This window comes from Drosophila grimshawi, unplaced genomic scaffold (assembly GCF_018153295.1).
Source record: "Drosophila grimshawi isolate 15287-2541.00 unplaced genomic scaffold, ASM1815329v1 contig_184, whole genome shotgun sequence".
In the NCBI taxonomy this organism is placed as follows: Eukaryota; Metazoa; Arthropoda; class Insecta; order Diptera; family Drosophilidae; genus Drosophila; species Drosophila grimshawi.
In genome coordinates, this window is record NW_025062956.1 from 456,128 (window position 1) to 527,486 (window position 71,359).

At 41.6% G+C, this 71,359-nt stretch overlaps 6 protein-coding genes across 14 annotated transcripts in view; 5 read left to right on the forward strand and 1 right to left on the reverse strand.

Annotated features, from left to right (window-relative positions):
- The first annotated feature begins 11,044 nt into the window (after window positions 1–11,044).
- On the forward strand, window positions 11,045–21,267 carry LOC6559980. The gene is made up of 4 exons (XM_001987810.3): window positions 11,045–11,203; window positions 17,943–19,110; window positions 19,242–20,558; window positions 20,817–21,267. The coding sequence occupies exons 2-4, from the start codon at window positions 18,494–18,496 to the stop codon at window positions 21,265–21,267; spliced, it is 2,385 nt and encodes a 794-aa protein (XP_001987846.1). The 5' UTR covers window positions 11,045–11,203; window positions 17,943–18,493.
- Window position 21,268: 1 nt separating this feature from the next.
- Window positions 21,269–21,889, forward strand: LOC116805021 (jmjC domain-containing protein C-like). The gene is made up of 2 exons (XM_032734679.2): window positions 21,269–21,451; window positions 21,635–21,889. The coding sequence occupies exons 1-2, from the start codon at window positions 21,269–21,271 to the stop codon at window positions 21,761–21,763; spliced, it is 312 nt and encodes a 103-aa protein (XP_032590570.1). The 3' UTR covers window positions 21,764–21,889.
- An 11,576-nt stretch (window positions 21,890–33,465) lies between these two features.
- Window positions 33,466–35,466, reverse strand: LOC6559981. Its single transcript, XM_001987811.2, has 3 exons — window positions 35,147–35,466; window positions 34,455–35,025; window positions 33,466–34,389 (listed from the first exon to the last, which is right to left on the reverse strand). Exons 1-3 carry the CDS (start codon window positions 35,345–35,347, stop codon window positions 34,142–34,144), a joined length of 1,020 nt encoding a protein of 339 aa, XP_001987847.1. The 5' UTR covers window positions 35,348–35,466; the 3' UTR covers window positions 33,466–34,141.
- A 380-nt stretch (window positions 35,467–35,846) lies between these two features.
- LOC6559982 (E3 ubiquitin-protein ligase Topors) lies at window positions 35,847–42,161 on the forward strand. The gene is made up of 4 exons (XM_032734635.2): window positions 35,847–36,662; window positions 36,733–37,193; window positions 39,276–40,765; window positions 40,822–42,161. The coding sequence occupies exons 1-4, from the start codon at window positions 36,240–36,242 to the stop codon at window positions 41,721–41,723; spliced, it is 3,276 nt and encodes a 1,091-aa protein (XP_032590526.1). The 5' UTR covers window positions 35,847–36,239; the 3' UTR covers window positions 41,724–42,161.
- Window positions 42,162–42,798: 637 nt separating this feature from the next.
- Window positions 42,799–43,976, forward strand: LOC6559389 (E3 ubiquitin-protein ligase Topors). Its single transcript, XM_001987813.2, has 2 exons — window positions 42,799–43,100; window positions 43,161–43,976. Exons 1-2 carry the CDS (start codon window positions 42,967–42,969, stop codon window positions 43,816–43,818), a joined length of 792 nt encoding a protein of 263 aa, XP_001987849.1. The 5' UTR covers window positions 42,799–42,966; the 3' UTR covers window positions 43,819–43,976.
- Window positions 43,977–53,224: 9,248 nt separating this feature from the next.
- The window catches only part of LOC6559390 (RING finger protein nhl-1), a 23,207-nt gene continuing 5,072 nt past the window's right edge, over window positions 53,225–71,359 (forward strand). The window contains exons 1-8 of one of the 9 annotated variants that reach the window (XM_032735214.2): window positions 53,225–53,393; window positions 55,165–55,272; window positions 59,979–60,119; window positions 61,086–61,221; window positions 63,594–63,736; window positions 63,804–65,123; window positions 67,707–68,377; window positions 69,646–69,844. In XM_032735214.2, the coding sequence (XP_032591105.1) occupies window positions 59,985–60,119; window positions 61,086–61,221; window positions 63,594–63,736; window positions 63,804–65,123; window positions 67,707–68,377; window positions 69,646–69,736 (2,496 nt within the window). In that variant the 5' untranslated portion in view covers window positions 53,225–53,393; window positions 55,165–55,272; window positions 59,979–59,984 and the 3' untranslated portion in view covers window positions 69,737–69,844. Of the gene's footprint in view, window positions 53,394–55,164; window positions 55,273–56,708; window positions 57,113–59,978; window positions 60,120–61,085; window positions 61,222–63,593; window positions 63,737–63,803; window positions 65,124–67,706; window positions 68,378–69,645; window positions 69,845–71,359 lie in introns of those variants that run through there. The other 8 variants (XM_032735215.1, XM_032735208.2, XM_032735210.2 and 5 more) reach the window with 8 other exon arrangements.

A 71,359-nucleotide genomic window follows, 5' to 3' on the forward strand; every position in this document is an offset into this window, starting at 1 on the left:
GAGAAATTATTAATTGTGTCGCTGCAATTTGCTTAAGCAATTGTTTTGAATGAATTGTTAGGGTTGAATAGTGTGTGTGAAATCCAAATTGCTATTTTTCTATGGGTGCTGGCAAGGTCGTTGCCGTTGCCGTTGCCGTTCCTTTGTTGTGTTGTATCTTTAATAAGAGACTTAAAAGAGTTTACAATAATAATACACGAGTCGCAAGCAGAACTCAAGGTTGCCACCATCTGGGTTCCGTTCAGCACTCGGTCTATGTAAATTGCCATAGCTAAGCAATAAATGCGATCGAGATGTAGCTGAGTTTAATAATACTGAAAAAAGAGAAACAAAAAACGGAGGGGCGCCCACGCACAATTATCAAGCGGCTTTTATTGTCGGGTGACAACTTCTTTAATCAAAAGCGATTTCAGCAATCGGGGCGTGGCAGCATCATTCGAGTTCTCTGTTTCATGTGCCACGTTTTGTGTTGTGTGTTGCCTCATTACAAATTTGATACTTTGGCTGACAGGCGTTTGATTTCTGGCCGTTTTCGGCGGCGTAAATCTTTATGCTTATGTCATTTAACTTAATGGCAACAAGTCAACAAACAAACGGTTCGCCCGCTCCAAAGCCAAGCTCCAAACACTTGAGGCCAACCAGCAAGTAAGCCAAAGCCTAAAAAGCAACAGCAACTGACAACTGTTGATAGTTTATTGGGCATTTTCGTAATGGGTTGAAAAAAAGCCAACTTTGTTTTAGCCTTAACTATGTTTTTAATTATGCCTTAGAACATGCGCTCAGTCAGTCCTTGATAGACTTGCCACACCCAAAGGGACCACGCTGACTTTAAGCCATGCCAAACTTTATTACAAACTAATCTCATTATTAGCCGCTGCAGCACACTATCAGCCTTGTGTGTGTGAGTGTTGTTTTCTTGCCCGCTTTGGCATTTTTGACAAACTGCCATTTAGGGGCTGTCCATAAGCGTGACTTGGCTAACACCAGCAAACGTGTTGACGTAGGGCAATTGTTTGGAATTGGTATCAAAAATAGCGTGTGAATATAAACTAAACTTGCAAACAAATTAAGCCTTTTGCCTTTGCTTGGGCTTTGACTTTTTTATTTTTACTTTTGGCTATTATTGACAGCGATTTGCGGTGTTTTTGACCATGAAGCGGGGCCCAAATGTTGATCTGCGGTGCCTTGAGTTCAATAAGCTTTTGTTTGGCTAATTTATGCCAGCGGACAGCTGAGCCGTACAACGACCAAGTTCTTTAATTAAATTTTCAATTTAAAACACTTGACGCAAGCTTGCCTCGCAGATGATGACAACATTGTGAGGGGTGAGGAAGATGGGTGTTGCTGTAGCAGGCGCCACATTTTCATTAAGCCGCAGACAACATGGTCAATGTCTAGGCTTGAAAGATGCCGAGACAGCAGGCCAAGTTTTCATACAAATTAAATAGCCCTGAAACTTGCTTCACTCACTTTATTTTTATTTTGTGTTGTTTGTCGACTGCGGCTGAATGGAAATTGTAAATTGATCATTGGTATGCAGCACCTGATGGCTGCTGTTGACATTAGCTAAGGAAGACACTGTTTTGATTTATTCGTGAACAATTTAATTAGGTTTTTAGTTCTTATATTGGCTATTTATATCAATTTTAATTAATTCATATATATTAAAGGTGGCAAACCTTCAAGCATCTTCGAATAGCAAATGTCCTGTTGAATACGTTTAAATATATTTTGAATCTAAAAACTAAACTAGAGATGTTCAGCTACTTTTGAGAAAATAAAAAGGAGAGAAAAAAGATTTTTGTGTTATCTTTGAGCTCACTCTGTTTTAATTTAGTTCTATGTTAATCTAGAAACCTGCTTTGTAAGACGCCAGCCTCGCACACGCAATGGCCCAGTTAGCATGGTTAGCCGAAACAAATCATGGCTAAACCAGTTGTCGAATTGTCACTTAATAAATATATAAAACTTAAGCAAATTATGATTATTATTAATTTAATTGTTATGTTTTTTAACTGCGTAAGCAAATTGCACGTAAATGTGGCCGAAGCTTATCTAAAATTTTCTATTTTTTTATCTGTTTGCAGGTAAGAGCGACCCCATAAACCTCAAAAATAGTATTGTGGCACGTGAGTAAAAGCTTCAAATAGCTGTCACTTACAAGCCACTCACTGTGGCACTTAATGTAGCTGAAGCTTTATGTACGTATATGTATCTGTGTAAGTGTCGTGTATGCTAAGATGTATCTTTGAAGCCAAAGAATTCACTTTCTCCCGTTATTTAATTGCGGCAGCTTGATTTTAATGCCTGCGCATTTAAATGCACTTAAAGAGCAGCAGTAACAGCAGCAGTAACAACAACAATAACATCAGCAATAACAACGACAATTCCGGTACGGCTTGGCAAAAACTATAGGCCAACTCACGTACAGAAATAATTTTGTGTAGTGCCGACTGGAGCTGAAGATGGGAGAGGGGAAGGTAGGGAGAGAAGGAGCGGAGCAGAACATTTAAGCAGCTTAACCCATTTCCGTGGCACATAATCATCATAATTTTATATGTCTGTAGCTGTTGCTGTTGCTGTTGCTGTCTTCCAACTATTTCAGCTTTGTGTTCTTCCTTTTTAATTTCTTTCAATTACGCCGCAATTGTCACAGAACTCTATAACATAAAACGACAATGGTCGGAAGTGGAGTGTAGTGGGTAGGGTCTGGGTGTTTCACTATGGGGCACCCTGTGAAATTCCCTCATTAATATTGCATACATAAATACCCAGAAGGTCGCTCAACTATAACTAGCATTATGACTTATTTATTATATGGGAAGCTTATCTAAGCGACTTATTAAACAATTTTTGATAGCAGTAACAGAATCAAGTAATTAAAAGTTAAGTGAAACAGAGCGAGTGTGATGCTCCCTTAATTAGAAAAATATTGGCAAGCTGTTCTCTAATTGCATAACAAACAATGTAACAGCAGCAATTGACTGCAGCAGCTACAGCCAACATCTATATTATCGACTTTGGCTGGGCGAAAGTTTGCCAAGTTGGCAAGTCGGTCTATGACCGCATCATGGAACCAAGGAAAGTTGTTGTGCCTTTCTAAAAGTTAGTTATGTAGAATAGGCTCCATGCGCGCCGACAACGTACAAGTTACAGCATGCCAAGTTGCAGGTTACAGGTTGCAGGTTGCAGGTCTTCACTGCCGTTGTCCATTGCAGTTTTGTGGTTGCTGTTCAATTGATGCGCCAGTAACATGGCAGGCAACACAAAACCAATTTAGCAACCCCAAAAATAGGCAAAAGTCAGCGCGCACTCAGTCGGCAGTTGTATGGCCAGATAAAACAGCCACAGTCAGATGCAGCAGATGCAGCAAACGCCGTCTACAAAATGCAGGCCGTAAAAACAAATGAAGCCAAAACTGAATGCCAGGCGAGCATAGCTAATGCAACATTGCCTAATGCCATTGACTAAGCCCGAGCTGACCAGGCGCACTTTCAGTTTTCAAATGGGCAAGAGTCAGCAACAACAACAACTGTAACAGCAGAAGCGGCTGCAACAGATAACAAGTAAATTGGCATAAATTAGGCATGCCGAAATCTGAATGCCCTTGTGTAAGCAACAAATGCGAATCTTACTTGTGTCGCTTCTTAACAAATACAATTAATATTTTCTCTTGAAACCTGAGTGAAATCTGAAGATATTTATCAAACATGAATAAATGTTCAAATGTGCTTATTGTTGTAAGACATCTAAAATTGTTCAATTTTAAAGAGCATACAGCAATCGAGCTGCCCTGTTCGACAAGTGTATTAAATGCTCAGCGCGATTCGTTTTTATGGCAAAGTCAAATAGGAAAACAAAATAGAAGTTAATCTAATAACAAAGATTGAGCGCAATAATTTCAGCGATTGGCAGCGCAGATTTACCATGCTGAAGGAGAACCCAATGGACCTGGACCATGGACCAGCATTCAGCCAGCAAAAGTAAAACCAGCATCAAGTAAAAGGGAGCGTCGTTATAGACGTCGTCGTCGTCGTCTCGCCGCGATCCAAACTCCATGACTGCATTGCATGGCTAGAAAGCAGCGTGGTGATGGCAGTGGCCGGGAACGGTGAGGAGGGGGAGCAGAGAGCGTGGCCAAAGGCTCGTTAGCGTTTTGGCCCAGCAAGTGCAGCAGCTGCTGCCAAATGGGAGCTGTAGTCGCTATGGCTGCACTTGTTTTCTTGTGTTGTGTGTATGTGTGTTATTTGTGTGTTTGTGTGTAGATAGCGTATCTAATAGTTACATTTTAGTGCATACAAACGTATCTAATCGCTTAAACGTTTTATTAAATTACGTTAGTGCGGCGCTCAGACAAGCCAATCGAATCTCTTGCATCATTGTTGGCCCAAATGGCCGTTGCTTTATTTGTTTGTTAGCTTTGGCTATAAGCCATGACCTTGTCCACATGCCGAAGGAGATTCAAGGTGAAATTTATGAGTTCGAAATTTGTTGTTGTAGTTTTTGCTATTAGCATCCATTTAAGTTTCTTTTTAGTTTAAATGGGTGGCAGCAACAGCTGTAAGGAAAAATAACAACCACAAACATTTTATGACAAGTTAAACAAGTTGACAGCCAGATGAACAAACCATATAGAAACAATGGTGTAAAGGGCTGACAAACTTATGCGAAGAACAAAAGTTTTCCAAGATAAACAAAGCAGGTAAAGTACAGATGAAATGTGGGCATGGCTCAAAACATAGAACTACACTAAATGCGAAAATGTTGACAATGCCGCTGCGAGAGCAAAAGACACTCAACAGCAACTACGACAGCAACAACAGGAACAAAAAAAAAAAAATGCAGTAGCTTGGGGGCAACATGCAAAAGAAGCTCTTAACTTTCATGGAAGCAGCAACAGCAGCAACATCAGCAGCAGCACTAGCAAGAGCAACAATGAATAGTCCTAGAAATGAAATTGAAATCGAAATCAAAATCACAGCACATGCATATGGATATGCTTTCGTACGTCGAACACAACTGAAAACAAGAGCTGAGTGCTCCGTGCGGCAGCTGCTGCTGCAATAGCAAATGAAGCCGCACTTTGGACACGACATTGCCACGGCCATGGCTGCATGCAAATGAGGGCCAGCCCCCTTATTGCTGGGACACAGAAAAACGGTGGGCGTTGTGAGGATTATTATTGTATCCGCCGTTTTCTGAAATGAGCACAAAAAACTAGCACCGCCGGCACTCTCGAGTGTGTGTGTGTATCTAGCAATAATTGCTGCAGTTTTTTTTTTTTAGTTTTTTTTTGTTGTTTGTTAAATGGCAACAGGAGCAGCAGCAGCAATGGGAATACGCGGAACAATTGAAGTCAAGCCTCAATGCATTTTTTTTGCTCCATGTTTCCTCATCGCGTTGTTTTGGCTGCTCCTTGATTTGTTTGCTTTGGGCTCAGCTTTGCTGTGCTCAGTCTCAGTTTCAGTTTGCAGTTCTTAGACCATTGGGCTGCCCTTTTTAGCCTGGAGCATGAATTTATTTGTTTTGAAATTGTAACTCTGCAGTCATCCGCATCCGCAACAGCATCGGCAACCTGAGAATCATCATTGCTTTCAGTCGCTTTCAGTGATTGTGCTTTTTATGCCTCTTTGCTGATTGTGCGGTTTCGATAAATTCAATGCAACTGCAACAGCAGCCAAACCAACAACAGCAACAGTAGCAATGAGCCCAAATGAATCTCGCAACCCACATGTATCACGTGGCCAAAATGGCAGGGCAAGTGAAATATTAGCGCAGGGCCAAAAGGAAGTGAATGACGGCGAGAATGGCAAAATGTCAGCAAAATAATAAAAAAAAGAAAGATCCCAACACAATAATAAAAAAAGGCAACGAAACCACAAAAGTATATTGCGGAATAAGGAAAGCAGCTCACAACTTCACTTTATGTGGCAGTCAACACAAGGAACAAAATTAAAAACGCTAAACTAAGGATATATCTAGCCTTTGGCATACCCTATTAATATTAATATTAATCGAGGACTTTATAAAAGTGGAAGCGAAAGCTAACGGTTGCATTTGAATATTGTTAAGTCAATGACTTTAGACCATTTTAATACAGTTGTGGAGCTTTTAGCTAAATATAAAATGGACTTAGACCATGATCCATTACTCATCGAAAAAGATGAATAGTATTTAAAATCTGACAATATTGAGTACCATACATTATGTAACATTAACTTATTACAAATACGAAAAATATTTTAAGGTCAAACCATCGAACTCATCGAAATTAATTGGAAAAAGGAAAAATGTAGCGAATGTAGCTTTTAGTGTTGTGGATCACACTACTTTAAGCTTTGCATTGGCTAGACTGAAGATACCCTTCATTTAGTGCTACGGCAAATAGCACTTGAAATCGATGAACAATGTGCAAGGAGAGACCATTTTAATTTTCTCTCCATATTTCTAGCTGCTGCGAACGTGCGCAACAAAACATTGCAACAGCAGCGTGCCGTGGATGGCGCAGCAATGCCGAAGTATATTGCTTGTGTTGGTGTTGGTGTTGTTACAGGAGCAGTGACACAGGGAGGGGTACCTATGCGGGTAGGGGTAGTGGCAGTTGTAGTGGTTTTGGGCAGAAGGCAAACACAATGAAAATGATGCCGCATCTCTGCGCACACGCTGCTAAGATTAGTGAGGAGTTGCCGAGCTCCAACTGGAGTCGTTGCAACTGTAGCAAACTTTTACTTATTGTCCGCAACGTTGTTTATTTCAATTTCGGTTTGCATTGCTTTTGCTTTTGGCTTGGGTTGTGGGTTAGGGTCTGGCTGTTGTTGTTGTTGTCGCCATCGGTTTGGCTGTTTGCATTTAATGCGACCAGGAACAGGGACGTGTTCTGCCGCGAATTCGTGAAACGTGATGCTGCAAGTCGTTCGCTTTTTGTGTGTTTTTCCTATGTTTATTTATTTGCTTGGATTCTCTCAATTTTGCCTGCCCTTGCTTATTGTTTTTAGTATGCGGATGCTGGCAGTGCCATTGCCATTGCCATTGCCAATGACAGTGGCAGTGACTTTGCTCGCATTTGAATGTTTTTGCAGTTGCATGGAGCTGTCCTTGTTAAGGTGCCTGGCATTGTTAGCCATAGCTGCCTAGACGACCACGACGACAGTCAGTGCTCTGGCATGGGTACCCATTAGGGGTATTTCTAACATGAGAACTTTCCAACCAAAGGGCCGCAAACTATGAAAATGAAAGCCAAATTGGCAACTTTCCGTGATTTTTTTTTAAACATGTTTTTGAATGAAAAATGATTGCGTATTGTGTCCTAATTGGTGGGCCGACGTTTGTCGCGCCAAAAAAATAATAAATATTTGCACTTGGACCGGCAAACATGATAGTTAGAAATCGACTGAGAATTAAGAACTTTCAATGCTTTTGAGAACTGGGAACTGGGAACTACCCAGCGCCTGAAAGGCCATTGACTGTTTGAATTGACTGAGTGAGTGAGTGACTGATTGATTGACGCGCTCTTTGAGCTGTTAACAATCTTTTTGTGACCACCACGTACAGGTTGGCAATGTAATTAATTGCTTTGGCAGGCAAACTGTGTGTGTAAGTGCTGCTGGAAAGTGTCGAAATCACAATGTGGCAACAGCTCCCAAAGAACCCGCACTGCAAAGTGGGTCAAAGCTCTTGAGTGAAAATACGAGGTTGCAACAAAAGTTGTCAGGCTCAAAAATGTGTATGTGTATGATATGAAAATTATTAGTTAAGTGAGGGCTGACAAAAACAATTTCCATTTATTAACCTTGTTGTGACTGCAACTTGCAGCTGCTTCACTCAAAGTTCAGTGAACTCCAGCAGGCTTTAAAATAAACTAATTTTCGTAAGAGTATGAGTCAAGACAGCGCAAGCCCCGCCGAACCAGACAGAAACATCAATCAAATCCAAATTAAGCGTAAAATGCTGTGCAGGAAACGAAGCGTCAAACTCAAGACACAACAGCACAACAAAAAGCAACACAATACGACACACACACATACACATAGGCAAGATGCAGTGCAAAAGGTTAGGCCCGCACCAGGGAAGCAGAGCCCGTATATATATTGTACACAACATATGTATACCCAACCAGTACTTCTTGTCCACGGCAATCAATCAACGGAGCAGCGCGCGCTTTCCAAAGAAAGGCAACAAAAAACCAAAAAAAAAAAAAAACGAAACAAAAAAGTGCAAACCTAACAAAAGTTGCAGCTAATTTTGGACCGTCAGCTTCAGCTCCAATTGCAGCTCATTTGCATACAACGTTGAGTTATGAATGAGCTAAGCAGGCGTGGGCTGCAGGCCAAGAATTGGCACACGCACAAAAGACTGCGATTTATTTTGATACTTATTTTTCGTTTCTGTATGTCTTATGCAAATCTTTAAGCCGCCAACAATTTCCTGATAAATGCACATTCACACAGACAGTTGACACACCGTTATAAGAGCGATTTCCACAAAATTGATAAAAGAACTGCGGCGAAACAAAAGACTTAGGCAACAAACTTACGTATGATAAGGCGAGAGTGGAACGAACCAAAAATGCAGCGCTAGTAGAATACCCTCTGAAGAAATATAAAAGAGGAAAATTACAAAGCAGTTAGCAGTTTTCATAAGCAATATACCGCATTCGGAGTTCTTCAGTAAAATTGTTGAGTATATGACGCTTGCTTGATGTGCTCTTGTCTTGTATCTTGCTGCCGGTCAAAGCTAAAGTCAAAAGCCGAACGTCGCCGTCATAAACCTTTCGATAGGCGGCGCTGCTTTGGCTACGCCTTGACCGATCCGACATCAACAACCACCGACCCAAGCTCAAGCCGCGTAGTTCTTTTTCAATTTTGTATATGTTGTTGTTTTCCTTTTTTATTATTGAGCACGACGTGCGTGGCATGCACAAAAAAAAGAATGAGAAAAATACGAGCAGAGCTACAGGCTCAAGTGGTGGCAATTCCTTTGGCTGCATTTGGTTGTGCATTTTTAATTTCCAACTGCGACGCTGATAGAAATTAAAAAACAATATTTAATCAACGCACATAATCTGCATTCTAAAATTGAGTTGAAGCCGCAGGCGCGTTGGGTGTTGACCATTTAACGCGCCGATTCGTTTACGCGAGAAAAATTTGTTAGATTTTAATCGCTTTTGCTGCGTTTCGCTCAAAAAAAAAAAAAACAAAAAGAAGAAATACAAAAAAGGTTCAAGTTAGTTGGTTGTAGCAAAGCCATAAAAATGAAATCAGCGGATCGGACGATGACGACGTTGACGACGACGACGATGACTTCCTTGAAATCAAAGTCGACGCGACTCGACGTTTGATTCATTTTGTTTTTTCTTTTTTTTTCGGACTGAGCTTGCGGCTGGGATTGGGATTGGATTGGGGCTGTGACTTGGGCTGGGTGGAGAGAAGTGCTTGTTAATCCTTTGACGTGACGTCTGCTCATAATTTGCGCTCATATTTCATATGCTATGCATGATGCTATTTTTTTGTTTGCCTTTTTTGTGGTCCAGCTTTTACGAGTAGAACTTTGGCCTTGCGGCAATTTTGAAAGGTTTTCTGATTGAATATTCTAAAGTAACTTGTCGTAAATCATCGGCCAAGACAGCTAGCCAGTTCTTGGTTCCACTGAGTTCTTGAACCCTTTTTTTCGTATTTTGGCCAGCCGCCACACTGCATGATGATATGCATATGTTGTCGGTCTGTGAAGACTAGTATTATTACATCAGTTTGACATTGTTTAGTCTTCTTTGTCATCCGAATGGCACAGAAAGCTATTTAATCCCAAAAGAGTCCCACAGTTTGATGCCGTTTGGTTCAGTCAACCCAACAAACGAACTCACATTCTAAATGCCAATCGTTCGCTATAAATAAAAAGCCAAAAGCAGCGCTTGCTTTTAATTTTAATGAACCATAAAAATTCACACGCACAATGATGATGATGGCCAGAAACATACATATTACGATTCCAGAAGGTTGACACACAGTGGGAGAGGCAGAGGGACTTGTTGGTTCAGCCAAATGGAAATGTTAATGAAATTTAAAGAGACGCTAACAAAACAAATCAACAGTTGGATAGCTAGGTAACTGGGATCTGGGAGCTGGGAGTCGCGTTTTTCTCAGCAAACAAATCAGACAAGAAAACATAAAAAGACAAAAACAACAGAAAGAAGTCTCGAATTCGAAAGAAAACTATTAAACAACTGTCCGACGCTTATCTCAGAGAATCTCTTGCACAGCGTTTGCTTAGAAATTAGAGCCCAAAACAAATGCCCCAAAAGTTTTTTTTTTTTGAGCAGAAGAAAGGCTGAACTACTGCAGATCTATAGACCGGTTTAACAGTGCACTGTTGAGCCCGCTGTTAAGCTATATAACAGAGAGCCGACGCTCAATGCGACTGCAGCAGCGAGAGCGACAGCGACGCCAACTGCGTTGTTCTGGGCACTCAACTCGACAGCTCTCAGAACCGTAGCTCGCATTTCATTAGCTCGGCATCCAGCGACCGGTTCATTCCACTATCGTCGTCGCTCCCAGCGAGATCTGTGCGCGTGCGCGGCTCCAACCCACGCGAGACACTCGAGAGTCGAGATACGAGATACTCGTAAGCGAACTTCAGGCAGCGAATACGAATATACATAATAAGTATTCATAGAGATTGAGATTTCGCATACTCCGGCAGTTCGTTTCGTTTTTTATGCAAATCTGATCGCGCGACTTAACTCACTTTGGAAAGAAAGAAGCAACAGAAACAGAACGATCTTAAGTCACATTTCGTCGTCACTTTGGCGTGAAAGTAAAAATTCTTTGTGCCTCATTTGGTATTGTGAAATTCACAGTTAGTTGCGCGTTGAACAAAAGAGATTTCGCTGTGAATGCGAGCATTACGTGTATTACGAAATGATCATAAAACTCGCGTAACCAACAATCAACAAGTTAAACAAATAACCAAACAACAATAACAACATAGAGAAAAATAAAAACAAGGCAAATAGAAAACAAAACTTAAGCCAAGAAATTACCGCCAATGAGTAATGAGAGTTTATGCTCTTTCTCAACAAATACAAGTCTATCCATGTGTATGTGTGATTTTTGTGACTGTGTTGTTAATTGATTGCCAAAAGGTGTAAATCTTTATTGTACATATTTAATGGTATTTTTTGGAACAGCCACCACAGTGGTTGTATTAGGTGAGCAATTCATAAATAAATATGTAAATATTTAAAATACAAAATGGATATATATATTTATATATATACATATATATATCATTTAAAAGTAATTAGCGTCATGCTCTAGAAATTGGGTTAAATGTGAAAATTATTATTGTGTCTGGATAGTGTGAAATTTTGAATAGCTAATAACTAGTGATTTGGCGTGTCAAGAATGTGCTACACACACTGCGGAAAAATATGGAAATAAAATCAAATTATTTTAAATTAATAATTAGTAAAATATATAAAAACATAATTAAAACAAACAAAATTAACACATTAGATAAAAATAAATCAAAAACTATGGGATTTAACTAATGAAGAATAATTTAAATATAAATGTTTATATTAAAAAAATATCTACAATTAAACATAGTCATCAAACAAATTATGGAACAAAAAAGATTGAGCAGCTAGTTTCATTTAATCGTTTAAAAACTACTCAAAATAAACTACTTGAAATATTGAAACGAGAAAACGAATAAACGTTTAAAATATTAACATACTGAACGAGAAAAGATTGGATTACACGACAAACAGTCAGATTTGAATAATATGTAATTAAAGTGATTTACTCCAATTCGTGATTTGTTCAGATTATTTTGTATTAAATATTCAAGAAATTTGTAGTTACAATTGAAGATTCAAATTTGACAACAAAGTAATTTAAATTTGAGCTAATTTCTCACCTCTCTAAATGCTTTAAAATATGATTTAACCACTTTTCTTAACTCCAAATGGAACATCTTATTTTGAAAGGTGTTTTTTCCATAATAGTTCTAACATTTTCTAAAAGCCTTTCACTGCTTACCATCAATGAAAAATTAACAACAAACATTTTATCAGCTCGATTATATGCCTATTGCTACCCACTATCCTCTGCGCTGTTGGCTGACAAGTTAATGGTCTGTCGCAGAGTTGACACCAACGCACATTTCAGCAGTGCTAACAAAGCATCTTCGATTCTTGGCAACACTCTCCATTCGAACTCGAATTGTATTGGATTTTTTTTTGTTATTTTCATTTTTGACAACAAAGACATGGAGTAGATAGCTGAAAATTTCACTTACAAAAGGCGGGCGCAACATTTTCTTATTGTATTCCTCATTTTCTGGGTCAAAAGCAAAGCAACAATGCCCATCCTCGGCATTGCCAAGCCCTGAGCCAGAAGACCCAGCCCCAGACCCAGCTGCAGTTCCACTGCCAGTGCCAGGCCCAGCCCCTTGTCTATTTGTCTCTAAGTTGCTGCATTTGATTGTAAATGGCAACGTAGTTGCCCAAAAAGGGATTTCCCTTTTAAACTCAACACACACTCACACTCAGCTCAATCAAAGTGAAAAAAAAACTTTCGTTTCGTCTGGTAAGGTAAACAGAACTTGTGGTTACAAAGTGTCAGTCAGCTCCAGCTCCAGCTCTAGAACTCAACAACAATAAGCACTCGCAACGCATACATAAATTAAAGTTGGGCCGGGTCTGCTCAATGAACTACAGCCACAGACATTAACGCTTTGCTGTCTCACTTCAAAAGGCAACCAACAACGGTTCTTTCCGTTTCTTTCATTTTATGTGCTACCGACGAAGAAGCCTCCTCACTGCAGACCATCAAACGATGAAGCATATGTCACTGGCTGCATTTCGATTTCGATTTCCTGTCACTTTGCCAGAACTTTACACATTCTCACCCCTACCAGTACACCTACCAAACCTTTTGTGTTACTACATGCAGCGCATGATTAATAAAGAGCCAGAAATCTGTGTTTCCCACTCTGGCCGCTTCGTTGATTAGTAATCACGTCAATATTTCAATAAACAAATAAAAATAATAATAATACAAAAAAAAAAAAACAAATCATTGGCGCAGACAACCTCATCAACGTCACAACAACAACAATAACATTTTTCCCCTCAGTGTCATTCTATGGTTTTGCATTTTAATTGCTTTTGATTTGCTGCCCCCGCCATTTATGCATTGGAATGGGAATTGGGTGCGTTCCGACTGCTAAATTTAACTTTTGAACACAACAGAAAAATACTACGTTACATTCTGTACTACTATGCATATAGATCAAAGATAGACATATATGGCTCATCGCCATATCTATTTACATACCAGATGGATGGGTAAACACACACACAAACACGATTCTCGGATTTAAATTTATGACACGGCCCGAGCAAAGGCCCAAAGTGATTTTATGTCACCATGAAAAGCTTTTGACAGCTGGATTATTTTTAAGTTACCGTATTGATGTGACTTGTTGATATATATTTCTGGGTTCAGCTGGGCTTATAATACGGAAACAGTTTAATTATTATGAACAGAAATATCTTGAGTATTATTTAATCTTATCATAAACTTATATTGCGGTATTTTTAAGAAAAAGTGAATATCGGACTCTATAAAAGTTCAAAATAGGTACAAACTGTTTTCGGAATGATGATCACAAACCCAATAGAATATATTTCCCAAATTCATAATAAATACTGATATTATAGTGTTCCCTTAAAGACAAACGTTCTATGTTTAACAAAAGCTGAAAACAAAATTTAATCCAAATAAATTCATCATCTACTATTTATTGTAACTGACAGTAAGTTTGGATTTTAGTGCAATAACCTTCTTTATACACAATGCCCATAGACAAACTTGTGGTTGCACCCCAAAGCCCAAAACGGAACCCAAACAATATCAACGCCTTTCTCACACCAAAAGTCAACTTGACAAATGAAAGCAAAAACCAACTGTCCACTGATATAAAAACCAAAAGCGTGCAAAAAAATAGGCGAGAAAAACATGCTAGCATGGGCAGCGCGTTAATTTTTCATGGTGGACAAGAGAAAAACCATATTATTTCATTATTTACATCATGGAGACTAAACAAACGAGCGGCGAGCAGCGAGCAGCGTGAGACAAGTGGCAAGTGGCAAGTGGCGAGCTGCGTTGTCCGTTTGGCCGGCACGTCATTAGTCACACCAAGGGGTAGATATGAAAGACCAGAGCAAGAACCACAACATCAGCAGATCTGCGTGCAAAAGCGGATAAAAAGTAATCAAACGCTCTAAGAACGACATAATAAGGCAACTGAGCGCAGGACTATCTGAAGCTACAAAAGATGAAGCTGATGCTGAGGCTGCTGCTGCTACTAAGGCTGAAGGCACAGCCAAAGCCAAAAACGAAGACGAAGTTGAAGGTGTTCGCAGCTGCTTGACAAAACGGAAATGAAATTAAATAAAAGGAGAAAAAGCGTAAAGGAGTTTCAGTTCCAAGAGTATGGCATACTACTCGTATTATATTGCATTATATAAATGCCCTAGCCGTCAAGTGCTGCGTTGGCGTTGAGGCGGCAACAGCGAGAATTCTTAGTATACTCATAAGCAGCTTGCCGTTAAGACGGGGCCCACAATTTTTAAGCCGCAGCTTAAAGTGGTGACAACAACAAGAACTACCATGGCTCTAGCTGCGAGTTGAGTTGCATTTTGTAAAACTCTTTAGTGTGATTAATGTGCTCAGACACAAACACACACACACACACATACCCGCACACACTCGCACACACACACACACACACACACACACACACATACTGCACACACAAACGTCAAAAACAAACTATGCAAACACATGTGTGTTTGCTTCCTTTTATGAGCTGCGGCTGCCTCTGACCTGCGACCGGGACGTGCTCCTTACACTTTTCCTTTTCTTTTTCTCTTTTTTTGGGTTTGCTTTGCGCGTCGGTGTGTTGCTTTTGTTAGCAAAACAAAAGCCACCCACATACAATATCCACACCCTTGTACACCTATGCACAGTTCTGTTTGCTTGCACACACTCACACACAAACACACACACACATATATATTCTGCGACGTAATCCTTTTGAATGCTGCTTTTATCGCGCTCACTTCTAGTTATACACTTTCCGAGGTTGTAATACTTGTTCATTAAGAACAAAATTCACATGCTGGAACTGAGTTAATATTGTCTATTATGCAATTTGAAATAAGGGTCTTATCTGACATAAACACTGTTGTACTAAAACATACTGATAGTTAAGATAGGAGAATTGACGATCATCCTGTTGCTTTAGTTTTGTTTTCATAAAACACTAGTTTAGATATAGGTATCCATTGTTTGTTTGTTTGTTTTCACAATATTTTTTATTCTATCTTATGTTTATTTTTAAAGCTATCGATGATATTTCTGTCATATGTACAGAAAGGTATACATACGCTTAACAATTTTAGGAACTCATATTATATATGGTTTTAGAGGAAAAATGCATTTGCCAATTAAAATATACAGACTCCGTTCTATTTTATTTTCAATTTTAAATTAACTTCTACAGTATTTTCCAGCATCTAGTAATATATAAATATATGATATCATCAGCAAGTGTATTTAAACGGCGATGCATCATATCACACTTTTCCTTCTTCGGCTTGTTGTTGCTCTCCGCTTCGTTTCTTGTTGCTGCGTTCTTGTACATGTTGTTGTTGTTGCTGTGTATCTCATTATGCGTCAGGCTTCTTCTGGCAGTCGGTTGTTACTGCTGGTGTTGCTGTCTGCGTCTTGGATTACATATTTCATATTTCAGAGTCACAACCGCACTCAGGAAGGGCGACGTTGTCACTTTTCCTGTGGTGCAGTACCACACTTATTGGAACTTGGCTGCTTCGTTTGCTCGAGTGTTTTGCCTGGGGCTTTTGTTTTGCCCCTAGGGCAGGAAACAGATACAGCAATAGCAGCAGGCTCAAGTGGTAGGATTCATCATTGGCCAACGTCATCGTCATGGGCAACAAACCTTGTGGCAGTTGCCTGCGAAGGATTTCGTGATTATCGCAAGTTGGGTATTCTGTTTTTTTCTTCTGCATGCTTGCTTATTAAAAACAACAACAAATAAGTTTAAAAAAAATATGAAAAAAAAACTTTTTATGTGGGGCTTCTTTGAGACTGCAACGTGTCAGCCACAAGTTAAATGAGTTTCTCCTTTTTTGTTTATGCTGCTTCACAGGAAGTTGTTAAGTGTTGCCCTGGTTGCAGTAGCAGCAGCAACATCAGCTGTCTGAGCGCCTTTGCCTATGCCTGTGCCACTTATTTACTTGCCACAGCCCGTTCGGCTTATGGGCGCCACTAAATTAATTAAGCCATTCTCAATGAAATCAAGTAAGATGCGAGGCGCAACCGAAACTGTGTCATGCCATGCTTTATAAAAAAAAGAGGAGAAGAAATTAAAAGGCTAACAAAGAAAACAGGCGACTTTAACTCGAGACACGTACGCGCCAGGAAGCCGCATCCCAATGCCGGTTAGTCAGTTGGACAATCCTCCAGACTGTGGCATCAATTTTTGTCCAGTAGCCGAGAAAATGTCACGTTTCGCCACATAAGTTACAAACCGTGAGAATTGCTGCTAGTTTTCCTCGCCGAATAGGAGGAAAAGGTACTTTCCATGGTGAAAATTAATTGCTGGCCGTGTTATCGTCGTCTAAGACACAGTCTGGCAAATTAATTGGAAAGCACTACAAAATACAACAAAAAGTGACAAACAAAAACAATAGCTGTAGAAATTGAGCTGTGTTTTTATTAGAAACTAATTACAATGGCTTTTTCAAAACTGCCAACACATTAAGACTTCAAATAATTCTTAGTTAATGTACAGCACGAAATGTTTTATAACTTATCTGACTGCACTTGTTTTCGCCATGACATTTGTTTTTCTTGTTTGTTTGGCCGCCAATGAAATAATTTTGTTGAACGCATTTTATGTCAGTCTCATAAACTGTTTATGAGCAGCTTTTGCAGTTCCACTTTACAAATGTATCGCTTGCAAAGTGGTGCTGACATAACATGTACCTTTTAATTACAAACTAATTGAGTAAGTCGGTTCCATCCACAGAAATACTGGCTCGACTGAGGTACACTCTCACACACACAAGTGGACGCGCACAGCTGTTGGTCAGATCAATGCAAGGTTTCAGCCTCTGCATCTCCTCTTGTCTTCTCTTGTAATCAGCCACATTTATGTGGGCCCATAAATATGCAAATATCCTTTAAGTACTTTTAATGTCTGGCCATTTGTTGGGGTCTGGCTTACAGCCAATGACTAGGTCCACTACTCCTACTCCTGCTGTTGCATCTGCTGTTGCTGCTGCAGTTGCTCCTCCAGCATATTTTACTTCTTCGTTTTATGCCTAATGGTCTTAATGGCATGTTTGGCATTGTCGCCATCATCTTGGCTATTTACATGCATCTTGTTGCTGCCTTTTTCGTTTTGTGCACTTTGCCATTTCTTTTCAACTTTATGCAGCTCATAAATAACACCCATAGACATATAGCTGTATGCGAGTATGCGTCTTGGGTTGTGAGAGAAGTTGTGCCTTGCATACAAATACAAATGAATTTTATTACCAGGCGAGAGCTGCTCTTGGCCTAGGCCTATTCCCAAGGAAATTTCTTGAGAAAAATATAAATATTATTCAATAGAACTTTAGTCAAATTATAAAATTAAAGCTACATATTGAAAGAATTAAAAACAAAAATTATAATTTATGTATATTTATTTATTTTTTAAGTATAAAATAGTAGTGTTAAGTAGCCCTCGCATAGTGAAGTGCTATCCGCAAGAATGAAGGCTTCGCTTGATTGGGGCTATGAATAACTCGGTATTCGTAAGAGTCGTAAAAAATACCCTTTGACTAATTTTGCGCTACATTCTTGCAGGACACAGGACGAACTGAGCTGAACTGAGCTGCACACAAGAGGCACAACAACAATAAGAACAAAAACAAAAACAATTCGCACACTGTGGCCAGCGGGAGACGAGCAGCAGTATCCGAATGCAGTATCTCAACTACGCACTGCAGACATCCACGCGACTGCTGACCAGCCAGAGCCACAGTCAGAGTCAGAATCAGAGCCAGAGCCAGAGTAGCCAGCACCAAGCAGCAGCTACATTGGCAGCCACGCCCTTTGAGGAGCAAATTGCGCACGCCTGCTGCAGTCGAGGTGCCCAATTGCTGCGACTGCGCCAACAGGAGCTGGCCAAGCGACGTGCTCTCGAGCTTGAGGATCAGCTGAACGCCAACGTTGGCAGCGCTGATAGCGACGCGTGCAGCGAGGAGCTTGCGGAAGGCGCTGTGGGTGGGCAGCAGGAGCAGCGGGAGCAGGAAGAGTACTCCAGCCAGTCGGCGCCGCATCCAGTCCAATGAAATTTACTCTCATTTAATGTGCAACTGGCGCGCAGCAAGCTGCTATCGTTTTTCAATCGCGACATGGCCGCCACCGATGGCCAAATCATATTGGCCGCCTCCCGTTTTGGGGATGCGACGCCCGTTTATTTGCGCGACTTCTCCAAGCAGCCGCTGCCGGCGGTGGCCAAAATCCTTAAAGGACAACATCAGGCACTGGGCGTGCCCACACTCTCAGCACCCTCGTTGCAGAGCACGGCGCTATTTCTGAGCGCTGGCAAAAAGTATCAGATACTGGCTCAGCCCATCAAGATCAAAGAGGGACGCAAGCCCACAAATGTGGGCGCCAAGGTGCTCATACCGGAGACCTACGGCGGCTACTTTGAGCTGCTCAGCGAAGATGGACGCTCCACGCGCTGCATTGACTCTGTCTTGGAATTGTCGAGACGACGCAATTGTCGCGTCCTTGTGCGCGAAACGTTTCGCTGCCAGCAGCTTAATCGCACCATTCATGCCGGCGAACTGTTGACTACGATGAACGATAATGGCAAGTACCTACAGTGCCGCAACATCAAGGACGAGATCATCAATCTGCCACTCGATACCAAAGCCAAATTCTCTCCGATTGCGCGAGAGGACAGCATCAGCGGAGTGCACACCGTCAAGAATCTGCTGCTGAAGCGAATGCCCGTCATTGTGAGGTGAGTTCCAGTAAATACTATTTTATTTATTTAATCGACTTCAGGTGCACAAACTTATAGAGTGCAGTTAAGAGTAAGAAGTAGTAATAAGTAGAAACATCAATGAAACGCTTTCGTATATTTTTTCTCAGACTCGTCCATGGCAGCGCGCCAAAGGGTTTGAAGCAACCATTTGTGCCGGAGTTGCGTCTGTTGGGCTGCGTGGAGATCGATCGGATGTTTGCGCTGCCGCTGCAGAAGGACACGGATCTTGTGCCTGTGCCGTTGAATGCGAAGATCAAGCTGCAGCGTGCCAAGAATATGGAGCAGCTTGAGCATTTCATTGAGTACACACGCTTCCTGGACAAGGCGCAGCGATTGCTGGCGGATGCACGCGATCGCCTGCAGATCGTTGATCTCAAGCTAAGCGAGAAGGAGAAGAAGGACTCGAAGTTCAGCAGTCGCAATAAGCTACCCGTTGTCATGCTACCCTCCGCCGCTGGCGTTGCGAGCGGACTAGCCGAGAGCGGTTATGTGCTGCGCAAGAGCGCCAGCTGCGATTCTTGGTCCAAGCAGCAGCAGCAGGCGCTCAATAGCACCGAAATCGCAGAGGAATATAACGAGATCGATCACATCTACGATTATGTGCGCGGATTGACGCCGCTCTCCAAGGGATTGGCCCGGTTCGAGCCCATCTGTGAGTCACCCACGCTCAAATCGCATCACACGGACAGCAGTGGCAATGGCAACTATTGCAGCCTCATACGCGCACCTGCAGCAGCAGCGCCACAACAGCAACAACATCAGCCCAGCAGCACCAACAACAACAACAACAATAACTATAGCAGCCTGGAGTCGAATAAGCACAGCAGCAGCAATGGTGGCCATCATCATCTATATCAGCAGCAGCAACCGCAGCAGCAGCAGTCGCATCATCATCACAATCACCCTTCGGCGCTGCTGGTAAACCACTATCATCACAGCCATATACAGGAAGACATTAAGCCGGTGCCACCTCCCATTGAGACAATACCGGGCAAGAAGCCGGCTGAGAAGCGACAGCGGCCCACATTACCAAAGCTTTACATCAAGAATGCGAATGCACATAGCGCCGGCAGCAGCAGCAATGGCAACTCCACTGGCGGCACCAGTCACAGTCACAGCCATAGTCACAGTCACAGTCACAGCCATTCACAGCAGCAACAGCAGCAGCAACAGTTGCCGCTAACTCCCGGTAGCAGCAATAACAATAACAACAACATAAGCAGCAATACGGCAGCAATTGTCGCCAGCGCCGCTACAGCAGCAGCTGCCTCTGTTCACCACTCCCACGTCCACACACACCACGCACACGCACACGGAAATGCACATGCACACACACACCAACACCATGGCAAGGTGCTGACGCCGAACAATCATTTGCCTGTGAAGGAATCACTGGAGCCGCAGTCGCCGCTGTTTCATATCAGGTAAATGACAAGGAGTGGTAGGGAAACGTTAAATGTTCTATATGTAGAAGACTTTGCATGTGATACATATCATAATTCATTTCAATTAAACTTAACATTAAATTTTTAAGCTTGTCTGAAGTGAAGTTTTATACAACGACTAGAGTATAATCGGTATAATTATATTAATATCTAGACAATTATAATTATTGAGCGACAGTTGTAATTAACAAGTGCTTTAATTACTTGACCTAACTCAATCACTGCCTATGATCACAGATACAAGAGTCTCAGCAGCCTGCAGCTGACGCCGGACAGCAATACAGCGGCAATGACGCCACCGACGATCTCAGCCCAAAGCAAGGCAGCGACAACAGCTGCATCTGCATCCGTTGGCTCTCAGACGCCGCCCGATGTGCTGCAGAAGTGCAGCAGCAGCATACTGAATTCGCACGGATATCTGGCGCATAGTCAGAGTCACAGTCACAGCCGCAGCTCGAGCAGCAACAATCATCATAATCCGCGAGAGGGCACGCTGGACTCGTCGCGCAGCGGGGGACGTACTTCAGGCGATTCGCAGAAGCTGCCGGAGAAGAAGACGCGACGCCTGTCGCGGCCGCGCAGCCTCTCGAATCTGGTGTGGGATCTGCGGCCATCAAAGGAGAAGTCGAAGAAGAAGCTCTATATACACCACTTTGATCAGCGTCAGCAGGCGACGCTCTATCTATAGGATGTACCTAGGAGCTAGGAGTGGAGTGAAGTTTAGATTCGTTGCCAAATCGTTTCGCTGCCATCAACGACAAAACCCCACAGACAACAACAACAACAACAACTATAACAACAAGAACGACAACAACGACACCAACAACAAGAACAAGCAACACCAATATTTAGCACTGTGTGTGTTCCTGCAGGTGAGCAGAAGATGGTCTTAAGGGGGCGAGTGATGGAGTGGGGGCGTGGCAATGCAAATCGTGCTGCCTTGTGATTGTTTTGCTTATTAAATTCGTGCAGCTAACTAAACTAACTAATTTCCTCTATCCATCTCTCTTTCTGTCTTTCCCTCTCCCTCATTCTCACTCTCTTTTCTCTTCCAGCTTTCACCATTACAGCTTGCAGCAGCAATTTTAATTAACATTGAATTGTGCCTTCCCCTGCGCCCAGAACTATGCTTTAAAATTCCAATGAAATATTTTCAAGAATATTTTGCCTGGATGGACGAATGAGAATGAAAAAAGGAGAGAAATATAGAAAGAAAAGCAGAAGAACCAACCAAAACCAATCACATGAAGCGCTGACTACACACACACACACACACACACACACACTCATACACACAGACACACACTAAAAAACACAAACAACATACACACACACATCAAGTCTATAAAATTGTGATTTTAATTTTATGTTTAATTTAATGTTATGCGACACATTTAGTTCATATTTAAAAAATTAGACGATGAAGCAAGGAAAAAATTAAACGGAAAACAACAAAAACCATACACACAATTAAAAGCCATTTTTCATTTTGCTGTCGCTTCAGCTTGAGTCACATTTAAAATTAAATAACGGCAAAATTAACAAAAGATAATTATAATTACAAAAGCATAAAGCTGCAAACGGCGATCGACGGCTAATCAAGCCACCGAAGAGGAAGTAGAAGAAAAGAGCCCGCAGCAATATAAAAATACACATATAAACATAAATATATATACATATACATATATATATATATATATATATATATATGCATATTAGTATTTATATATACATATGTTATAGATAAGCAATATTACAAATATCGAACATTATTTACCTAGAAAAAGTTATGCAATGCAACAGTTGCAACAACAACAATACACAAGCAAATAACAGCTACAACTATACTATGCATATTTAATGTTGTACCAATATAGTTGAAATGAATTTATTAATTTCTCCTCATAATTTAAATGTTGTTCGTTTGTTGTCAACTGTATTCGTAGCTGTATTTGTAATTGTTTATAATTATGCAATTTAATTACAACTAAAATTAACTATTCTCTTTTTAGTCTTTAGCCGCACAGAGCTAAGCAACGCGAAAGATGGAGAGCGAGAGGGAACGTACAGAGTCTTCCTCTCCCTCTCTCTCTCTCTCACTCTCGCTCTGGCTCTCGCAATGCATTGTCTTAGTCGTTTAGTGTGTACATTTTAGTTATTACAATTATATCGCTTATATGGCATACGAGCATATTCGAGTATATTATACTATAACTACATTCTATTTGTGTCTAATAAATGTCTCAGAAATATATAAACTGTATATGCAAAAACAAAAGTTGATTTCATTTCGCATGGGATTTTTAAACGTGGGCGTTTAAATCAAACCAAAGCAATTCAAATTAATACTGCTTTAGAAATTGAATCAGTATATATTGGGATATACACATATGCGTCATCAACTACACCTGCAACTGATATAGGGAGACAAACAACAACACAAGTGCTTAACGAAATGTTGATCGAGCTATAAATAAGAACAGCTAGTGGAAATTGCGCAGGAATATCTCCATTTATGTGAGTGGCAAAGTGTTCAAAGGTTGTGTTGAAAGCATTCGGCTACAATACTGATATATTAGAGTGAATCCAAAATGGAAAGACGGGAATTACTTTATCTGTTAATTAAAGTTTAATTAATTTCTATTATAGAAAATTAAATTAGTTACTGAATTTTTCAATTATTTAAATTTCTAAAAGATATGAGCCTAGCATCTGAACCATAAGGTATAGAAAAAAAGGTGTGTCATTAATAATTATATACATTTTCGGCATAATCGGGTAGTAAAATGAAAATTGCTCAAGGCTTTGTAAAGTTAAAGTTTCAACTGTTGCCAATTGTATGATTGTGTGTCACAAATTTGATTAATACTAGAGAGTTTATATGATAAATACTAATAGCAGCAATAAATATAATTTAAAATATGTTCAATTTTCTTTTAGCATTCCTGTATGGCCCCTAATCGATAAACATTAATCGACAACAGCAAAAGCGACAATAACAACAGCAATTCAGTGAAACACTTGAAGCACAGAAACACTAAACATGCTTTTTCCAAATTGGGAGCTGCATCAGGTGAAAACTGCGCTATAGCTGTCGTTTTATTAATTTTTTTAAACGCACCAGGCTTCGAATTGTAATAGAGCAACACTTAATAATTTATGGACACATGCCAAACGCTTCCTGCCAAGTTTAGGATAGAGAGACAATGGGACAGAAACACCTGCCAAAGCGCCGACACCTGGCTAAAACACGAACTCAATTGCGCCCATTTATGCAAAGAATTAAGTCCCCAATTGCGTTACTGTTGCCTAAACCGAATGCGGAACAGACTTGTGAGAGGAAAATACACAATTCATATACATACATACAGGTTGATAGATAGAGGAGGCTCAATTGCGTTAATGTTCGTAATTAGTTGGTAATATCGAAAGATTTAATTTGCGAGCCGGTCCCAAAACGGTACGAGCCGATCAAGTTTTTTGCCTAAGTCTTTTGTATTATGGCTTATGGATGCTATGCAAATAGATTGGCCATAGCTGGAGCTGAAGCTGAAGCTGAAGCTGAAGCTGCCGGCAACGAATTGAATAACATGAATAATGTGCTTACATTGCGATATCATCACGTTTATGACGCTGGCACAATTAATCAGCCAACATGCAAGCGCTAAAAGGCAGACTCCAACTTACCGAGAGCAGCAAGCGGAAGACAGGTGGTTAGACGGACAGACGCAAGGAGGAAAGAATTACACAGCTGGCATGGGATTAGGTCTTAAGAACCATAAACATTTCCCTGCTCATCAAATGTGCAATTTATAACATTTTCCTATGCGGCAGCCGCGGAACTAAAGCCAAACTCCAGACGCCTACGCCAACAAAAAATATAAAAAAAAAACAGCTAATTCGGCACGACGAAGATAAAATACTCTTACAGACAGAGGACCAACGGTTCACATTTTAATCTACCAATAAAGTAAAGCTAATTATCACTTTGTTTTATTATTACTCAATCTAACGAGGATGCTTTGAATTCCAATGGATTTTGGTTAACACATCGAAAGCATTTAAAACAAAATTCAATTCAGTCAACATTTTCAGAAAATTAAAAAACCGACTTGGAGAACTTTGGACGGTGGATTATTAAAAAGAAGGTGCTTTCAAGGTAGGAAATACACAATTTCAGCTGTGACAAATAAAATTCTCCTCTCTTCCAAAACCAGAGAGTCATTCATACAGGAACAGAGAAGACCCCCAAGGATATATAAAAAATCGCAGGCACTACGAGTCAGTCTTAGCCTCTGCCACAGTCCCTGTTGCAGTCTCCTGTCTTTCAATAGTCTTGCCTGTTTACCTGCATGTTGCTTCGCCATTTGCTACAGTTATGGCACATAGGAAGATAGTGAACTGGCTGGAACAGCTGCATCCGTCCGCTTAGCTCTCAGCTAAGCTCAGCTCTGGTCCCAGCTCTTGGCTCATGTCCCAGCGATTTGTATCGCCGTCTGTTTAAGCTGTGTAAATCGCCCTAAACTACGCATCAGTTTCGGTTTCAATCTTGAACTTGCTGGCGATTCTTCCCTCGCAGTTTTCCCCCTCTCTACGCTTACCCATGCATTGCTCAATATGTTTATTTGAGGAAGTGGTTTCGTTTAGCGTGCCTGCAACTTTATCGCGATATACGCGATATGCAATGTAGCGGTAACAAATTGGCCTGCCAGCCTGCTTTCCCACCTTCCATACCGACCGGGCTTGGCCAGAAATCCTGGCCCAATTCTAAGCCGCTTCCGCGTCACTTGCACACAATTAAAAGTGCGCACAGTTCAATTACCCGGATAGAGGGAAAGAGAGAGAGGAGAGGAGGGAGAGAGCAAAGCTGTGAGTAAGTACAGACCACTTTCTTACCCTATTGAACATTACTAGGGTCTGGATTCAGTGATGCAATTACGCGGATCGTCGACTTCTGCTTGCTGATGTTTATTTTGTTGTTGTTGCTGTTGTTCTCTTGCCAATTGCACAACTGTTGCGAGTTGCAACTGCCTCGATAATCATTCAAATTTACAAAGAAAACAATCAAAAAGAAATTCCTAGAACACAAATCGACGAAACTCATTTCATTTGAATTAAAGCTGCACGCCGACTGCAAGCAGAGAAAACTCCACACTGACAGCAGCGAGAAATGCAGAGCGAAGTTTTCAATACTCTATGCAAGACATTCAGATAACTTGTGGTTGTCATTAGCTATTGATTTCAATGGGATGTAACATGCTGCATGGGAATCCCACCAAATCCGATGCCAGCTCATCACATGGTAGAGCGTCCAGGTAGTGGCGGGTGCGGCGCGGCGTTGCAAGAAAATCGCAAAGAAAACAAATTTAAATAAGACAAACGTCAACCAATTACCGTCAATCGCATTTTCCGCAAACGTCGAGCGGCGACGTTGTTGCCAACCTTTCTGCAAACTTACTACTACGCTGCAAAACTTCCAACTGCAATGAAGATGCCTTGCCAAAGCGGGGTGGGGAAATGATGTGCGGATGTGCCGGGGTTAAGGTGGTGGGGTGGGCGACTGGTCGCGCATGTGCAGTTACGAGTGCAACAACAGCGACTGCGTCACACGGCACGCGGAGAGGTCAAAAAACTGTTGGCGGCATTTAAATAAGTTGGAGGAGCTGCAACTGCAAGCTGGAGTTGGAATTGAAGTTGCAGCAGAAATCAAATCAAATCCAAATCAAACAAAACAAACTGCTTGCAAAAGAGACACCGAGGAGCAGACGAGTAGCAGCAACTACAACAACAACAACAACACAGCGACAAGGCATCGAACAAATTTCCATGCTGCTGTGAAATTCCACGTTGCAGATCCGACGAAGTTATTTCTATCATGTTGTTGTTGCTTTTTGTTACCAAGGCTGGTTCTAAGGCCTGCTTTTTTGGCTCTGAGTGCAATTATCCGTCGTGTATTTGCTTTGGCTTTGACTTTGGCATTCTGCCATCGATGTATATGTCGAATGTGAATGTGGTCTTATGTGTGTGTGTGTGTGTTTGAGCCCAAACCTTTCTTCCACTTCCACTTAAATTGCCCATGACGAGCTGTGCGCACTGACAGCTGTGGCAACAGTTGAGCAACTGTCTAGCTGACAGTGTGCCCAAGTCTATATACAGATTCAGTGCAGTCTACTGCCGCAGCCACAGCCGCAGTAGTGTATCCATCATCAGCATGCGATTCTCATGCGAAAAGGTCAGCAGCAGCAATAACAACAACAGCAGCACAGCAAGTTGGAGCTTAGAATTTCAATCATTGACTTTGGCCAAAGTGAAATGCACCGATGATGACTCGGATTCCAAGGCAGCTGCTCAGCTACAGCAGCAATTGTTGCTTTGTTGATTTGTTTGTTGTTGCAACAAGCTGATGCTGGTATTGCTGCTACTTCTGTGCGTCGCTCGTTGCAGCTACATTGTCGCTGCGCGTTGGCCACTTTGTTCTGGAGCGATATCTAGCAGCTAAAAACTGCTGTTAGGCAGCCGATCACATTCGCCGCATGCATACAAAACAGTCAACAAGGCTGCTGCTATTGCTGTTGCTGTTGCCTGTTTCGCAATTGCAATTGGCCTGGCCATTTTCAACGCCAGTTGATTTTTCATTCGATCCATTTGAAATTGTTTGATGCCAGTTTGATATGGCCATGATAGATGCCAGCTCGTAACGAGTACTTCAATCATATTCAGTTAGGAGCTGCAACAGCAACAGCAACAACAGCGACAGCCAGAGCCCTGACAATGAGATTTGGGTCCGCGAGCTATAAGGAACTGTCCCATTAAAACTGTTAGCTCACGGCAGAGCGAGTGCGGTGGAGTTTTGGAGATGCTGGGGGATGTGTATTTGTAGTTAAACCAGGCCACTGAGCAACTGCTAAGGATTGTACTGAAACCAATTTTGAGTTTTCTTTTTAGAGGCATAAGCTAATAGTTAGTTTGTTAATTTACATATGATTGAAACTTGATTTTTTAGTTAAGGCCAGTGACACAGCAAGACGATAAATTTGTTAGCTGATGAGTCCATCTAAAGTTATAACCGAAAATTACATACACACAACGCCAAGAACCATTTGACTTCCTGCACACATGAAATGGGTTGAAAACAGCTGTAATAAACTTGTGAAAATATTTTGAACACACAATAGGAAAACCGGTTGAAGTGCTGGTCATCTTTCCATATGATTCTCATCAGCTCAAGAAATCTTTAATGTAGAAGCGGAGAGATTCTTGGTAAAATCTCTCGCTCTCTCTATCTTTGTCTCTCTGTCTGTCTATTTCTTATTTTTAAATGTTTTTTCGCTCTTAGTCTATATTTTTAAATATTTTTCAGACCTGGGCATTGGATAGTTCCCAGTCTCCGAACTATTCTCTTTAAGAGCATTCTTAGTCATCTTAATTAATAATTCTGATTGCGTTGCCAGAATTCTTCTTATTATCAATATGCACCAGTAAATACCCAATGCAAATTTTCCAGATATTTGCTTGCTTAACCTTGTCTCTTAATATAAATATTGCAAGAAATACGATATTCAGTTCCTTTTTTTTGCTTTAAAGAGCTTAGTGAATCAGCATTTTTATATTACTGCAGAGGGCAGTTTGATTGTGTCATGAAATGTGTAACGCCTTAACTCCGACAACTCCCAGCACATAAGTGAATTTATTTAGTTACAATCATTCTAAGCGAACTAGTCACACCTTTCTTAAACAAGATATTTTGAACAATAATTAGTAGTTGGATCGGATGCTTTTTTATAAGGCCATGGGTCTAAAGATAGGGTCTTGTATGAACTTATTCTTGGCTTATCATCACAAAGATTTGTCAATCGACACCGAATTACAATATCATTAGTGATGGATATATCCGATATGAATAACTTCTCAGTTTTTTTTTTTAAATTTATAATTAAAAGAGTATTTAATCTTCGGCGTGCCGTATACAGCTTCTCCCACTTGTTTCATTTTTAAATGTATTTTTTCTGTTGTTGTTTGTTTCAGAGTTTTAACGAATGATTTAACTGTTGAAAAATCATTCAATGCATGTACGAAATGAGTTAAAGGCAGATGCGTTGACGACAGCTGTGGACCACGCTGCATAAAATCAATAGTCCAGATACACAAACACACATATAGACTGACTGACATGCGGACACAAAGGCACACACACACACATACTCGGTGTGTTGCACTGTCAACAGTCAAGTGGCAGTGCATTAAAATTGTTAACTTGAACAACAAACAAAAGCCACAAACAGACGTTCGCTCTTTAGTTCGTATGCTCGCTTGCCTGGATTTGTGTAGAGCCTGTTGTGTTGGGTTTTGGTTCGATCTGGGCCAGGTTGGCTGGGATTCTGAGCGGCGACTGGTATGCTCGATTGGTCAGCACATTGCCGCAAGCCACACGGCCAAAAAGCTGGGCTAAGAACAAGCTGGAGTTGGATGATAGGGTGTGGGGGGGGGGGGGGGGGGTCAGGTTCTGCGATGTTGCAATTGTGCACATTGGTCGCCGGTATCCGGCTTATAAGCTGCCAATTTCAAATTGTGCGTCACGTACACGCATAATGGGCAAATGTAATGAAAACATACGAACAGACGTAGGGCCAGGAGAGGGGAAAGGGAAAGGAAGGAGGGCAGTTGACTAAAGTTGATCGGTATGGCCCTGCACGCACTGGGGGCATGGCTTGCCACATTTCCAGTAGGCAGTTGCAATTGCATTGCAAATGCGCAAAATAATAATTTGCAATACGCGCAGTTCAATTACAGCAGCAGCAGCAGCAGCAGCAGCAACAACAGCAGCAGCAACTCCTTGGACTACGAATCATCGTACTGCGTATCATTTGATGCCTTTTTTTGCAACACGCTGTTGCAGTCATATAATTGATATGCTCTAAGTAATTGGCGCTGACCACGCGAGCAACATCTATGCTGTTGGTGCTGCTGCTGATGGTACTTTTGCTGTTGCTGCAAGTGAGAGATCAAGCAAATGATTTGTATATCGAACGATCGTTCGATTATGCGTCGGACATGCTGGCGACATAGAGGACCACCCCACTGTACCTGCCAGACATCCATCAAGCGCCTAATTGCATTGCCAGCAGCGGCAATAGCAGCAGCAGAACATCAACTGCAGCAGCGACTTTAATGCATTGTTGTTAAATTTTGTTTATAAATCAAAAGGCATAACGCTTGGTAAATCGTTACAGGCTTATATGCTGTTGTTGTTTCTTATGTTGTTGTTGTTGTGGCCATGTCGCCAACATGTTGCTGGCTGTTGCTGTTCCTGTTACGGTTCTTCATGTTTGCGCTATGCTAAATGTCGTCACATTTTGTGCAGCGTTGTTTGTTGTTGCTGTCGTTACTGTTGTCCTTGTCATTGTTGCTGGTACAAAACTGCCATTTATAGGCAATTAGGCTTTGATTTTAGTTGCTGTTTGAATGGCTGCTGCTGATGCTGATGTTGCTGCGGTCCTGCGAACGCCATTAATGCAGTGTGTAACAAATCATGGCTGCAATTAGTGCGTGTTTATGACTGCCTGCCAGCGGGTCTGGAGTATTGGGCAAGAGGGGAGATAGAGGAATATAGCCGGCGCCCTGTCGAATGAAGTGACTGGCAAATAGCAAGAACCATTTCAGCGCTCAATATTTTTGTACTTTTAAGCTGTCTGTTGGGCGATTTTTGCATGTTTAGCGCACCGCACAATTTGCATGCGATGTCGGCAACAATGTCCACTGATGATGGCGGCGGCAGCAACAGCAGCAGCAGCAGCAACGGCAGCAGCGGCAACTGAAGCCGTGTCCAGTGTCCAGTGTCCAATGGCGTCAATAATGGCCTGTCGTTTGCCTCCGCTCTCTGATGGCCATAAACGCCCGCCAGCCATATTGTTAACCGCATCAGTCGATAGTTGTTTTTACTGCCGCCGCTGTTGCCGATGGCTTTGCACTAATTGCGCTATCCATGTACAACATACACATACATGTACACTTGCTTAATGACATAGATCATGCTAATATAATTATATAGGAGCCGCCAACAAATGCTCCCATATCATATCATCAAATGTTAAAGAGAACAAATAATCGACCAGCATTATAGAATTATAAAATTATGTAATCGAGCAGAGGCTAAACTTTGAAATCAACGTTGAGAGATTAGAGAGTCGAAAGTAAACTACAGAATTTGTTTTTTTTTTATTTTTAATTTGCACGCCATGAATGTAGGTCATTAAATGGTCGTAAGAGTTGCTAGATGAAATGCTTGACGCAGCCGGGCATAAAGCGTTCACGACTTTGCCATTTTCCCAGCAACAATCGGCCAAAAAAAAAAAAAACTTTAAATAATTTCTATATTAAACTAGCATGAGAACAACTTGCACATTTTTGACAGCAATTTTCTGTCCAAGAGCACCCCCAAGCAACAAAAATAGCGAAGAAAGAAACAACCGCTGATAAGCCATGTAGTTGAAAGAATATCAGCAGTGATATATCAACTGTCTAAAAACACAAGACATGAAAAGAAAAAACGAGTAGAAAACCGAAAGACCAAAAACGGCAAACAGAAACCGAAAACCCCCGCACAAAAATCGTTGAGTGCTGAAGCTTTATCGCTGCCAGCGGCCAAAAAGAAATGCAATTTTGGCCAAGTGAATACATAGAAAACATGGCAAAGGAAAATGTACAAAATGATATTCGTCTACTAGGCTGATGACGATGACGATGACGTCGACGTCGAATCTGGTAAAATTGTAAAAATGTAAAATGGTAATGGCGATGCGACCGTCGCGCTGCTTAAAATTCCAAAGCAAATTGTGGGCAACAACACCAGCAAATATTGTTGCCTATTTGTGGTGGTTGCTGTTGTTGTTGTTGTTGTTGTTGTCGGCAAACAGCAAAATTCAACAACATCACAAACATCAATTGACCCTTTGGTGCTTTAGGATCAAGCGTAATAATCGCTAGCATAAAAACGCTTTGCACTCTTGCGCCCAGAACGGAACAGCACAGCAACAACAGCGACAACAACTTCAGCAGCAACAACAACAACAAGATAACACTGCTGGCCGTGGCAAGGGACCTTAACATGCTTAGCTTGGCCTGTAACTGAGAGTGGCTAAAGCTGAGATTCCATCCAGCTATTCCCAGCACATGTGCCTACATCTCTCTGCTCTGTCTCTGTCTCTGTTGGTCTGAGCAGCCAATAGCCAATGGCAATGGCAAGGAATGAAGATGAATCGCCAGAGTCTCAGCGCGTTTAATAAAACATTAATTTAAGCATATATCTTATACACATACACCCACATACATATGCATATGGAGATTTCAATTGGGCCGCCAGCGATGCTTCCTGCTGACAACTATAATACATGATGCCATTGCTATACTGATTGCAAACTGACCCAAACACAATAAATACTCTACAAGCACTTGACGATCATAAGCGATAAGACTATAAGCCGAATGTATCTATGCCGCATCTATAGATCTGGCAGATAGATCCACTTGGCATATATTGTAATGAACTCATGCAAATATGCACTGATATTTTTTAGAAGCACTCCCGATTTTTGTAAATTAAGCATTCATTTTAACAATTAATATATACTAAGGAATACGACTTTAATATCTTCATTTAAAGTTTTTTTACAAACAAAAATTCGTGCACTAATGAGTAGCAGGCAAATTTAAAGGTATTCGCATTTCTAGAGTTGGAAAACTTAATTAAATAAAATATATAAATGCTGGCACCCATGTACCACAGCCAACTTTACGTAGCGCAACGATTGCTTATTTCACATATTGTAGAATATATTTTGTGGCCAGCGCAGATTTTTTAGTGTTCTTTTTTTCAGCTTTTAAAACGTCCGCCTAAGGGTCAAATTTTACACGCTCTCATGTGTGTGCCCTGATCCATGCAACAGGCCAGTCCCAGTCCCAGTCCCAACACCAATCCCCGTCGCAGTCAATGGCAGAACGAGTGCAACACGAACTATTTAATGGACTTGGCATGCTCAGACGGGTAGCCATGTGAGAAGAAGACATCTGGCTCAGACCCGGACTAGTATAGTATGCCATCAACAATCATCTATCGGAGTTTGTGTGTGTCTGTGGGTGTGTGTGTGCCCGTTAATCAGCTTTGGCTTGCAGGCCTTTCATCAAAAGCGCAGGCGGCACTCACAATGCGCGCAGTGGGCCACAAACTGAAAACAAAACTGAAACAGAACCAAACCGAACCGAACCGAACAAAGATTAAGCATACGACGTGTTGCGCAGTTATCGTTGTAGTCGAACCCAAAAATGGCATCCATACATAATAATGGTCAACTAACGGATCGGCAACCGATGCGTTGACGACAAGACTTTCGAGACCTCTCCAGTCTCTGGCACTGGCACTGGCACCGGCACTGGCACTGGCACTGGCACTGGCACTGGCCGCAATTGTAATTTATGATTCGCAGCGCACGGCGTCCAAATGATCTATTGGCGCAGTCGCCGAGCCAAGTCAAAGTCATTTTCTTTAGAGACGGTGTGCCGGGCTCGTTTTCGTTATTGTCTCGTTTGCGTTATTGTTTTGCAGCAACATCCCAACTATCGGCTGCGTCATCAGCACTTGTTGCATCACATCGCATAACAGTTAAAATAATTTTCGCATCGCATGTGGCAGACCTAGGTAAGGACGCCAGGGGGCAAACACATCTCCACCAATCCCGCCTCTCCCGCAAGGGTGTCTAGTTCGCGGTCAGCCAAAATAAAATGCACATTTTTGTTTTACAACGCCAACGCTGTCGCCATCGATGATTAATGGTTTTTTTTTTGGTGTTTGAGGTATGGTCAGAAAGTCATAAATAAGAATTGAAAGAGACTGTTGCGTATTTATCATTGGTAAACTTTATTCTTTACATTTTACATATAGTTTGTTTAAAATTATGTGTCCGATGCGACATGGAGAGTAAAGGTAGCAATGCGATAAATCGAAATAACTCGCAAGATGATGATGATGATGATGGAGATGCTGATTTGAGTGATCGATCTGAAGATCACCGTCAACATCATCAAGCGAGGATTCGATGTGTCGACAAAATACCCTTAAGCATTACAATACATATATATATATATATATGCCTGCGGTGTGTGTTTTGTTTACGGTACTCGTAATTGAAACTGTTTATAGAGAAATGATTTGCATTAATAAGAACTACGTACATTTTAAACTAAACTGGCTACTTTTTAGTATGTGGGAAACTTTGCGTTCGATTTTTTTTGTTTTGTTTTTTAACATGTAGAATGGCGGCTGGTCATCGATTGATAAACTGCAGCACTCGAAATGTACAAATTCAAACTGTTTGCTTTGTTTGTGTGTTGTTTGTCAATAAAATCTAAAACTATTACTTCTTCTTCGGCTCAACTGCCCGCTCCTTCTCCTTGTCCTGCTCCTGCTCCTTCGTCTCCCGTTGCAGCTGTCTCGTCTGTTGCTGTTGTTGTTGCAGTGGTTGCTGCTGTTGCTGTTGTTGTTGGGTGCGGCTGCTGCTCGGGGGCGCTGACTATAAGGGTGGCGCTTCGTAATGAAAGCCCGGATTATTGAATTTGAAGCGCGCGATCTCAAATTGCAGCGACTCGTAGTTGATGTCCGCCAAACGCTTTAGCTGATGCGCTATCTCCTGCGCATCCAGGCCACTCAATGCGGCGCTCAGCGACGTGCTCTGCGCCTCATGGTGCATCTTTGTGTTGTGCAGCGTCGGCAGCGAACCGCTCGCCTGGATGGTCGTATAAGAGCGCGGCGCATTCTTAACTGCAAATTGGCAAGGCACACAGATGAGCATAATAATTTAGAGAGTTGGTCAGTTGAGAACTCACCCTCATAGATAACTTGATCTCGTCGTAATCGCTTGACAGGTAGCTCGCCGTTGATAAGCTTGGTGCCGCTGGAGCTGCTCTGCGTGCAGACGTACTTCACAGGCTCCACTGGTGGCTCTGGGGGATCCTGTTCCTCCTCCACATACGTAGAATTGTCAACGACAATGGTCCGATAACCGCCGCCACCAGTATTCACTGCCGTTGTGGCGCCCACGCTGGGCCCATCGATGCCGCCAACGGGTTCGTGCATATTCTCATCGGTGAGATCCTCCTGATCGACATGCTCCTCCACCATCTCATCGTCGTCGACCTCATCATTGATGGCCTCATCGACGGCCGCTTGAAGTTCCTTTTGGAACGATGCCGACGTGCGCTGACCCAAATCCTCCATTTCATCCTCCTGATCGTCTTTCTCCGATTTGAGGTTCATCAGTGGCTCCCCGGTCAGCGGCACCTTGCCAAACAAATTGAGGGCGCGCGTCTCCAGCGACGACATCGAAATGTCCTTCTCGTTGTGCGTCAGGCTGCGTCTGTACTTGCAACGTGTCGTGTTCTTCCAATCGTTTAATCGCTGCAACAACAACAAAAATATTTATTCTGCGTGTCATTTGCCGCCAATAATTGAAGACCCCTTCCCCCGGCTCTAACCCTCACAAAACAACATCTAAAGTTGGGACTTGTAGAAAACTCACCTTGCGCCACTCCTCGGCGGTTAGCGTGGGGCCCGAGCCGCATTTGTTGAGCCTGTCTGAGAGCTCCTTCCACTTGCGAGTCAAGTAATTCAGATCGTAATCGCGCGGCACGCGTCCACTGGCAAAAATTGGGTCGCTCTCCATTAACTCAATGTACATTTGGTACTGCTCGGAGGAGGTGCGCTTTTTGCGTCTGTCCATCTCTCTCTGGCTTCCAATTGCACAAGCTGTTGTCCAAAATTTGGTTTTTGTCGGCAAAAATTGCACTCAAAATACGTAAAATTAAAATCGACGCCACTAAATGCAAACAATTTTTACGCGCTATGCGTTTTTTAGTGCATTTCTTTTAAACGGTGGACATGTCTGCTCGTCGCGACCTATCGATAAATTGGCTCATTTTGCGTTATGTTGGTTCAGCTTGGTTTACGTCGTGGCCAGTACGCTGCTCTCATTGTAAAGCAAACAAAAATATTATTTACTTGTGCTCTGGCGTTTTTAACAACTCACTTTTGCTAAAATAAAAAATATGGCTTAGCTTGTTCTTGCGTATTATGTAAAATTATAAGTTATCTGGTGCCGGCTGGTACCGATAACCATCGCAGCAATCACGTTAAAGTTTTGTTCGTTTTGATCGATAGTTGAGAGTGCTGCCCAAGCACACTACGCCAGTGCTACCCATCAACAGACTAAACCATTATAAAGCGAATACAGCAAAATTTATTTTCCGTCAACTTCGAGCGTATAAATAATTACATTATTGTGAAATAGAAGCATACCGTTAGTGACAAATCGCTGGCCATAGAAGTGGCCAGCGAATGCGCTACAGCAGCAAGCGAGAAATGTGCACATTGACATATTAAATGCCATGGAAAAAAAGACGCATGTCCAATTCTTGCTAATATTGCTGCGAGCAAAACCAGATGATAACTGAGAGAGAGCAAGAGAGGGACAGAGAGTGAGTGAGAGTGAGAGCGAGAGCGAGAGCGAACCGAAACCCAAACTTCCTTCCGAGTGTCCAATTCCGAGTCCGATTCCAAATCCGAATCCGAGTTAGTTCCATTTCGAGGAGAACTTTTGACTTCTCCACACAAATATGGCCGATTCGTTGTTGTATGCCGAGGTGCCTCCCTTTCTGGAGGATGTGGCAGCCTCTGTTATTGTTGAGCCCACAGCAGTGGGCGGAGGCGTTGGTGGGGGTGGAGGTGGCCCCTTGCCACCAGCTGCCATACAGTTTGCCGATCTCACAGAGAGCGGCAGCGAAAGCGACGAGGTCAGCACAATACCACAACAGGCACAGCTGGACCAGCATCAGCAACACCAGCAGCAGCAGTCACAGGAGAATGACTCCTCTTCCGTCGGCGGCGGTGGTAACGGCGCTGGACAAAGCACAACGCCCGCTGCACGCTCCTCACCGCCGCCGAACTGTGCCATTTGCTTGTCGCGCTGCAGACGCAAATGCTTCACGGACTCGTGTATGCATCAATTCTGCTTCAAATGCCTCTGCGAATGGAGCAAAGTGAGTGTATCCAGTGTATACAAGTATCCAGTTGAAGTAACACCTGCTAATGTATGATTCCCTCAAACAGATCAAACCGGAATGCCCGCTGTGCAAGCAGCCGTTCAAGACGATCATCCACAATGTGCGCACCCTGCAGGATTATGATCGGTATCCGGTGCCGAGCAGCACGCCGGAGCACTCGGCGCTAAGTTTTCACATTGTGAACATTCGCCGCCAGCGCTTTATGCTGCAGAACCAGGCGATTCTGACCAATGACTTGGATGCAGCTGCCACCGATGAGTCGCAGGATGGTGTCAATGTCAATGCACTGCCGCATCGCATGCACGGCCCGTTCAATCGCTTTGAGCCGTATCGCATGGAGCTCCTTAACCTATATCGCCACGACCAGGACAGCGGTCGCACCGGCACCGGCCCTGGTTCACTCAGCCAGCTCTGGCGTCGCTACGTCTACGATCGCAAGTTGTACGCGCTGCCCGTCAGTGACAGCCTCACCGGACACTATCGAGAGTGGAGCGCCCGCTTCTACAGGTGAGTGGGGGAAGATCCCAGATACATATATCCATATATATTAGAAAATACAAATTACTTAAAGAAATTATTTCAAATTTAATATTATAGAATAAAAATGTGAAACGAACGCTTTTTTTTAGGCACATCAAAAATTACATACCATTATAGACCGGAGTTGAGCTGCTGAGTTCAAATTAAATTCATTTCAATTTCAATTGGTCGCTTCAAGTCAATATTTTTCTTAAGATACCTGTTTCTGGCTGTTAATTAAATATTGCACATTTGCGTAGTTAAATTTTATCGGAGGAGGGTTGACATTTATGCCATTGTCTATCTCGATTCCACAACCCATCTCTTAACCGTTTTGTTCCTATGGCAGCTATGTGATCCGATTCTGATGATTATATGTTTACCAAGTATGAGGAACTTAAGAACATGCATATTTTGTAACATTAGATATGATATCTTAATTAAATTTAATTCTTTACCGATTGTTCATATGGTAGATATATAATATAGTAAGCTGATCCAATCGCCTCCGACTTCATGAGTGAGCGAAATTAAATAAAGGCGATATACCAAGTTTTATCAAGATAGCTTTAAAAATATCGGCTTAGTTTGCACAGTCGGACGGACAGACAAACATGGCTATATTGACTCGGCTAATGATAATGATCAGGAATATATATATGGATATTGGAATGTCTTCTTCAAGGCGTTACATACAATACAAACAAGGGTAAAAAAAAATTAAGCTTTCAAATATACATTTTTGATTTACACTTGTATTTATATACTTTGATACCGAAGGTATCATAGTATGTTGGATTTGTGTAATGTCCGTCATGCTGCCTGTCCGTCTGTATGAACAAATACTGATCTGTGCCCGCGTAACACAAAGTGTAAAAATTAGAATGATACGTCCGCTAGGGGCTAGCAAATCGATAAAATCGATATTCACAAATCGATAAAGCCACATATTTCCCACAATTTTAACGCTACAGTCAAAAAATGTTGGTAGATTGTTGGCGATGTCCTTCAAAGATCGGTATATGCCCACCTCCGCCGCCCCCACGCCCCTCGCAAATAAATATTTTAAATGGGTATATCTTTCGCAGTTTTTGAGTTAGAGCCGTCAAACTAGGCAGGTATGTTACTGGTAGCCGCCTTTAAGAAGCGGTATCTAATTTTTATGGCCACGCCCACATCTGCGCCCATAATTACCAATGCTGATATTTCGGAAAGTGTAAATCGATAAACCCGCATATCCGACAATTTTAAACATAGAGTGACCAACTTGAAAGGTAACTTGCTGGTAACCTCCAAGGATCGGCATATTTTCAGAACCCGTCCACACCCGTTGCCCCCAGGAACTTCGGCCATAGAAACTGAAATGCGCATTTCTTCGACAATTTGTAAGCTAGAGCCCCTAAAAAAGGTATGTTACTGGTTAGCTGCCCCAAAAGATCGATAAAAAATCTGGGAAAAATAATTGGACTACGCCCGCCAACGTCCCAATAACGATAAAAGCATATTTCTACCATAATTTAAGAGCTACAATTACCGAACTTGTAAGGTAGATAGAGCTCCAAACTTTTTGGCCACGTCCACACCCACCTCCAAAATTCGCAGAAGCCTATAGCTCCCGCAGTTTAATAGCTACAGATACCAAACTGGAAGAGTGATTACTCGGAACTTTCTCTAATAATTTTTTTTGGCCACGACAACTCCCGCCCCCCAAATTTCCATATCTCTCTTAACTTGAGAGCTACGGTTACCAAGCTACAATGGAACGTTACTAGCTTATGTTTATCACAATTTGAAAGGCAAACTTGGACAGTACTTCTTTATTACTTGTTCTCCGCTGGAATAACTTATGATATTAAAGTATTTCGCAGTCAGTTACGCCCGACTGCAACGTTCTCTCTTGTTTTTTCTAAAATTCACAAAAAAAAAGGAATTCATATTTGAGGAGTTTTGATGCTTATATGTTTTTACCGAAGACTAATGATATCCAATTTAATTTAAATGCTAGAATAGATTCCAAGCGTAATGCGAATTTAAACGTAGTAACTGAATTATTTTGAATTCCTTTTGCAGAGATAATCCCGCCCAAATGCATCGCCTGATACCGTGGATAAATCGGGATATTGTGTGCCTGTTGCGCAACTCGACACAGAATGTGAGCGAGGTGATGCAGCTGATGCACGATATTCTGCCGATGATCAATATACCGACGCAGACATTCCGGCGGCGACTGGCACCGTTTCTGGGCGAGCGCACCAATCACTTCATCCACGAGCTGTTCAACTTTGCCCGTTCGCCCTATGATATGATTGGCTACGATCGCGTCGTGCAGTACTCGGCCCGTCTCGCCGAGGAGGTGGAAGTGGATCTACTCGATCTGGTGTCAAATAGTGATAGCAGCGCACCACAGCCAGCGGATGCCCCTGCAAATGCCAATGGCAACGCCAACGCCAATAGTAATGGCAATGGCAGCAGTAGCAGCAGCGGTGGCAACAGTGGCAATGTTGCAGATTTGACTGGCAGCGGGGAGTCATCGAGCGATTGGGGCCGCTTGCCACGCCCGTCGACGAGCGTGATTGTGACCAATCCGAGCTCAACACATTCCTTCAGCGTCACCATGGCCACCGATGGCAGCGAGCTGCCAGGCATTTCCATACGCCGCACGACAACCTCAAATGTGGGCTCGCAAACGGTGGCCATCAATCTGAGCATGCGTCGCTCCGCCAACGAGGTGATCGAGATCGATGACGGCGATGCTGCCGCCAATGCTGAAGTGGCCGCCATCAATGATAGCAGCAATCAGACGGGACGCCGCCAGGCTGGTGCGAGTCTGCCGATTAGCGCTCACATTGAGCTGCAGAGCAGCGAATGCAGCAATAGCAGCGACGAGGACGAGTGCGTCTTTGTACTGGAGCGAAAGCCGCCACATTTGCGCACACCCGAACTGGTCAGCCTGGACTCCAACAGTGACTCGGATGTCGTCTTTGTCGATGAGCAGAAACCAAACAGCACTCCGCCGAAAGCGGCTGTCGCTGATGCGACCAACATCGAGCAAGCGGCAACAAAGGATGCAGCATCAGTCGGTTTACTGGCTAGTGATATGTTTATGGGACCCAGTACCAGCACCGGCGTCTGCTCTTCCTCGGGCAAGCACTGGAAGACGGTGCTAGAGGAAACGCGCCGCCAGGATGCAATCCAGTCGCGCACCCGTCATTCCAAACGCAACGTGACACGCGTCCAACATCGCTGCCTGCCGGCGGAGACGAGCAGCAGTAGCAGCAGCAGCGCCACCAACTGGATAACTAGCAGCGACGACAGCAGCAGCAGCGATGACTTCAACGTGGCGACCATGCGACGAAAGCGACGTGCGGCACGCAAACCCAAGACGCGCAAGCGACCCGCCAACGTCAAGGCGGCCGTGCAGCTCAAAAGCAAGCGGCGAAAAAAGCAGACATCGGAGCCTGAGGAGAGTAGCAGTGGCAGCAATGGCAGTAAGAGCAGCAGTAGCGCAGACGAGAGCAGCGGGGGCGACAGCAGCGATGCTAAGCAGACAACTGGTCTGTGTGGGTACCAGTTTAACTTAAGTAAAAAAGATTACTTAATATTATTTCTTTACCAGGCTCCAACAACAACAAAAACAACAAGACCAGTGACAATAACAACAAGATTGAGCAGAGCAGCAATAATAGCAGCAGCAGCGATAATGACAGCACTGAAAATGTAATGCTGAGCAAATTGCGTGTCAAGCTCAAATCGGAGCCCAGCAGTAACGAGGATAGGAAGCCGCTCAAGCGTGAATTGCCAACGGAGGAGCCGTTGGCGGAGGCGGAGGAGCATCCCGAAGTCAGCGCTGCTAAGCGGCGGCTCAGCTGCAGCAGCAACAACAGCAACAGTAATCTGTCCAGTCAGAGCAGTAGTGGATTCAGCACCCTGGCCAGCCACTGCACAACCATGTCCAGTTGCTCGCCACTGAGCGAAGCATTGACGAATACCGATGCCAATGTGCCTCCGTCGTCCATGGTGCATGAAATAGCCAACTCGCTGATTGAGCTGTCCACGGTCAGTGTGGCTGGTGCAACCAGCGATCAGTTATACAATTATGGCGTTGATGATGTGCTCAGCTATTTGCGTAATGCGTTGCCCAGCGCCAGCGCCAGCACCAGCACGCAGCATGCCCAGGATGAGGATGAGCAGCTGGGTATTTATTTGGATGAATCGGATAATGCTAATAACATTTTTGATGTTGTCACGGATGCAGTTAGTGACGCCCAAGGTGGAGAGTCTGTTGCAGCCAATGAAGATATCCAGCCGGCAGAGCTGGAAATGGAGCAGAATGAGACCATTGAGCACCAAAGTGAAAACGTCGACGTCGACGGCGACGATGAAGACGACGATGACGAAGACAAGGATGAGGCAGAGGAAGAGGAGGAGCACAATAATGCCACCGACGATGCTGAAGATTCGGTGGCTCCTGAGACCGAAAACAGTGACTCGGATCAGGATGCAACGGATGCCTATTAAGACGCCTTGCCGCTTTATTTTAAAATTTTTTTTATTCGTTGTTTTTACTAATCGAACGACATAATTTTATCTTCAATATAGAGTGACCAGATCTTGTTGACTATATTAAGAGAAATCCATTCAAATTTAGCTTTGCATGTTATACACTAAAATCACGTACCGCAGATCAAAAAATTGATTGTATTGCAGGCCTAAGGTTAACCTGCACCTCTTAAGTTGTACATACATACACATACACCTACATATAACTAATATCTAATTATTTAAGACGAATCACCCAAAAACTCATCCCAAAATTTGCATTATTTCCCACCCAAAAATCACACTCATTAAACCCATGGCGAAACACCAAGTAATAAGCCCGCATGCGCGCTGTTCCCCCAAGTATGAATTGAATTGTAAATGTTTGTAATTGCTTAAGTTATCATATAATATAAATACATATATATATATATATATATATATATATTCATATAATATTCATATACAATACATACAAATATATATAAATGTATAACGTAATCGATGCAAGGCTAGTTTATGAACTATAACTGCATATGACACCGTTTCAGCAAAACTCACATCCGAATGCTAATTGCTGAGCATATCCAAAGGTCGCATTAGCGATGTAGTCGGTTATTGAATAGTACTGCAAGAATGCAATAAATGTAGCAATTTAAGCAACTTAAACACACTTTTCATTCAATTATACATACGTTTAGTTGGTACGATTATTGGTCGAGTTCCTAGTTTGTTTTATTTGTCTTATTGCTGTGTATGCACCAGTTTTGCCGAAAATATGAACGTAAGTAGAAATCGGTTTCCTACTGCCTCTGGCAAACATTCTAATCGAATTGTATTTCTGAAGAAATCATTCCAGATCAAGAAAACTCTTCATTTTTTTAGTGATGACGGCTTAAATCTTCGTTTAATATTTTGCAATTATTTTGATGTGAATAGCCTACTCTGCAATTGTTATCGATATGTTGTCGTCTGTCAAATATCAATTATTAAGTCATTCAAGTTATTCGTCTAGGACGTTTCAGCTGAGCAACTATAAGTCAAAACCTAAGCAGACGATCTTTATTCGGAGTAATTTATCAATTATACATATATATATATATAGACCGACTTCAGGCATATGCTAATCTTTATGCAACGCTCGTTTGAATATCGAGACACTTAGAAAAAGGGGAAATTGTCATATTTTTAATAAGAGATTGGAAGTTGAAAAAGTTGAAATATGGACGCCCTTATGCCAAAACCGGAATCACGTTATTTGATCCATTGGCGTGCTTATGTTTATGTCAACAAATTGTACTCGCTGCCAAAAGGCGAGGTACGTGGTTTTCGCAATTTAAAACCGGTGGATTTCAGGTGAGATATGTGTGTATACTTGGAAAATCTAAAGATGTATTTATTAATCGCATTCGATAGCCGCGATTTGAATGAAATGATTCGTGTGCAGGAGTTCGCAAACCGGGATCTTTCCGTGCTGCTATTCCACAAGCGAACGGATTTGGCGAATGTCCGTGATGTAATCCTGCCAAATCTGCTCTTCGGAATAAACATGAAGAGCTTGGAGTTTCGTATCGCATTGTCACCGTATATAGGATCAAGGACCAATCACTTTGTGCAGGAACTCATTAACTATGCACGCTCGCCGTATGGGGATCCAGTCAGTTATGAGTTCAACGTGAAGTATCGCAGCGAGTTGGCTGTCGATGGCGCTGTGCTTCACAACTTTGTGGAGTTCTCGAAGCGTGTGGATGAGAATGAGTATGTGAGCGAACCGCTGTATAGCCAGTTGTACGTTCAGGATGCCAGCGGCGAGACCAACGATCTGACCGTTCTGGATAACGGAATGGATGCGACACTGCTCCAGTTGCACCACTTGAGCCAAAGTTTCCAAGTATGCAAGGCGCAGACGGCTCAAAAGGAGCCAGCCAGATTGGCTTATAGAAAACCATCACTTCAACTCGCCGGCGATCCAAGGCGTTCGGAAGTCAATGGGCCGCGGCTCACGAGATTGAAAATTGCCAGGAAGTATGATCGACTGAGGCGGAAGCGTTGGAACTTGAAAGACCAAGCCTAAGAGACACACTCGCACACACTCACACACAGTTACACTCACTCACACCCACAGTTACACGTGCAATTTGGGCACGTGCCGCGTCTTTTGTCTGCCTCTTGTGTATTATGATTATGCACATCTATAATAAATAATAAAAAAAGGAGCTTAACAAATTTTAAGTTGAGTAAGAAAAAATAAAAAAGACAGGAGGGGCCAGGTTTTACTTTCGTTTTAAAAGGTTTGGCCGCCATCAAATATTGATGGCCGTGAACAGTTAACGGATATCTGAAAAAGGGATAGCTCATCAATAAGGACATGCCATCGAAATTGCGTGCCAAATATGCCTTTGACGCATATTTTCTGCAGTCCCTTGTCTTAATGCTAACCATCCTCCCCAATTCCCTACCACCGCTGCAGAGGTAGCCAAGCGCAGTGCCTCCCCCCTCGAGAAGTCCCTCGCCTGGCGGCGCATGAAAAATTGAATTACACGCACTTTTGCGCATAAGCAAGAGCCGAAGTGAAATTGAAACAACAGCAGCAGCGGCAACAAAATGTCGAGTGAAAAATGCGGCCGCATTGGTTTTAAAATGTGTGCGGCGCGGTGTGGTGCGGTGTGGTGCGGTGTGGTGTGGTGCGATGCGATGCGGGGGGTTGGGGAAAGTGAATGAAAGAAAGGTCGCTTGTGGTAGCAAATTTATGGGCAGCAAATTGAGTTAAGTTTCTGTGCGAGACAAAAAAAAGGGGATAATATAATTGTCCTCGGGTACACAATGTAATTCAATGCATATTTGATTTTATGATTTTTTTTAGGTATAAGGTGCGGTTTCATTGCATATCAAAGAACAAAGCTGCAGAGCGTCTGCTATTAACTCAATCTGGTGGTACGTACCTAAGTGTAGGTGAAACTTAACTAACCATTTCATATGAATGTTATCTTTTCCTAGCTATCACGAAATCAAAGTCATTTGACACTCAATGCATGCAACTTGCATAAATCCGGAATCGGCTCTGAAACTTAGCCGTGGGGTAAATGTCATTAGGGCCACGAATGCATTTGCTGCTTGGCTGGCAAACTAATTTGCGTAATCTTGACGAAAAACTTTCTATTTGATCTGCTGACTCGACCAGTCATACAATTGACAGACACGTAAAGCACCAAGTTTTGTTAGCCTGCGAAATAAAAGCGAAACGCTTCAAACTTTCTTTCTTTTTTTGAATACCCTGCACCACACCAGCAACAAAAGCTTGGTAGTTAGGATTCATTGAAAGTTGTGCGAAAGTAGGAAAAAGTGCTAGAAGCAAGTTTAGTTGACGGTTGCGTCGGAGAATTTTTAGATCTATGGACCAAATCTCTTCCGTCAAAGAAGGCTCTCTTCGTCCTGTTTCCAGCTTTTATTGAACTAGGATCAGAGCTCTTGAAAGGACGTATTTAAAGGGTATTTTAAATTTGCACCACTACTGAAGAAGTTTTTGGTGCATTTTCAGTTGCAGCTGCAGGCAAGCGAAATAGGCAAGGGCAGGATTGGGAGGATTGAGGTGCTTTAGGAGATGCTGTCAGTGGTTGTCGGTTTGGCAATTTGATTGCGAAGCCAAGAAAAGTTGGCGAGATTTAAGTTTGAGTTGCAAATTACAGCGACAGAATTAAACGAGGCAGACATTAAGCACCGTTTCACTTCATGGCCTTTAGTCCGCCTGCATAAATCAGCTGGGCGGACAATTGCTGCCAACAGATGCAATAATCAGTGCCTTTATGGTCATTTTATGAAAATGAAGCTGACAACACTGTACACAGTGATATATAGTTCTAGGCTGGAAATTATATATTTTGTGCGAACTATGAGCATATCTAAGAGGCATAGAATTTTATACGTGATATTCACGAGGCTTGGGCTGGGGTGGGTTTGAAGCAGTGTCAGAGTTATGGCGCATAAATGTTTAATGCGGCAGCATTTCGGGGCTTATCTTAAATTGTGCGCGAACGGCAAAAAAAAAAAAAAAAAAAAAAAAAAATTAAAATAATTGCCACATTTGCCACAGCGGGCAATTAATCAAAAGCCACAATGATATGCGGAAAGGCGGTTCGGCAATTATGTAGCATGTATGTGTGTGTAAGAGTATAAATGTGTGAGTGATGGTGGGGGTGAGGGTGGGGGGGTGGTGGTGCTGTGTAACCACATTCTGGTAGTCGTTTAACACTAATGAAGGCTGATGTGGTGCCTATGGCAACGTTTTCGTTTACCTGATTTAATTTATGTCCTGACATTTTTTCACCTGAATTCTAAACGCGACTCTGCGCGACAGCAGCAGCAGCTGGAGCAGTAGAAGCTGGAGTAACAGCAGTCGATATCCTGCTGTGTCTCCCCCGCTTTCCCCTGTTGGCCGTGTGTCACTTTCATTTCTGTTTGGATATCCGTTTGCGACACTTTTGCAGTTGGGTTTGAGTCTTGTTGCCATTTGCCAACTGTGACGTTGCCGCACAGCGTGGCACGTTCTCAGTTCGGTTTCCATTACATTGCAGCGGAAGCCGGATGTTAAAATTGTTGCGGTTCTCTCACATCACCCACTCCCTCTCACTCCCCCACTCGCATTGCAAACATAAGCTGCTTACAACAAGATAGAGACAACCAACGCCTGGCAACATCAAGGAAATTGCCATGGATATATTGTGGCAGCCACGTCCTCAATTGCACAGCGGGCGAAACCCAATCGCGAGATCCTTTAAATGCTCAATAAAAACTTAACAGAGAAGTACCAATGACTCAATTTACGCACTGCCCAAAGGCGCCCAAATATGACTTCAAAAATCCATTTCCCATCCACAAGCCCAAAGCCATAGCTGATGGAAAACTTTGAAATGTCAAATGCTACATGAAAAAAAAATCAAACAGTACAGTTGTTTTGCGGGATTGCTAAATTCGCACAAGTATTTTCCCCATAGTCATAAAATGCGTGCAGGCATTGCAGCTGAAACAAGAAGGACATCGGACATGTTGCACGCAGTAGCAGCAGCAGTCAGCACTTAAAAGTTGCGCTCGTCACAAGTACCGATTGCAACGATAATGTTCCTTCAGGCAGGGGCGTAGTGGCAGGGTTTAATCCGGTCAATCTCATTGTTCAATGTTATCGCAAATCGAATTTGATAAACAGGAAAATAAATAAACCCTAAGCAGCGAAAATTTATAGAGCACCGTATCATAACATGCACTATAAAAGTGAAAAGTTAACAGCTTAATGGTACAATTTTTATTGCTCCATTTTAATAGTTGTACTAACCCATAAAAGTTAGATAATCGAAAATTGATTTTAAATCTAAGTTTTAGTGTCAACGAATGGATGGATGGATACATTGAGGACTAAATTCCAATTGGAAGATAATGTATACATTTTATTGACAACATTATTTTGCTGAAGTTCAACTGAGGGCAAGTATAAATCGTGCTTTGTAATTAACAATGGCTCCATTATAAAAACATTTAAGTATATCAGCAGCATATTGATTTTTTCTAAAAAATGAAATACGTATGAAATGCAGAAATTAGATTTGAAAACGAAATTGAAATCTTATTCATTATATTGAACTGTCATTAAAATTTGAGATTCAATCATACACTTTGTAAACCATCTATATTCAAAATCAATTTCCATTTGAAAGTGCCGCTCGCTTTCTTTTCACAGGAGACGGATTTTGGCTTTCAGCTGCCGGCAGCAGCGACTTTTCGGATGTTATAAATGTGTGTCATAAATCTACATATGCAATACATATACATACATATATATTTTGCGATTGCTGTTAAAAATTGTGCTATATATTTATCAGCAGGCAGTGGAGTCAGCCGCCAGCAACGTCATGACTCTGCAGTCGGACTCTTATCAGCAGTGGCATCATCATCATCATCTTCATCATCATCATCGCCATCATAATCTGTTTGATGAGCAGCGGCGGGGTGGGGAGAGCTGTTACCTCATCGAAGTCCTGCCGCATACTTGTATACATGTTACGCATCTGGCTGACATTTTATAGGTTTGCTGTTCTGCCTGTTCTTCCGAACGGAACTTTTTGGCAACAAATACGCTGCGATGCCTTGTGGCAAAACAAGTTTTGGTCTCTGCCACTGCTGCATGTGTTTGCGTGTCTGTGTGTGTGTGGGCGTGTGTGTCACTTGGGGGCGACAAAAAATTTGGTAATTTGTGCCTAAAGGTTAAATGTTAATGTCCACCCATTACAGCGCATTTGACATTTGTTTTATAACCAGGTCTCTGCCTGAGAATGGGTTATGAGCAGGTGCAAGGACAACGCCTAATGGTGCGTATTTTTGGGAGCTTGCTAATTTTCAGGCACCCAAAGGGTGTCCGCAATTTATTTTGTAGTTTGCCTAGGCATACACCGCAAAAGTTGCTACATAATTTAAAGAAGCAACAGAAAAAGTTGCAGCCGCTGTTGACACACAGTGGCCAACCGGAAATTTCCTTGCCCCGAGCTGCGGCCACAAATTAAATGCCTCAAAAGCAAACACAAGTACATATAGCCACACAGAGAAAAACTGAAAATATATTTACGCTTGTTGTTGGCCATTAAGCAGCGAAAGGCAACGACAAGGCGCATATTGTGGAATGGCGAATGGGTTTCGTCTTAATGGCGCTTGCAAATGCTGCTAATGTTAATTTAAGAAAATACATTTTGCAAATGCCAATGCATATGTTTGTGTTTTATGTCTGTGTGTGTGCGTTGTGGCTATGGCAACATTTGTGCAATATTATTTGCGGTCAATGTGCCTCAAAAAACGACGCCTGCGGCTGATCCTTTTATTTTTGCGGCTGCTGCCTGAAGCCAATTTATTGTTTGAGCTGCCTCAACTAATTAAAGAAATATTCGCTTAAAAATATCTTACAAACGATGTGCACACGCAGACACAGTTTGGGACAGGCTGCTGCTGTCGCCTATGGAGTGCTCATGTGGCTTGTGACGTGTGCAAAGCAATCAATTATGGCAGTCAAGGAGCAAGTCGACACCGACCCCAACCCCAACCCCAACCCCAACCCCAACCCCAATCCTATATCCATCCTCAACATTTAACACGGCCATCGGGTTGAGCTAAGTTTGGTTGCCAAAAAGCGTGCGAGTGCCTATTGAAAACAACAACAAAGACAAAAAGCAGGCACAGCAACAAGCACAATTAATTATGTACTGGGAGGGTCCTTTGTAGCCGCGCTTCAAGCTGCTCCTTCATACCATCTAACCACTACAAGCGACAAAAAAGGGTAGCATGAGCTGTTGCAAATATTTGTGACAGGGAGATATAGAATATATATATGTGTACAAATAATCCAATATCGAAGAATTTATAGTTATGCAGAATAAAGTTGGATGATGACTCAAACAGGTACAATAATATTTATATATATATTGATGAAAATAAGCACATCGCTTCTTAAGCATATCCAGAGGGTTACAACTTATCAGTAGTAGCAGACTAAGTCTTGTTAGTTTTATCAATAATTTGAAACATACTTTCGATAAGTTCAATATCCATACTCCGATCGATTTATGCTTCTGATAATGCAAAACTCCTTTATTATCAATATCTTGGTGAATTTAGAGCAAAATGCAACAGTGTATTTTATTTAATTTTCATTGAAATACAAATTTTTAATGTAAATTTCAATCTATGTGTACGTGGAGTTTCCTATACTTATGATAACATATTCAAGGTATCCCCTAGTCAATCACTTGTGACTAGAGCACCCTTACTTGGTTAGTGTCTGTGTTTGCTCACACCAGCACAAGCGTTGGTTTCATCTCTGGCTACGGATCTGTGGGCTACTTTGAGCGCAGACGACAGAACATGCTTATGCATGCCTAATTACGACAAATCCTTGCCACCCAATTCTCCACCCACACAAAAACCTGAGACCCATCTCCGAGCAGCAGAGACCCAGACCAGCAGACCGCGCGAGAACAAGCCCGCTCAAATGAAGCAGGCAGCAAACAAATCCACAAACACTCATCCAAACATACACAACCACACACACACACACGCAAGTATGTATGAATGTGTTTAGGTTTAGGCGTTCATAATTATGGCCGTATTTAGAGAAATTGGTTATTATGTGCCTAACGCCATTTGTCTGACTAAAATAGTTTGTATTTGCCAGAGCTTTAGCCTAAGCCAAGTGAATGGGTTGCTCGACAAATATATCTTTCTCAGATGAAGGTTGCATTTGTTGTATTCCATTTAAATTTAAAGTCAAAGCTTAAAAAATGAAAATTAGGAATGAATTTAATTCAACTTGAAAAAATAATAATAACATCGATCTAATAAGTAAAATATAATTGATAAACACAAGCATATTAGCCAAACGTTATATATGTATATAATTCTCGCAGAAAAGTATTGACTCAGGTCAAATGACAAATGGCTTAATGCCCACTGCGGTCGAGTAGCATGCCCAACCTTGCCTAATTTAAATAGTAAAAGCAGTCAGCAACTGTGTAGATTAAGCCGCACAAATTACGCTTTAGTAATACTTGCAATAGCCGGCCACTGGACAGTAGGTGTTCATATCAGTAGGCTTCAAGCACCCTGCAATGATTTATGCAGAATCTGTAGAGACGAAGGGCAGATAGATTCTCCGGAACATTTTCTATGCCTCTGTCCTGCACTTTCAAGGAAAAGATGCGTCATTATGGGAAGTTACTTCTTATCAAGCCTAACACAGTTAGCTGATATGGGACCAGCCAGAATTGCGAAATTCATAAATGCAACTGGCTCGTCTACACTGTGATTCATGCTCCATACGGTATCACAACAGGCCAAAAATGGCCGTTAAACCTAACCTAGCCTAAATTCTAGCAGAAATATTAATAAATAATAATCATTGTTAGTAAAAAAATAAATGCTAAAAGTTGTAAAGCAACTCTCGCTAATTACTGCTGTAAGCGTCGAATGCTTGAAATTGTTTGCTAATTCATTATTATTGGCACTCGAGTCTAACAGTTAGCTGAACTTATTGCTTCAACAAGGATCTCCCGTAGCGGCTGCCTCTCCAGCAATTAGCCAAGTTATCTATAAGTATATACATATATGGATGTGTGGTTGTGTGAGTCGATAGCCATCCATTAATAATGCCTGTTTGTGGTGCTCGTTATGCCAGCCGCGTCGACCAATTGGCCATCCATCAGTTGTAATTAATCATGCTTCGGCCTAAGGGTTCCACTTCAAATATGCAGCAAAATAGATGCCACAATTAGCCTGGCTATAAAATATCAACTAAGCCATGTGAGAAACTCCCATTGGCTAAACATAGACGAAACTCTCATTTGCTTTAGTTTCAGCAGCCTGAATTGTTTTACTGGTACATGCACATGCTATGCAACACCGTAACCTGCAAGGGAAACTGTATGGAATCAAAGACAAGAGAGAGATGTTGTGTATTGGAGATATATCTGAAATTAATTGTGTGTTAGTCTTTAATGAAAGGGGACACAACGGCTGTTGCTATATGAATTGCTAGCTTAATTGCAAGATATTCACTATGTCCTTAGGTTAATAATGTATGCTTATTACAATTTCTTGACCACGCTTCTGACATTTGGCTGGTAAACTAATTGTAAATACGTAAAAATCAATTAGTGACTTGAATGTGTATAAAGGTGACCTTGTCCATCACAGACATTGACAGACTCTTGTGCATTGGTGCAAGACGGACATCATTTGCGACGTGCCGACATCTTGCTGATGAGCATGAAAAGATAGCAGTGCCTGTCATAAATTGCGAAACCAACAACAGCAGTAATAACGACATGGCAGCACTTGAGGCTTTTGTGGGTGTGCGTGTGTCGCAGGCGCAGAAATTACAACATAAATTCATCAACGCGGATTGAAAATAGCCTGTCAGCTGGCCACAGACGATATTGTTGTTGTTGTTGCACTTGATGTTACCGCCAGCGTTTAACAAAAGACAAACAGTCTAAGAGTAACGCAACTGAGGTCCGACCACAGGCAGAGGCCATTGCCATGCACAACACACACACACACACACACACACAACCACATATAAGAGCACGTACATGTAAAGCAGTGATATTGGCATGGCATGTGTTCCGCTTTACACTTGCTACTCTGCGTCTGCCATTGTTTAATCGGTTGTACTCAGTGTGCTTATGGATATGATATGGATGTGTCACTCTGTGGAACAACACAAGAATCACTGTTTATATCAAGCTGAGCAAATGAGACGTACTACACAGATAATTAAACAAAAATACAACTTGTCCTTGGTAAAACGTCTCAAAATGCAAGGTTTCCAATGATACTACTATGTAGAGAGGTTTGCCTCTGTCTATCTTAATCGATAAAATTAAAAAATTTAATTAATGTTGCTGTTATATTACCTTACGAAAATGGTTTCATATTAATAGCATCACATAGCCTTAACGCCTTAACTTACACTTTATTTAGTAAAATTACGGGTTAATTATATTTTTAATATATCAAAGGTCGGACTATTCAATAGTTTTGCTCTATATACGGTTTTTGTGGATTTTATTCAAGTTGTTCAGTCAATAAACAGGGTATGATAGCAACGATCAAAAACACATTTTCCTCAAATCCTTTTACTCAATTTGCATGCTGAAGGTTTCTCAAGTTGAATATGTTTGTAAATTGAAAACGAATTTGTTGAAAACAAGTGATTTGTATATATAAATGTAGAAATTTGTCGATGCTGCTAAATCAGTATCTAAAGATACTCTTTTATAAATATACATTGAACAGAAAATGATTCATGCATTTTTTTTTGTTAAGTGCGTGGGCTGCTGGACACAGCGAATGAATATGGGCTGCCAAAAGCAACTGCGAAATAAGTAAAGGTAAAAAGAGCGATAAAATTATAATTGCTCAATGTACTTAATAACAATTAAGATGAACAGATACTTGCATATGGTAGCCTTGTCTGCACTGACGGCAATGAAAAATGTCCATTGTAAAACGATTAAATACACAATATAGATGAAGACTTAAGTGATTTCTACACTCGAGTGTGAAAATCCTGCTGTCTCTCTTTCTCTCCCTCTCCCTCGCCCTCTCTCTCTTTCTCTCTCTCTCTCTGTGAAAGTCGACAAGGAATGAAATTCTTTTCTGTTTCTTGTTCTTTTTTTTTGTTGTGCTTATGGTTGTTGTTGTTTTGCACGTTATATTTATAAAACTCACCTCAGAACGGCTGATCATCAAAGATATTGCTACTGGCGATATAGTGAGAGCCGACGAGGCTAAATTCATTTTCATTTGTAGCACGTTCGCGAGTGGACGTGTCGTAGTACCCAGTTTCGATATATAGCGCAAATATATACATATACAATATATGTATATATATATATATATATACATATATTTATATAAATATTTGGTCAATTTAGATCTTACACCTGACCGCGCTCCGCGTAGTGCGTGCAACTCGACGCAGGACGTGTGTGTGAAAAGTGTCAGTTAGTAATTGCAGTGCAACTTACTGGAGTACGCAACGTGCCGCCAAGGCATGCGAATAAGTGTGCCCAATTTATCAAAATTCAAATTATCAAATTGCAGTGCGGCCCACAAGTGAGTGTCGTAAACGAGTTTACGAGCAATCCAAATACTTCAAAATGCTGCGTTCAATGCGCTCTGATTATGTAAAATATATATTGAAGAAAATGGCGAAAATGGCTACAAGCTAAAAAGCTGAAATTGTCACCTGGCTGGGTGGACAGCGAATTGGCGTTGACAGCTACCCACAGGCTCCCCGCTCCTCCTTACTTGCCCCATTGGTCGCCCACCTCGTAAAGAGCTGTCAAAATTATTTTCATATCAACGCTTTCGCTCGTTTTTATTAACGCACTTTAACATAATCACATCACACTACAAACATCTATATAAGTTGTATTTTATTTTTATTTATTTCTTATTTGAGTGTGTATTTTAGTTAGGTGGATTGCTCAGACGCTTAGCTTGCCGCGTTTTATTTTTAGGTCTATTCAATCAGCGACATTTTTACTCAATTTTCGGTGTTTTTCTTTTCATTTTCATTTTGCCTTCTCCGAGCTTTTTTTTATAATTCTATTTAATGTTTGCCTTTCGCTCGGTGTTTTCGTGAGCGTTTATTAGTTTTACTTTTGCGTTTTGCTTTTGTTGCCAATTTCGCGCTACGAAAATTCTTTTGTTTCTCTCCTCGCACATTTTGATGGCTCTTTATTTGTACATGTATTGTTCTCTTTTCTGTTTCCAACCTTTTTTTTTTTTTGGTTCACACCTGATTGTTTATGTTTGCTTTTGATTTTATTTTTAATTTTATTTGCAATTTCTGTTCATTGTTTGCGCGAACTGCTAAAAAAAATTCGATTAAATGCCCGTTAGGCGGCAGCCCGCCACAGTGTATGTAAAGCACTTTCTCAATATTTGGTTCGTTAGGCTGCCGCCCAAAAGTATGCAACAGCATATATTCATTCGATTTATGTGTACTACATGGCTGAATGGCGTAGTTCCCTTCTGCCACACGGCGTATGCGCATTATATTTGAAGTTCACGGTCACACTCAGGGTAGCACTTGAATTTTATCTCCAATTGTGTTCCCTTTCATCTTGTCCATTTGCCAATGTTAATCTTGCATCAAATTTAAATTTATATCAATTCAAATTAAATACTAAATTCTGTACAATAAATTTTGAGCTCAACGGCTGTAAATTCCACTCAAGTTAAACAATTTTTGGTAACTGAAACTATTTCAACATAAATTATCATCATTGAATATTTATTATTTGCAATTAGCTGCAAAATCAGTTGCGCATATCTGGAATATTGACTTAAACATAGATATGGTTGTCCTTTCGAATAATTACACAAGTGTATTCTTCTAGCTGTCTGAATTACAGCTGTGGCTTATTAAAAATGCAAGTAATATTTAACTGCCGCTTGTAAATGCAAGTGATAGTAAGTGCAACGTTGCAGGTGCATTTGCCGCTGCAGTTCGCTTATTAAGCTCGACAATGTGTAATCAGGCCGAAATACGCATATTGCTTATCAGAAGGTTTGCAGCATGTGGCATGAAATGCCTTAAGTATTGTTAATGTGCCTTTCGCTACTCAGTTGCATAACTGCAACATTATTCTGCTGGGGTTCTTTTGTTGTAATGAAATGAAATACATAATGATAATGAGTAGGTGAACAATACTGTACCAAAAGTCTGATGGTGCTGCGTTGGCGTGGATGGCTGGGGGCTAGCCTTTGGCTTCCTCGTACGCAACTAGTTGATTGGCAGCCAAAACCCTAAATGATTAATCATGCAATTTGGCATGCAACATTGCGCTGAATACTTATCTTTCTTTTACATTTGCAGCCATCGCAGTTAACAGCAACGCAGCAGGGCCCCAAGGGGCGCCTCGGATACGCAACAGGAACAAGAAGTCAGGAAGTACCCCAAAAAGAATAAGAATAAGAAGAAAATGTAAGTAGAGGAGCATTTTCGTGATAAGTATCCTTTAAATTTGAGCGAAAAATTCTTGAAATTTTATTTCTGCATGATTTGGTTGTATTTACCAGCAGGCTTCAACAAATTAAAAAAAATCGCTTCTTAAAGACAATTCTGAGAAATAAATCAAGAGCAAAATTAAACTTTGTTGTCATTACAAGACTGCTGGAAGCTTTTAAAGCTTTAACTGTAACGGAATATAAAGTTTTTGGTTTCACTTTAGTTTGTCATTGCTAGAAAGTTAAATCGCTCTGGGAAGTTTCGGTTGCGTGTTGCATCTTGTGTCTGGCTTTTATTTATAGCCTTCGTACTTGCAGTTCTATCTTTAGGAGTCTGCACTCTTTCGCTAAATTCCGGGCAAAGGCATTACTTATTTTTAGCGCCTGTCGCCCGTTTCGAGGGTCTCAAACATGGATACGACCTTGAGCCGAGCTGTCTGAGTGCTGACTATTGAGCGCGTATGTAGCTCTATCCCAGTTGGCTTTGTTCGAGCAACAGCAACAAATGCGCCACATGACAGGCCGGCAGCTAATGGACCCCATGCATTCCAGTAATTGCCTTTGTTCGCGTGGCTTAATAAATAAAATCATTTACACGAAGATTTAATGAAAATGTCAGTCACAGCGCCAAGCAATTGGGACACTCTCGACGAGGTCAATTCGGATGCAACAGATTGAGAGTTGCAAGTGAAATTTTAGACGAAGTTTCTATGTATATAGAAGATTTTACAACTAGGGCGTAATTCAAATAGCTGAATGCGCGTTCCAGTTTTCAATGGAATTTATTTTTAGAGTTATTGCGCCCAAACACACACACACACACACAATCTAGAGACTTTAGATGCTAACGGAAAATGCCGGCAGCTTTATTAATAGTCCGTCATTTGATGACGTCAACGGAAGGTCTCTCTCTTCATGGGTCTCCCACTCTTTATCTCGCTCTCCTTAGTGTGTGTGTATGTGTGTGTGTGCAAGCAAATTATTTGGGTGCTGTGAGCAGCAATTAGCATTGCTTTCTTGTGGTCTGAAGTCAAAACAAATAATGTGAAAACTTCAGTTCAATTCACACACGTGCAACAAATGTAACTCATTAATGAGCTGCTGTGCACAGCTATAGATACAATGCATAGATACAAAACTAAATCATACACTCGCACACTCACATGCAGACATCAGTTGATGCCAAGAATATCTTTTTGCGTTCGTATTTCGATCGCGCGTTTGTTTGTTTGTATCTCAACGTCGCTTCTCTCTCTATGCATATATATGTATATATAGATACACACGCATACACACACACACACACCGTGTTGATTTGTATATATTTAAAATATTATACAGTGTTCTTGTTTTTTTTTCACTTTTCGCTTTTATGCCATTGCTTCATGTGCTTGGCAATTTTCACTTGCCTTCAGTCGGTTCCTACATTTCCAATCGAATTCTACGAGGCGCGTTGCAAAAATCTTGCAGCGCTTTAATTTAAATACAAATTTAAAATTATAGTAATACCAAAAATTCGATCAAATATTAAAAATAGTACCTACTACATGTACATATGTATACATGCAACAAAATAAAAAGAAGAAACAGTAGTTAAGTGTATAAAACAAAATATCTTTAACAAAATTAACGCAAAGCGGAACATTGAATTAAATTAACGAACGTGCATCAAACGTTAACGTTTCCGACAAGTCGAGTTCAAACCAATTGCATTTTATGATTGCCCTGAGTGCCACTTTAACACAGCAGCAACAGCAGCAGCGGCAACGACAACAACACCAGCGGCAACTACGTGAAACAGTTTCCGTTATCTATTGGTGAGTGTTTCTTGTTTGTTTCGTTTTTTTGGTTTTTTTGGTTTTTGGGTCTGAGGTTTTGCATTTCCCTGGCTCTGCCAAATTTATGACCCAAATTTGTTGTTGCATTTCAGATTCAGTTTCGTAATTGTATTTGTATTTGTTTTCAATCTTTTTGTGCGCGGTTTAGTTTTTTTTCGCATTGTGACAGCCAATCACTTCACATATATCCACTATCCGTCGATTTTTGTCACTTTGACAGCTGGCCAAAAGCTTTGACCTATTTTCAAATTGACGTATTGCTTAAATTGCCAAATTGAAAATGCATTGAAGTATCTACAACTGAAGCTGGCACTCGTCCAGGGTCATTAGATGGCTGCAAGTCTTTGAACTCATTTCTAATGACTCAAAATGTACGCATTTCCGTTTCCGCTTGCCATTGTCGCCTGTCACATAATTGGCTAATTTTAATTATCAAGGTTAATGCTTTTTCTATAGAAACGCGTATCTAGTATAAGTATATATATTGTCTGTTAAGAAACACAAGACATTGAGCAACTGTCCCCATCACTCTTGGCATGCGGATAAACATAAAGAAGGCTGTAAAATAAATGATAAGCATTATTGTTGGATCCAAGACCAGCTGAGCGCTACAATCCATTGGTTGTGGATCAGAAATCGAAATATGTTTATTATTTTAAATATACTTGATACCAGAAAAATAATTATGAAATGTGCAGAATGAACGTTTTGTTCGAAAGCACATCGGCTTAATCTTCACCATCTGTATAGCATTAAGAAAAATGATGTTGGTCATCTGTACACATTAAAGATTTTATAGATGTTTTGGCTTAAAAGATTTCAATTGAATTCCATTTGAAACTTTCGAATCATTTAATTTTTATTGAGCTGCGCTTTCTTCGCATATGTTTTTAATGCATTTGCTTGTGGAATTGCAGAAATTAAATAACTGACCATTGCGCTCGAGGACTTACATACATTCTGAAAATTTTATCCCTTCGCAACGATGCATTGCGCTGCTGCGCACAAAATTCGCCATTCAAATTGAGAACTAAAATGGCAGCCATGGAATCGCCACAGAACTCTTGCTACCATTCAAATGATGAAGAGCAGGGTTATTACGGAGCAGGGGCACTGTGAAGCAGTTCCTATTATGCCAGTGCATGCCTTTCATTTTAATTCTTTTTAGCGCCAATTTCGAGATGCACTTGCAAAATTAGTTTCGGCGCACACATGTGGCTCAGGATCCACTCCGCCGCACCCGACCACGACCCTTCTTTATATCACGCACAATTTGAGCGGGCGACAAAATTTCTATACAATTTGATTTTAAGCGTATTTTCCAGTTAATTGAACTCCATTCGTATAAGCTTTTGCGCAACTGAAAAATGCCCGATAGCCAAACGCGGGACGGGGCGATGTGTCGCAGTTGCCGGGGTGTGGATTGGAGCTTGATGCACATAATATGAACTTTTGGCCGCATTATGGCAAACGCTTTAAATATTCCGCACAATAATTGTCAACAAGCGGACGACAATTTGTGGTGCACCTCGATGTTTATTTATTAGTGCAGGAAGTGCTTGCACTGCCCCTCCCACCGTCATCCTCTCTTACAATGCGGAGTGACGGAAGGCATGAGAGCGCCTTACTTGCTGTAGTGCTGACGTGGCGTATACGCAATATACGAGAATGCAGCACGAAATTGCATTTATTTATATAGTAGTATCGCATAGAGCGCAAATATTTTCGTGGGTTTCATGGGAAATCTGTGTCATTTTTATTATTAAAAGCTGCTCATTTTTCGCTTATTTTTGGCCAGAAATGAGAATTTCAATGAGCATGCGTCAAACTGCTAAACAAAAGTTAGAAGTTTTAGATTTTTCTCTTTTTTACATAGTTCAAGTGCAACTTGACACTTGAATGTCAAATTTAATATTATAAATATTATAAGAATGTTTTCAATGCATGCTTTAAGCATGATTAATATGATATCTCCCCCTCAGATTTCTTAGCTCTGCATATAGCTTAATAGTAATAATTCAATATTATTTTTTAAATATTTCACTAGCTGATAGTTGCTTTCCTTGGGGAGTTTTAAGTTGCAATAACCCTTGTTTTTATAATAATCTCAACTTTGTGGTGAACTAAAGTATCGACACAATTCAATATTTTGAATATTTCACTAGATGATAATTAGATTTCATGTAAATAATAACCTCAACTTTGTGGCCAGATATCGACAGCAGCTGAGACGATATTGTGGTCACATCAATTGGCAGTTTGCGTGTACTCATGAGTACTCATTTGGCTAGCATTCGAGAGTGCTTATAATTAAGCTGAGTTATTGTGCAGCATACAACTGAAACTGACTTTATCTGTCAGCTGGGTCTATTTAAATTTTGTCGGATCATTTTTCTTTTTTTCTTCTGCTGTTGTTGTTGTTGTGTGAGAGCCGTATTGAGTTCTTTTAAATAAACCGCTTTTAATGAAGCCCAGCTATAAGCAGATTTGTGGCTTAGAATATTTGCGAAGGCCAAATGAAGCCAAGGGCGACTACTGAGGGGCAAAAGAGCCCACGATTTACGACAATGGCAGCAGAAATGGTCATCCTACGGTAGATGGCGGGTATGCTCCTGAATTTGGGGTGCCTGCTCATTGCTGCTGCTTATTTAAATGTGAGGAGGACTCGAAATGTGGCAATCCGATTTGGGGGACGACTTATGATGAGCTTAGCGGCAGGAGGTATACGTGAATTTATAATGATATGAATATCAAATTGACAGGACTTTGTCTCTGCAGCCCTCTAATCAAATCAAGTCTAATGATATCTGATTGCGTTTTCTCCCCCCTTGTCTATATGTTACAGTGAGCCATGGAACAATTCGAACAGTTGTTGACGTGCTGCGTATGCCTGGACAGGTATCGCATACCGAAACTGCTGCCATGCCAGCACTCCTTCTGTATGGAGCCATGCATGGAGGGATTGGTCGACTATGTGCGACGTCAGGTAAGATTATTTGTCATCTGTACACAGAAGCCCATAAATCATAATCACAGCCAAATGCATAAGCCAACTGGTGCGTGTGTGTGTGTTTGTGTGCGTGTGCGTGTGTCTGAAGCAATTTTGTTAAATGCGGCGTATTTATTCAGTAACTACGTCACATGCCAAAATCTGCTTAATAAATCGCTCGACAAAAGCCCCAAAAATCGCATGTAGGCAAATGAAAGCAGCGTTTGCCTTGTCCAAAGGCAACTCAACATTGTGGAAATGAGTTGAGTTTTCTTTTTGTTTTTCATCAACGTGATTATATACATACATAAATATATATATATATATATATATATATATATATATATATATATATATAAATATATATATATCCTCTTGTTGCTTGCGTCGCATTTGCGTTGATTTTTGTTGTTATTATTTTTTTGCGTTGGCTGCTGCTGAAAAATTATAAAATTTACATATAAAGCAAGCATACTTATCTATATATACGTATACATGTATATGTATATACAATGAATATGTTTCTACTGCGCTACTTATAGACGCAATCTGTGTATGTGTGTGTGTGTGTGTATTTATAAATTCATTTTGGCTTTGCGCCAGCGCCACGCAAACAATTGGTAAGCATTTTTCATTCCTTGCCAAATACTACTGGCCAAATAGGCGTACTGCGAAAGTTGGTTAAACATCAACCAATAACTGTCCAATGCTGGATAAGCCCAAGAGATTTGCCTACACTTTTGGACCAAGCCATAAAAAACTGAGACAGAGAATAATCAGCCCAAAAACTCACTCAAGATGCCTGCACTGAAAGTTCTATAAACTGTGAAGGTTTTTAAAGCGTGTTACAAAAATGAATATATCATGTTTATCAAAAATTGGTTGCAGTGGGGGTTGCGCCAATTGACTGCATCGGTTGATAGACTTGTATTTGCATTTACTTACGTCTGATTGCACTTGTAGGTCAAATGCCCCGAGTGCCGTGCCGAACATCGTATACCCTACAATGGCGTCCAGGCATTTCCCACGAATGTTACGCTGCAGCGTTTTCTGGAACTCCACATCGAAATTACCGGCGAGTTGCCGGATCCCACTTCAGGTAAGTTGCCCCAAGAAAATCCACATTTAGCCTAAATTAAATTTCATTCATGAACACAGCATTTAATTGGAACTTTTGAAATTGGGTTTTCGTTACTTACTGCTTGACTGTACAATGTATCCGTCCGTCCGTCCATCTATCATAAATTAAAATTCTTGTGCATTGGCAATGGAAAATTTGCAATTTTCCCTTTGCATATTTGAATTTATTTACGCTGCGTTGATTTTCCCAAATCGCATATTACACATTGCACAATATATTTGTTATAATGTTGTTAAAGGTCTTTTGTATCTTATCAAGAAAAAATATATTAATACATTTTTGCTTTGTCTAATTTTAATTAAATTCTTAAAATATCACAAAAATGCAACTAAAAAAATTGAGCTAAGCACAAACCAATTTCAAAATAAATGCCATGGCCATAACATTTGGTTTCCAATTAAAAATCAGGCGCTTTGTGTGTTTTATCACACCACTGAGCTAGGCAGCGTTTGCAGCTAGCAATTAAAACTAAGAAAAGGCAAAATTGATTTTCGTAAGGTTTTTTCCAAATAATTTTTTTGTCACTGTAGTTGTGGATCAGGTTGTAACCATGACTATGCAAATAACTTGAAACTTGATAGAAGCAAATTGCAAACGACAATCACAACCGACAACCGACAACCGACATCAACACTCATCAGCAAATGCAAATAAGTGTCGAAAGAAAATGCTATGAGTACTTTGAGTGCTTTGAGTATTATTCACATTGCCTGCAATCAGCATCAGACAGTTAATAAGTAGACAAAGCTTTGAGTATTTTTTGACAATTTTCAACTATTTTTCACAATTGATATGCAAATGTGTATATATGTGTAGGAGTGTGTGTGTGTGTGTGTGTGTGTGTGTTTGTGTTTGTATGTGGAAGAAACAGAGAGTAAAAGTTGCTCCTGCCTGAGAGCTTCAAAAGATTTTTGGGCAAATCCTTTCAAGCCGCGCTGTTTTGGATAACTGGATGTCATGATACAAGGACTCGCAATCGCATGTTGTATTTGCAAATTCACTTTTCCATATGATTACACTGGAAAATACAGCCAACTATTGGCACAGGGCAAGCAGCATTGCATACTTTTCTCAGAGTAAGAGATTTGTTAGGGATGCCCAACTTCTCTGTATGCGAATGGGTGTTGGATAAGTTTATTGTCATGCTCATCGGAGTGAGAGAGACTGTCGGGATTGGAAGTCGAGGCGAGTTCATAAGGCAATGCCAATATTATATTATAGATGAGGGGGAGACACGGCATGAGTGTGACAACAATTGATGCAGAAAAGTTTACTTTCCTCGCCTGTGCAACTGTGTGACTAGCACTGGGACTGTGAAATGTTTGCATTGTTGCATGCTTGCCAAGTGATGGAGCGGTGGTGGGTTGCCCAAAGGGAGAGGGCAGCTCGTTATTTGCATTTTACCGAGCTAAGTCATGGCGTGCCGGATGTTCCTGGCAACGACGCATAAGCATCTAGAACACATAGAGCACAGTGCTTAGATGCAGTTGATTTCGAGCATTTGGCGACACTCTTCAAATCGCATTAGACCCCCACAGAAGCGCCAGCGGATGGATCCCTCTTCTCTCTCTTTCAACCCCATCCCACTCAATTCCTATTTGGTGTGTTATGTGCTTTCGAGTGCAATCGCAGTCAAAAGAAACGAAAGCAGGTCGTCTTGTTGCTTCCAACAGGGCAAATTAATGGATTGGCAGTCTGTCGTCGTTGCTGCCAGGATTGCTGCTTGCCAGCTGGTTGACATTTGATTGCCGAGTCTTGGAACTGTACGAGAGACAGTTAGTGGATGCTTAACTCTGACTCTATTATCTTCTTTTTGACAAAGCTCAACAAGTTGATATGTATTCCGATTTGATCATACGTGCAACTGTTCAACCCTGGCAGCTGCTCATTCTGACATTGCAGATAGCTCTGTAACCATCGTGAATCGTGTTGGAATTGGCATTTGATTCCGCATGAGTTATTCTTCCTGCTCCAACATGTTAAACTTCCATGTATTCTATTTGCAGAGCCACTTGCAAATATCTTTCATCTCAACAGCTCCACTTGTAGCAGTCAAAACAAAATTATATTTCTTTCACAAACACATCTACTTACTTTACCTTATTTACAATGATTGATCTTTTCTTCTGATTTAAGTTGGTGATCACACAATTGATATCAATTGAAACCTACATCAATGTTATGTAGAGATGTTATTTTACAGTCTTATTATTACGTCAGTAGTAGTCTGTCACCTTCACCTTCGTTATAATTGACCTGCTACATTCTTTACTTGACATTAATACTTACCTTTACTTTTTGTTTCACCACCACAATATTCCCCTGTTCAGGTCAAATCATGGAACGCTGCGGAGTTTGTTCCGAGAAGGCATACCTGTCCCACTGTGCGCACTGCGAGAAGAAGATCTGCGAGGACTGCAAGAGCGCCCACATGGACATCCTTCGGCGCGAGATTACCCGCTTCAACTCACAGGTAAGCAGCACTCACTGACCATTCCATTTTAGAGTTTCCGCCTAAGGCAAAGTATTTGCTTTCACAGATTCGACGCAGTTTGCATCGATTGCAGGACTCGCTGGCCATCATTGAGAAGAACACGACGAGCCTGCAAACGAACGCTATAAGCGTGACGGATGAGATTGATGAGATCTATCGACGCATTACGAAGGCTATCAAGGATAGATCGGATGGGCTGAAAGGCGAAATTGATCGCTATTTGGCCGTGGAGCTGCGCAACCTGACAACGCTCAAGGAAAATCTGGACTTGGAGATAGCGAACATCGGTAGCAACTGCGACATTGTGGACAAGTACATGAACGAGACCGTCGAATGGGATGACTGCGAACTCATGGACACCAAGGAGATCTTTATGAAGACCGTCGAGTTTCTGCGCCACTTTGAATACGAGAATAATGATTACAGTCGCCGTGTGCGCTTCCTCGTCTCCATTGATCCCAATCAGCTGGTCATGAATTTAGCCACCTTCGGTGATCTGAACATTGCCCCCCACTCGACACCCGGCAGTTCAGTGAGCAGCTCACATCTGGCGCCACCCAGCGCCCTGCAGCCCGGCCTGATGCGCTCCAAGAGCGATCATCGACTGGCCACACAATTCCGCCAGCAGGAGGAGCGCAGCGGCTACAACGATGAACCCGTCCTCGGTGGCCGAAAGTTCGGCGAACGTCCGCAACGCACTAACAACAACAGCGATCGCTATGGTGACAATCGATATGGACGCTCCGAGTACGATTACGACAACGACTATGAGAACGAGCCGGCGAGTCGTGCTGGAAAATCGTCACGTTTCCGTTCGCGATTCGTGCGCTCCCATCAGAACGAGGACTCGGACAGTGAGCAGCAGCAGCAGCAGCGCCAGCAGGAGATCGATAAGCGCAAAGATCGCGTCCTCGATAGCGAGGACGTCTCTCGGGGACAGCTAAGTGGCATCATACGACTGAGCGACTGTTCTCGCGTCGTCCAACGTCTGGCGGACATTGGCAAGGAGAAGAAGGAGAAGAAATCGGATGCTGCCGTTGCGGCTCAGGCGGCCGTCCAGGCAGCTATCCAGACTCAAAAGGCGGCCATGCAGCGACAGCAGCAGAAGAGCCAACAGACTGCAGCAGCAGCAGCTGACGAGGATGAGTTGGCGCGTCAGAAGCGTAAGAGTGGTGCAGCAAGCTCAACGGCAGCCCCCAGCGGTGAGTCGAGCAGCGAACAGCGTCCCGGAGCGGATCGTGTGGCGGCACTGAAACGTGGCGGCCAAGGAGCCAGTACAGAGGAGAGCGATGGCAGCAGCAGCAATCAAGCGACAACAGCATCATCTTCAGTGCGTACAGCAACAACGGCGACAGCACGAGCCGAGGTAAGTGTGAATGAAACAAATGAAGAAGAAGAAGTGGCAGCAGCAGCAGAAAATGATGAAGTAGGTGTGGCCAGTGACGACAGTGGCAGCAGCGACATTGAGAGCGAAACAGAACAAGAGCGTGAACAAGTTCAAGAGCAAGAGTTGCAACCACAAGCAGTAGCGGTGATAAATGAAGATCAAGTGGACAACGACGACGTCGATGACGCCTCTTCCTCTGAATATGAGTATGAAGAGGTGACAGCGAGTGAGAGCGAAGAGGAGGGGGAGCTGGAGCGTGAGCCACAAGCTACGCCAGTGTTAAATGTAGTGGCGCCTGAGAACGACGAGTTGGCAGATAAGGCGCCAGAGGATGATAATAAGAATGCGAGCAATGCAGAAATAATCAGTGATAGACATAAGGAACAAGAATCAGCTGTTGAAATCGAAGCTGAAGCTGAAGCTGAAGCTGAAGAGTTGTATACAGAAGAGGAGGAGGTAACTGAAGATGAAAGCGAGAGTGATGACGAGCCAAAGCAGCAAGCTGAAGAGAACGTGGAGCAGGAGGAGGGGGAGGATGAGGAGGATGAGGAGGATGAGGTCTATGAAATGGCTGAAAATGATGAGGATGATTAGGTATATAGAGATATCGGACAAACATTTTATCCAGAGTAATTAACAAAGGGGAATTGAATTTAGAGATGAGCTTCACATTCTGAGGAATGAGCAATTAATCGACAAATTTAATGTGGCACTAATTCCGCTCAGTCGTTCCGGCTGCCACTTTTCTCACTCTTTTATTTCAACTAAATGGATCTGCACAGTATTGCTTTATATTATGTATACGCCATTTTTGTCCAGTGTTTTTCTTTATTTGTTCAAAAAGTCTTCTTTATTTGTGTTCAGCGTTCACACTTTCCCCCGCTCCGTAAGTCTGTTACCTTTTTGTATATGAACATAAAAAGCAACAAATACAAAAAAAAAAGAAAGATACTTACTGTTAACCGTTAACTATTTACCTGTTACTTATTTACTTATTTACCCTTTTACCTATGACCTTTTCAAAAGCGCTAACAAATGCCCCAACGAATTGTTTTGTTTTTTATGTGTTAAGCTAAGTTTCATTTATTTTTACATTTCGTCTAGTGAGCGCCTTTCATTTTAATGCTGTTTTGGGTCCAACCTTTTCAACAATCAACACCTAATCGACTAATGTTCGCTAAAGCAAAAGCAACAAAAAGCAATTCGGCAATGTCGAGAAAATTATACACTTTCACAACAAAAAATTTGTTTGTGATAAAATTTCTTACACAAAGTAAAAAAATATATAAAAAAAGTTTCGGCCCAAGGCATGGACATCAGAAATTATGAATTGTACAAATTAATTTCATAGTAATTTAACATCTATTACCTTGTCGTTTAATGCTTAGTTAGAGACTGCAAATAAAACACAATTTTTTATGTGAATTGAAAAAAAATACAAAACCTCGAGTAATTTTTGATACGTTTATTTTGCGTTACCTTTTCTCTTTCTCTCTATATTTCTCTCTCTGTCTGTCTTACGGTTTGTCTCTTTTTGTTTTTGTTTTGCAAGTGGACAAACGATGTGGTAGTGATGTTAATTTGCTTAAACCTTACTAAATATCTCTATTCGATTTTGACCGGCAACAAAAATAGCTGAAAAAAACCGCCAAATCGCTCAATGAGCCAAAGCGAACAGACAAATGACATATACCTTACTATTATTTTTTATTTTCATTTTTTGTTTGGTTTTCATTGTCATAATTTTCTGATGTCTGCTGTATATATTGCTCCCATGTGTGTGTGTATGCGTGTGTGCGTGAGTGTGTATACATTTCTCCCTCTTTTCCACCATTGCAGTATACATTGCATTGTTACCCCTAAGCAAAACCCAGCTCGTGCCGAGTTCAATGGGAGCATTTCAATCATGACTGTCAGTGTTCCAACTTCCGTCAGTGTAACAACGTATCCATTTTCCGATCTGAATCTGTCTGTCTGTGTGTGTTAGTGTGTGTGTGTGTATGACATATATGTGCCCTCGCTGCATATTTGCCATGCTTTGTTATCAAGTATTTTTGGCATTTTTGAATGTGCATAAAAAAAGGTAGATCAATACATTGCGGAAATTTCGTCATACCGAAAGCAACAACGCTTACGAAATGTACTTCAAATTAAAATATTTACAGCATTTCATTGATCTGATATCGACAGAAATGCTCAAAGATATTTCGCAAATATTTCAAGTTGACCTCGCGAAGAATAAACTATGCCAACCGCTTGGGTGTGTGCTGTATGTCAAAACCATTGAGTGCCTGAGTTTGACATTTGCCTAGTCCAATAGTTTCGCCCACACAGCGTCAACTACTCGCATCCCCGCATCGTGGTTACTTGCACATGTCCATCCATCTATACATCCAGCCATTCATCTAGCCTTTCATATGCATATCAATATATTTCCCACAATTCGCATTTCGTTTCGTTTGCTCGCTTGCAACCCAAACAACACCAACAACAACAAAACCAAACAACTAACAGGCAGACAGCGCCACAGACTCTGATGCAACTCCCACTCCTACCCAACAGTCCAAACCGGCAGTGTCCGCCCAGGTGGCCGCTGTGAAGAAGACACAGCGCTCCGGCAGCAGCGATAGCAGTGCCTCCACCGAAAGCTCAGCCAGCTCAGCAGCCGCAGCAGCAGCAAGCTCTGCCCAAGCAACACCAAGCAGCAGTAGCAATGCACAGCCGAAGGCTGCGACCACAGCGCGTTACTCTACGGCGCGGGAATCCTCGACAGCAGTACCGACTGCAACGCCCGAGAAGAAACCGTTCGTGAGCCGCTTTCTGCCCCAGCACAGCAATCCGAGCAGTGCCAATGGCGCCGCTGAGAAGAAGAAGCCTGAGTCAGAGTCGAGCAGCGAGGAGGAGACCAGCTCTGAGTCTGAGTCCGAATCGGAGCCGGAGACGAAGCCCAAAACAATTGCGACAAGCAGCAGCATCGCTGCCAAATCGATGCCCAGCAGCGCAGCCAGCTCCACAACGGCGGCCACCACGAGCGGCAGCAGCTCCTATCGGGATCGATTGGAGGCGCGTCGCGCTTCTAGGGATGATACCGCTGCCACAACACGCAGCACCTATGCCACGCCCAACTCTAGCAGCAGCGGCTACAGCAGCTCCACACGCACCCGAGCAGTACCCGCTCCGCATCATCTGTCCGAGACTGAGGATCGCTATGGCAGCGGCACCGGCAGCAGCAGGTATTTCCATCCGAATTTCCAAAGCAGATGCTAATCAAATTGAATATCTACTTTTGAGTCTAATTTTTGCATGACATTTTTCATGACGATTGCATTTAATAACTAATTTTAGTAGCATAAGAGACACTTATAAATATACCTTATACACACACGCACACGTACACACACACCCATACATTTACATAATTAAAATTGAAATGTGAGCATGAAACATATGTTTGTCCTTGTAATGGGCATTTTTAATTGTTAACACTTTCCGTCTATATATAAATATATAAATATGATGGGTTGCATTTATTTAATTATTGTCTATCCGTCTGTATATCTGTATGAAATTGGATGTGGATTAATTAGTATTTATATTGTTTCTGAATAAACCAAACTCATAACATAGTATAGCATTCTTCCAAGCGACCGGGCAAAAAATAAATAACTTAATAAAATCGTATTATTGTTATTGATAAATTATATTTAGAGAAATTGAATAGTGTATACACATCAAGAGAAGACTGAAACACTTTATACGTGGATTATATTCCTTATTTATATTATGTTTGACATTTTAACAGCCTATTATAATATACTACAGTCTACAAGGGTATTTGATCTTCGGTCAATCCGAAGAAAGTAATTAATTTTGTACTGTTTGTTCTTTGTTGATTTGATGGCAATAATCAAATTGCTGCTTGCATACTCGTACAATAGCGTGCGATTAATTTAAATTTATAATTAGTCGCAGCAGAATTCCATAACACTCACACACACACATACACTTTCACAAAACCTAGCTGCGAGTGTCAGAAATGCGATGCCAAAACAATTGCTATTTAATTAATATGCACAATGAAATTAACTGATTTGATTCGATCAGCGACATTGCAGTTGCATTGTTGTTATTGTTAATGTTGATGTTGTTTTGTATATGAATATGTATATGTATGCGTGTGTGCTCAATTAAATGTACATACATACATGTATGTGTGTGTATAATTTCTCTCTGCTGCAGCTTTGTACAATTGCGAGATATTGGCATTAACATCGCAGTGGCCTTTTTAATGCTCATACGCCTCGTGTGGCGGCTAATTGTCAAGTTCATAACATTTACATAAATGTCGCCAGCAGCGCTCCAGGCTCAGCCAGCTCTAGGTAAAAAACCCAGCCTTCGAAAGTCCCCACTCCTCCCTAGTCACAGCCTCCATCTCTCTATTAGTATATGTGTGTATTTCTCACAATTTGCTGTATTTGTGTTTCTGTGTTCGTCTTTGCAGCGCACTGCCCCTTAGCATACCGTACATAAGTAGACCCTACAGGGATCGCTACCGAAAGCGACTTGCGGATGTGTCGCGTCAAATTAAATAATACTCTACATGCAGTGATGGCTATAAAAAATAAAAACATCCCTTAAAACTCCTCTAGTCATATATCGTTGTGTTTGTTGTACAAGCATTAAATGTGTGGATCAGCGTTCATAAATTGCCTTTTAATTGAAGTCTACAATCAACCATTATTAAATCATCTTTTAGTTAGCCATTCATTGAAAGCATTTTGTTAATTGTCAGTTAACTCATTAAAAAATACGCCTCACACAAATTGATCCAAGTCGGCTTTTTACTTAGTTTTTGCTTTTGTCTTGACATCAAAAGTCAAACAATGACAAATTCTAAGAGCCTTAAAGGCTCGTAGTTTAACCCAAAGCGTGTATTTATTTATAACTGAGAATAAGTAAAAGGAATATATAATTAAGTACATAACTGAATTTTAGAGCGCTTAATTTATCAACAATTTGTATTGCTTTAAAGTTTTTCCTTGATTGATATTTTTTGATATCTATCGCAAGTCTTTTTTAACTATAAATTTCAACTCGCACATTTTTCTATTTCCATTGGAAGGCAGCTTAAAGAATACTTTAATATACCTGAAGTCATATAGATATTTTTTAGAGACTTGTCAGCATTCAAGCAGCAGGAGCTCTACTCAGCTTACAAATTTATATTTTCATGTCAGGCAATGTCATCGAAATGTCAGACTGTCGCATATAGTAGAGCTGACGTCAATGGGTTAAGTGGGTAGAGAGCCAGAGAGAACTAGAGCTTGAGATAAGTTGACGCACATGCCGCTGCTGCTGAGGATGCCGCTGTGAATGCCGCTGCTGGTTGCGAAGAAGCTACTCAGTAGCTGGAAAGCAGTTTCTATTCGATTCACAGCACTTTCAATGACCTCTCGTATTTGGGGCCCCCACACAACAAAAAAAAAGGGTTCAATGCGCCCCGCACAGCTCGAGTTGGTGTCGATGTCATTTTGTGTGTGGGTGCTGTGATTCTTTAATTTATTTTATTGACAACAATATTGAATATTGGTTAGATTTTTGATGTAATTTAATTAAAACTTGAGGACACCAAGTGGCAGCAGTCAGCCAGACAAAGTTCAGTTCTTTTTTCCGAAGGATTTTAATATGTTTTTCGATGATACACAACAAAATATGTATTTATGAACTACTTAAGTTTTTACTTTTTAGTTTGTTTTTGTGAGATTGTAAACAAGTGCAAAGCAATTAACGAATTCAAACAGGACGCTTGAAACGCTGATGTATTCATTTTATTTCAATTCTTTCGATTGCCTCATTGTTTGCATGCACTGCAATGGTATATGGAATGTAAACTATGCCTCTACTAAAAATAAATAAATAAAAAAAATAATTGCTTTGCCAATTCTTGTGCTACCCGGCACAGGATGAGTGAGAGTGACGGTGAGAAAGCAGCTGCTGTTGCATAGGCGCAAAGAACCGCAGACTACAGCTTTTGCTGCCGTCCGCCCCTTATACTAAGCACAATACGGGACTGATGATTTTCTTTTAGTGTTTTTGTTGAGTAGCATGGTATTTAATAGTACCAGAAGTGTGTGTGCTTTGTTGTTGTTCTCCATGTTGTTTGCTGTAGTTGCTGTTTATTTCTGTTGCTTTGCCTTCGAATAGCCTTATTCCTA

Coding starts and splice junctions, on each gene's coding strand:
- LOC6559389 (XM_001987813.2), top strand. CDS start 42,967: ATGGACGCCCTTATGCCAAAACCGGAATCACGTTATTTGATCCATTGG. Junction 43,101..43,160: donor TTAAAACCGGTGGATTTCAG/GTGAGATATGTG, acceptor CGCATTCGATAG/CCGCGATTTGAATGAAATGA.
- LOC6559982 (XM_032734635.2), top strand. CDS start 36,240: ATGGCCGATTCGTTGTTGTATGCCGAGGTGCCTCCCTTTCTGGAGGAT. Junction 36,663..36,732: donor GCCTCTGCGAATGGAGCAAA/GTGAGTGTATCC, acceptor TCCCTCAAACAG/ATCAAACCGGAATGCCCGCT. Junction 40,766..40,821: donor TAAGCAGACAACTGGTCTGT/GTGGGTACCAGT, acceptor TTTCTTTACCAG/GCTCCAACAACAACAAAAAC.
- LOC116805021 (XM_032734679.2), top strand. CDS start 21,269: ATGTACCTAGGAGCTAGGAGTGGAGTGAAGTTTAGATTCGTTGCCAAA. Junction 21,452..21,634: donor CACTGTGTGTGTTCCTGCAG/GTGAGCAGAAGA, acceptor TTTCTCTTCCAG/CTTTCACCATTACAGCTTGC.
- LOC6559981 (XM_001987811.2), bottom strand. CDS start 35,347: ATGGACAGACGCAAAAAGCGCACCTCCTCCGAGCAGTACCAAATGTAC. Junction 35,026..35,146: donor CCGCCGAGGAGTGGCGCAAG/GTGAGTTTTCTA, acceptor TTGTTGTTGCAG/CGATTAAACGATTGGAAGAA. Junction 34,390..34,454: donor AGATCAAGTTATCTATGAGG/GTGAGTTCTCAA, acceptor GCCAATTTGCAG/TTAAGAATGCGCCGCGCTCT.
- LOC6559980 (XM_001987810.3), top strand. CDS start 18,494: ATGGCCGCCACCGATGGCCAAATCATATTGGCCGCCTCCCGTTTTGGG. Junction 19,111..19,241: donor CGAATGCCCGTCATTGTGAG/GTGAGTTCCAGT, acceptor ATTTTTTCTCAG/ACTCGTCCATGGCAGCGCGC. Junction 20,559..20,816: donor TCGCCGCTGTTTCATATCAG/GTAAATGACAAG, acceptor CTATGATCACAG/ATACAAGAGTCTCAGCAGCC.